The 72,089-nt window shown below is 39.0% G+C and overlaps 1 protein-coding gene across 1 annotated transcript; it reads left to right on the forward strand.

The window, feature by feature from the left end:
* The first annotated feature begins 12,130 nt into the window (after positions 1-12,130).
* On the forward strand, positions 12,131-43,560 carry Trhr (thyrotropin releasing hormone receptor). The gene is made up of 2 exons (XM_051159534.1): positions 12,131-12,986; positions 43,179-43,560. Exons 1-2 carry the CDS (start codon positions 12,198-12,200, stop codon positions 43,494-43,496), a joined length of 1,107 nt encoding a protein of 368 aa, XP_051015491.1. The 5' UTR covers positions 12,131-12,197; the 3' UTR covers positions 43,497-43,560.
* The last annotated feature ends 28,529 nt before the right edge of the window (positions 43,561-72,089 follow it).

Genomic DNA, 72,089 nt, shown 5'->3' on the forward strand with positions numbered 1-72,089 from the left:
CTCTGTTGACCTCAGATAAGACAGAGAGGGGGGATAGCCTCACTCTAGGCTACATGATCTCTTTCCAGAGACATCATGTCTTCCCATTTCAGTTAGTTATAATGGTCAAACATATCCAATAGTGCACAGAGGCCTATCTAACTCATAATCACTCCTCTGAATTAGTACATCTTGTGAAGAACAACTCTAAGAAGTACATATTCCCTTATTTTAAGCTAAAATATTTCCTCTGATCGTGCTCTATTACCAACTTCTGTGTACACCTCAGGAGATGGTGACATGGGAATTAACTGCACAAGGTAAATTTGGTAAGAAAAAAATAATCCAGTATTCAAAAAGAGTTATTATGAACCCAAATCCCACTTTCTTAACATTTTATCCAAATCTGTAAACTAATACCTTCTGTCCACAAAAACCCTTCTATTTCAGTTGACAATGAATTAAGAATAAAGGGGACTCAAAAGGACAATATTATAGAGTATATGAAAAGCACACAAAATTCTAAAGTCATTGCTAATATACGAAGTTTTATTGTCACACAGCTACCTTCATTGTTATATATATTGTTTAAGATTGTTTTTGAGCTATATTGGCTGAACTGAATTGCTATACAACAGGTGATTTAGCAGCAGGCCAAACCCCTCAATTTTTTTAAACTTTTTTAAATTTAATTAATTTACTCAGATTACATCTTAATTGTTATCCCCTCACTTGTATCCTCTCGTTCCTCCCTCCCTCCCTCTTTCACCCTATTCCCCTCTCCTAGGTCTGTGACAGAAAGGGACCTCCTCCCCAACCATATGGTCACAGCCTATCAAGTCTCATCCTGGTAGCCTGCTTACCCTTCCTCTGAGTGCCACCAGGTCTCCCCACCAAGGGGAAGTGGTCAAATATGGGGCACCAGAGTTCATGTCAGAGTCAGTCCCCACTCTCCACATAATTATGGAGAATGTCCTGTCCATTGTCTAGATTAGAGTAGGGATTCGATTTTTACTGCATGGATTGTCCTTGGCTGGTACAGTAGTTTGAGCAGAGCCCCCTGAGTCCAGATCCACCCGTCATGATGTTCTTCTTGTAGGTTTCTAAGACCCTTTGGATCCTTCTATTTCCCCATTCTCCCATACTTCTCTCACCAAGAGTCCCATTAGGAGGTCCCTGCATCTATCCCAATCTCCTGGTAAGTGAAAACTTTCATGGGACATCCCTTTTGGGCTTGCGTCCAATTATAAATGAGAATATACCATGTGAGTCTTTCTGGGTCTGGGTTAACTCACTCAGTATTATCATTTCCAGTTCCATCCATTTGCCTGCATATTTCAGGATTTCCTTGTTTTTAATAGCTGAGTAGTATTCCATAGAGTAAATGTACCACAGTTTCTTTATCCATTCTTCAACTGGTGGACATTTAGGTTGTTTTCAGGTTCTGGCTATTACAAATAAGGCTGCTATGAACATGGCTGAGCATATGTCCTTCTTGTATGGTGGAGCATCTTCTGGGTATATTCCAAGGAGTGGAATAGCTGGGTCTTGAGTTAACCCTATGCCCAGTTTTCTGAGAAAGCACCAGATTGATTTCTAAAGTGGTTGTACAAGTTTGGATTCCCACCAGCAATGAAGGAGTCTTCCCCTTTCTCCACATCATCGCTAGCATGTGCTGTCACTTGAGTTTTTGATCTTAGTTATTCTGATAGGTATAAGTTGGAATCTCAGAGTCATTTTGGTTTGCATTTCTCTGATGACTAAGGACGATAAGCTTTTCTTTAAGGGTTTCTCAGCCATTCGATATTCCTCTGCTGAGAATTCCCTGTTTGATTCTGAGCCCCATTTCTTAATTGGGCTATTTGGTTTGGTAGTGTTTAATTTCTTGAGTGCTTTATATATTCTGGATATTAGCCCTTTGTCAGATGTAGGATTGGTGAAGATCTTTTCCCAGTCTGCAGGCTGTCGCTTTGTTCTGTTGACACTGTCTTCTGCCTTACAGAAGCTTCTTAACCTCATGAGGTCCCATTTATTAATTGTTGACCTTAAGGCCTGGGCTGTTGGTGTTCTGTTCAGGGTGTTTTCTCTTGTGCCAATGAGTTCAGACTCTTCCCTACTTTTTCTTCTAACAGATTTAGTGTCCCTGGTTTTATGTAGAGGTCTTTAATCCACTTGGACTTGAGTTTTGTACATATGATAAATATGGGTGTACTTGCATTTTCTACATGTAGACATCCAGTTAGACCAGCACCATTTGTTGGAGACATTATCCTTTTTCTATTGAATAGATTTGGCTTCTTTATCAAAAATCAATTGTCCACATGTGTGTGGATTTATTTCTGGGTCTTCGATTTGAGTCCATTGATCAATCATCCTATTGCTATGCCAGTATCATGTTATTTTAATTACTGTTGCTCTACAGTACAGCTTGAGATCAGGTATGGAGATTTCTCTGTAAGATCTTTTATTGTAAGGATTGTTTTGGCTGTTCTGGGTTTTTTGGTTTTCCTACTTTAGATTGTTACTAAAGAAAAATACAACACCTGGCCCATGATGTGCTAAGCAAGAGAAATGATGAGGATCCAAACTTCATGCTTCTGGCCCAGAGATATGGCTTACTAATTAAGTGCACTTGTTGCTCTTTCAAAGGGCCTTGGACTGGTTCCACCTCCCACACAAAGCATCTTACAGCTGCATGTAACTCCAGTTCCAAAGAGTCTGCTACCCTTTCTGGCCTCCTCTGAGCCCAGATGCACACGCATATTCACACACAAAGACACATACACAGAAATAAAAACAAATTTTCTGTCCCACCTGCTGATCTTGTCATCTACACTGTTCAAGACAACCCCACCCACCCACCTTTTTCCATCTCTTTCATGTGCCCATTCATGTGCCTGAAATACGGCACAACATGAAATCTGTTACATGCCACCAGCAGATTAGCTTATGTTGAAGGGCATCCATAGAGATATGAACACTGAACACCAGCAACAATGAGGGAACCCATTCTATACAGAACTAAATTAATTACAAAGTGATTTCCCACAGTGTGATTAGTTTGATGTAAAAGGTATCTGAAGGCAGATTCTAAAGAGATGGCTCATTGGATAAGAGTTTTTGCAATGCAAGCAAGAGGAACTAAGTTAGGATTTCAGCATCCACATAAAATACCAGGCATGGACAGATATGTACCAGCAACCTTTATATGGCAAGAGAAGAGCAGAGACCAGATGTTATGCCTTGCTTGCTGTCATATTAGCCCCCAACTCAACAAATCAGAGAATAGAGAAGGGCACCCAATGCCTTCTTCTGAAATCCACATGTACATGCACAATTGTGCACAGGGGACATACAGTTGTATACAATACATGCACGTGCACATGCGTGCAAACACACACACACACACACACACACACACACACACACACACACACACACGGAGTATTCTGGTAGAAAAGAGGGATGTTCACATTTGAAAACTCTCTTTTGTTAATTGTTCCTGTCAAAGAATAGAGTTTTGAAGAGTAACTCAGAGAACTAAGAGCTTTGGGTGGATCAGCCAGTGCCCTCTCTTTGGCCCAGCTTTCCTCTGCAGGGAATGAACCACTGCAGGTGTGGCGCTCTTGCTAAACACATATGTGCATAAAAAAAGCAATCAAAGAGAAGGCGAAGTAATTGGGAAGAAAGCAGAGCTTCATCCTCCCAGATGACCAGGTTTCAAGTGTTTTAATAAATAAAGTAAAAGCCACATTTAATTTAAACATGAGTTTGGTAAAAAATTACACCTGAATACTTCATGCCTGGCTTTTGTCTCTCAGGAATCACTATAGCAACATCCAGGGCAGGATTCAGCATTTCCTAAACCACAACTAAGTGGATAATGGATAAAAGGTATGAACTTACTACAAAAGGACTATAAAAGATACATCTATACACGGCAAAGCTCTGCTTAATTTCTTCTTGGATTAATATGCATACATAAGAACTAAAAAGAAGTGGGCCAATATCAAATATGAGGTACCATTCTATCCTCGATGGATGTGTCTGTGTATTTGCGGAGAGAGATTCAACAGTTTCATGGTTGGTGGGTTGACATCAATGTACAATTTGAATCTATTTCTTTATATATATCTTCATAAATACAAGCCAGCAGCATTAAGCCTTGTATACACAAGAGGCTAGGTGGTTTCACAGTGGAAGTAAAAGGAGCACAATAGAAGAGGTCACAACCAGCAGCCTCCAGGCACCCAGTAAACATGAGCAGTGAAGTTTTACAGATGCAATGAAAGCCCAGGTGCGCATGCAGCAGGTCCAACTGCACAGTCTAAGATCAAAATAAAGCTTTGTCTATCAAGGGGAGGAACTAACGTTCGCTTCAGTGTCCTCAGAATAACAAGCTGGTGGAGATGCTATGGCATGACTCGAGCCACCGGAACCTTCTGTGACTTTCCAGCAGAGCCTGAAATAGTCATACAACCCAACATTAAAACATGTCACTCATTCTAACCCTAATTTCCAAATGAGAAAAATGGAAGGAAATATTCCAGGGCCATTTGATTTATGGGGTACTAAGGATGTTTTTATTTTATTTGTGTGTGTGTGTATGTGTGTGAGAGGGAGGGAGGGAGACAGAGAGAGAGAGACAGACAGACAGACAGACACACAGACACACACACACACAGACACACAGACAGACACACAGAGACAGAGCAGAAAGGAGGTAGGTGTTAAGTGTTAGTATTCTGTCCTATCACCTTGATGAATCCAGGTATCAAATGCAAAACCTTAGGCCTGTGCTCAAACAGTTCTACTCTCTTGAGCCATCTCGCTATCTCCTAAAGATTTGGGAGAGAAAGTCAAGTACTCTGTCTCCATAACCTATAATCCCATCACTCTCCCTGTTCTTCCAAAGCTAGGGTCCTTTGTTTCAAAGACACTGGATCGATCCAAAGCACACTATTGTCAAGAGCTGTGTTGCTTACTGTCATGTATTGTTAGAAATCTATGTCTAGAAAGAGGAGTCAATCTTCTTCTGGCTTGTTCCAGCTGGAGGAAGTGGTAATAATCAAGAGGGAAGCACACACAAGGCAGCTTTACAGTTGCTGCCCATGGCATATCTGTTCAAAGATAGTACATCAATCACTGAGAAAACACTTCGGACATTGGAGTGCACTGGCCCCTTAGGTAACCCATTTCTAGGAGGACTCATTAAGAATAAGCATAATATTGGGGTACCCTCTCCTTTTTCCTGCCTCAAATACATCCAATTGTACATAGTATAAGAGAAAGCAAACTTAGCCAAGGTTCAGCCTGTTTTCAGTTATTAAGACATAGAAAGCATCAAATAATTTGTCCAACAACATTCTCAGCACAGGAAAGCATGGTGGTCGAAGAGTGGATTGGAGCAAGCCGTGATCTGTCTTCTCATTCCTTCCCTTTACTACACACCCTCTTTCTTCAGTGTGAAATATATCTCTCCTCTTTCTAGTCTCAAGATGGAGGTCAAGGTGCAGTATTACTCATGAACTCATGAGGGTTTCTGACCCTGCAGGCCACAATAGTGGTCACTGTTATGTGTAATTGAAGAGCTTGTGTAATTCCTTATACTCTTGTCATCATACTTACAAAGTTTTATTGTAACTTGTACTGTGTATTTGGTCATTTCTCTCATAGGACAACAGGTCACCTGTATTTATTTTTGCTATCCAAAGTCCATAGAATATATCAAGGCATATAATCTGCATTGCCTAAAAAATATTTTGTGACTAATACTGGATTTTTAGAGTTGGCACATCTTAGAAGTCTCTAAAAGCATACCCTTCAAGACTTTGATGGTTTATTCTTTTATATACACTTTTATTACATTTTCATTCTTAAGTTGATTAGATAGATCATTTGGCTAAAACCCAGAAGTAACCTGAACACTGACACTAGGGGTTCTTGCCAAGACCATTGACTGCAGAGATGGTGACCTGCCTAGGGATTCTGAGGGTGATGCATCCTTTCATCCTCCCTCCCTGATAGTGTCTTTCAAACAAATGTTTTGCCACAGAGCCACAGTGAGATACAGAGCATACCCTCATGCGTTTCCTAGCTTCTAGAGCCAGACTTCCAACTTGGCATTGACTCTGTCCTTGAGAACTTTTTCAACCTCTTAGTTTTCTCCTTTGCAAATTTATGTGACTAATAAGATCTATCTCTTGGGGTTGCTACAAGAAGTAACTGAATTATCATATATCAAGTTCTTAGAACGGTGTCTCTTCTGTTCTAAGTGTCAGAACTGCTGGGATCAATCTAACTACCCTGTTATTTTTATATACATAAAAAAAACGAGAAGCCTACAAAATAACACTCAATCATGTCGTCTGCGATTAAAATAAATTTCTCATGGACCTTTAACTTGGTTTCACAGCGAAACATGTGATGCCATTGCTAGTTAATATGAGCGTCTTTTTATGTATCTATTTATGCTAGCTAAAAATGAAAATGAATTGCTTTATTTCTTTAGAATGAGCAGAACATTCCAGTCACAAGAATCAGGAAGCCCAGCCCTTTATTTCAAGAACATTTTCATTTAAAAAGGATCTTCTCTTTGATGCAAATGACTGTTCATCTTCTTGCAGTTGGGACTTTACATGCCAATAAACTGAGGAGGATTTCAGAAACCCACACCTCAAAGATCAATACAACCAGAAAGGCATTTTCCTTCTATCTGAATTCCAGAAACTGCAGAGAATAGCATCTGCAGACATAGTTCTGACCATTTCTGCTTATATAATTTCACTCAATGTTAGAAAAACAAAAAAACAAAAAATGAGCACGACCTTAAACTACTTTTACTAATCCTGCTTTGCATGTGAGGAGTTTAAGGCACACAGAGGTTAAAGGACTTTCAGCCACACAGGCATCCAGTGAACTAGGATGGAAGTCAAGAGTCATGCAGCAAACCTAGTCTCTTTGGAATCAAGCCTTCACCTGGGCAGTGGAGTAGAGCTCACCATGGGACGCTCTGAGAGAAAGACATAGGCACAAAGCATTCTCCCTGAGAGCTTGCTTTGTGAGGGTTCTTCTTTACACTCCAGCTCTCATCACCACTCCCCCCACCCCACTCCCACACCTCCACATCCCCACACCCCCCAACCCCTGCCTATGTCTGGCTTGGCTTCTTTTTGGTCTTGAAAAACTTCTCTGTCCCACTCATTTCTATCTCTAAACTGGCTTAACAGTATGCACACCCCTCAGTGGTAGCAACTGACACTTTGCTTTATATTTGGCAGTTTATGTTAAGTCACTCATGCCAGGCTAGGAACTTCTCGGTGCTTTCTATATTTATGTTTGTTGCTGCAGGCGCTGGCATATAGCCTGCCAAATAATTGGCACTCGATAAGTGAGCACTTAACCACTGTGAATGGATGGACAGGCAAGCCTCCACACTGCGGGTGAGAAATCACCTTACTTCATTCACCACGCTTCTTCTCTGCCAGTCTTTGCCACAGACGTTTTCCTAATGGGCTGGAAATTTTAAGGGGATATATAGGAAGACATCTCAGGAGTATCAGTGCTATTTCTGTTACACTAATATTTTAATATTTCCATTATTAAAGTGGGCTTTGGTTATCTAAAGTGTGATTCCTCTCAATGGGACAGCTTTATCTTACCTCCTTCAAATAAAATGCCAATGCCTATCATGACCACTCCCAACAAGTTCTCTCCACACTCAGCTTCTATAAGGATTAGGCCACCCATGGGCTGTCAGACAACAGTTCCAGGAAGCCATATAATGTGAGTAGCTGCACTCCAGTGCTAGGGTGACCTTATGGTAACACCAAGCATTCAGCTAATATTAACAATTTGAAGCGTTGACTAAATTTTAGTCCTAGTAACTGACTTCCTTGCAGTGTTTGTGGGGGTGGAGGAAGAGTACGTATCTAGCTTTAATATTGTGTGTTACCCTTTCTTTCAGAAAATAATTGATATGTAAGCTAAGACAGCACAGGGTAAGGCAGTGTATTACAATAGTTCCTCTGTAAATTAGTTACCTGATTCCTCAGGTAATCAACTTAGATATTTTTTAATTTTTTATTATTATTATAATTATTATTATTATTATTAACATTACATCCCGATTGAAATCCCCTCACTCTTATCTTCCTGTTCCCACCTTTCCTCCCTTTTCTGTTCTACTCCCCTCCTCTAGACCTCAGACAGGTGGGGGTCCTCCTCCCTCACCATCTGACCAAAGCCTATCAGGCCTCTGTGATACATTAATGATGATATACCATACACTTCTCAGACATTGTGTCCAGTGACCGGTGAGCAATTAAAATTTCTATTTACTACTCTATCAACATGAAGGCATTGTGAAAAATAAAACTGATACCATCATCCTTGCTAAAAACACCACTTAACACCTTCAAAGTAATATCTAACTTATAAAAATATCTCTTTCTGTATCCAGTGAGCTTCTTGGTGGTTTGGCTAAGGCACATCACTATAGAGACCATAATGCGACATCACCAAGGAGACAAAACAACACAGCCTCAAAACACATGACTCACAGCCTGACAACAAAGGAATGGGAAATACACAATTCCCTTTGTAGACTTCCATGCCATATCCCAGTAGGCAGAAGAATCAAAGGGATGTGGAATATTTAGCCCCATCAGCCATTTCGAGCCAATCAATATTTATAGGACACTCTGTCAGGCCAGAGCAGAGCTCATGGGATCCCTCTCCATCAAGATAAAGCACGTTCTAGGCTCTAAAAACCAATCATAACACAATAAAAAAGAATTGAAACCATACATGGTATGGAGTTAAAGTTAGTAGATAACAAAAACATGTCTGGAAAATCTACAAGTATCTAGAAATTAAGTAGCCCATTCCTAAGGTCATAAAGACAAAAAAAAAAAAAAAAGTCAGGAAGTAAAATGAATTGACATCTAGGAGATGACACAGTGGGTAAGTGCTTGTCATGCAAGCTTGTGGACCTGAGTTCAAATCTCCAGCGCCCTAGTATAAAAAGGTGAGTGTGTCTCTGTAACCCTACTATTTTGGAGTGTAGAAACTGGGGGTGAGACTGATTGAGCTTGGGATTCCAGCTTCACTCCAGGTTCACTGAGAGACCCTGTCTCAAGGGACGAAGGTGAAGTAATATAGAATAAGACACCAAAAATCCTATTGTGGCCTCTGAACATGTCTGTAGCTAGACACATACATACACACACACACCACACATATCACACATCATACATACATACACACACACACACACACACACACACACACACACACACACACAGAAGATACAGTGAACTTAATGAGAATAAAATTATCACATATCAAAATTAATGCAACCCACTAAGGTTAAAGAAAGAAATCTGTTGTTCTAAAAATTATGTTGAAAACAAAGAGTTCTAAAGTCAGTGAACCAGTAAGTAACTTTGTGATATACCATATTTTATACAATGAAACGTCATACAGAAACAAAAAAAACAAAATGCTGATTCTTACAAGTATTGGTTAAAAAAAAAAAAATTTTGTTTTTTAAAACAAGTATTGGTTAAATACATCTAAATTATGCTAATTAAAAGAAACCAGATGCATAAACTATTATTCCACTTATATGAAAATTCTGTAAGATGAACAAATGTATTCTAGAGACAGAAAGCTGAGCCGTGATTAGCTGACGGCAGAATAGTTCAGGAGCAGTGAGTGCACACTGATCATTTTAGCATGATAGAAGTTTTCGTGTGACGTGGCTATAAGAAGCTTATGTAGTTGTTACAACTCCGAAAATTCATTTAAAAAAATTACCCTTTTCTTCTATAGAACTTGCATTCCAATGAAGTTTCTTTTAGTAATGTATATGCACATATTTGATCCTTCTGATTTTCTAAAAGCTCTGGGAAACAATAGGTATAGGCTTTCATTTATAAACACATATGTGCCAATGGTATAATAAAAATATAAGACCAGGAGAGGAACCAAAAGTCAAGTTTGACACTGATGAGCTCAATGAGGGAAAAATACCATTTTAATGATGAAGATTTATACAACTGTTCATATATGAAGGGGAAATAGATTTAAAATTTCCAGAAGACAAAGTAAAAACTAGACACGATGTGTTAAAATATTCAGATATCACACTAGGCTTCTCACAGCTAAAGGCTCTTTTTCATTGTACGCTGCTCAGACAAAAGCTCACAAACATTAGCAGTTGGTGTGTTCAGTTGGTGTCCAGAAAAGAGCTATATTACAAACTTGCCCCGGGTGACTTTAGAGAGCTGAAAATCAAGCTCGCGTGTGTCTTTCTGAAAGGACACTGAGCCCATAACAAACTTCATCTCAAGCACTTGGTACTGCAGTGATGCGGAGAGTTTCACTAGATAATTCTGCCTCTTAGAAACATGTTGAGATAAAGCTTCTACAGGTGGATCCTGTGGCTGACATTTCAGGCGACAACATAAGGGGCAAGGGTTCCTGGAGCAAGTAGACGACCTCCGAGCTCTAAGAGTTGTCATCGGTGGCTTTATGCTGAATTATTCTGTTTGCTAATCTTATTTCTTTGGGGTTTTTTTGTTTGTTTGTTTGTTTGTTTACTTGTTTCTGTTTGTTCCCTCGTTGGACAAGGTCTTGCTGTATAGCCCAAACCGGCTCCAAAGTCACAGACCTCCTAACTTCCAACTCTGAGATACCAAGGATATACCACTACCCCAAGTCTTCAAGTAATTTAAAAAATAATAATACTTTTCTACGAGCCTCAGAAGCTCACAGTTGAAATGGTTTAAAATCGATTTTCACTCATTTGTCATTCGTCTAACATGAAAGGAAGGAGGCAGTTTTACTGGTTTACTGGAGGAACAGTCCAAGGGTTTCCATAGCAGAGAAAGAGGTTGATTTCACTGCAGACAGATTTCACTGCAAGTTTCAAGGGCTTTCTTTGCCCAGAAGGTTTCGCTCCCTCCTAAAATCCTGTCAAGCAAGAAGTAAAAATATATTTCCGAGCAGCTCAGGCACAGGAGTTTCTGCAGAACTTAGAGCATCATTACCTACAAGATCAGCTGCTTCTGGGTCCTTTTACCTGCGATCAGCCTTCCACCCTGAGCGCTGTATCAGCCACATGTTTAAAAGTAAATTCCCCAGGAGAAGATTATGAATCAACCAGGACTGACTGGCACTTGTGAATGTGTGTGTGGAGTGCGTGTGTGTGTGAGAGAGAGAGAGAGAGTGAGAGAGAGAGAGAGAGTGAGAGAGAGAGAGAGAGAGAGAGAGAGAGAGAGAGAGAGAGAGAGAGAGAGAGAGAGAGAGCTCTCATTAAGGGAAGATCTATGATTTGACAGCCTCACTGCCGAGCCTGCTGCTGCTTCTGTTACTGCGGCTGTATGGTCTGTCATGAGTTGAAAAGGGATGTGAGGGTTTAGAGAAACTGCCGCTCTGAAGACCGAGCATCTGCTAAGTGATCTCCGTGCCAGACAGACTAGATAAGATTTTTCTGCAGGGTTGGAAACTTGGACCACTTCATCTACCCAGAGAGACAGGCAACGTGACAGAATAAAAAGGTAAGAGAAGGGACTGTCTTCTATTAAGGCTGGGGACTTGGAGCTGGGGGAGTCAGGTGCAAAGGCTGACTATTTTATACCAATGATATTTCACTCCTAAGAGCCAGAAGCAATAGCTATATTCTCACCAGGCTTGACCATTGTGCCTTTTGGCTTCTTCAACTGGTATCTTTTTTTCTTCGTTGTACTTTTACAGAGCATCTGAGAGGTTTCTTTGTATTTATTTAGCAGCTAGCACATTTTTTTTCAAGTTTGGAATTGTCTATTTGTTGTTATTGTTTTTCCAACTGGACCCAGTTTCCAAAACAGGAGCCTTTTCTGCTTCTTTTTTTTCTTAAGACTCTTTTCCCCTGTGAAGAGAGAGTTAACTTGATGTGCTCAAAACAGTTACTTCATTCTGGCTCAAAGTACACAAAAAGAGATTTCAGAAGTAATTTAGAACCCCATTACTGTAGAAACTCAGAGGTGTAAAGAGAGGAAAAGAGTTGCCTGTGAGTGTGGCTTGACTGGAAACCGCGGCATTGTGACTGAACATGCGTGTGACTTTTCACAGGGCAAAGAACTACTGCAAAAAAAAAAAAAAAAAAAAAAAGGCAAAGATTGGAAAGATGTTTTAAAGAGTCTCTGTGTCGGAGACACTTCAAGCCACTGAAGATGGAGAATGAAACAGTCAGTGAACTGAACCAGACCGAGCTTCAGCCCCAAGCAGCAGTGGCCCTCGAGTACCAGGTGGTCACCATTCTACTTGTGCTTATTATCTGTGGACTGGGCATTGTGGGCAACATCATGGTAGTCCTGGTGGTCATGCGAACCAAGCACATGAGAACCCCTACAAACTGCTACCTGGTGAGTCTGGCTGTGGCAGATCTCATGGTCCTGGTAGCTGCAGGCCTCCCCAACATAACTGACAGCATCTACGGCTCCTGGGTCTATGGCTATGTGGGATGTCTCTGCATTACTTATCTCCAGTACTTAGGAATTAATGCATCCTCGTGCTCAATAACAGCCTTTACCATTGAAAGGTACATAGCAATCTGTCATCCCATCAAAGCCCAGTTTCTCTGCACATTTTCCAGGGCCAAAAAAATCATTATCTTTGTCTGGGCCTTCACTTCCATTTACTGTATGCTCTGGTTCTTCCTGCTGGATCTCAATATTAGCACCTACAAAGATGCTATTGTGGTATCCTGTGGCTACAAGATCTCCAGGAACTACTACTCACCTATTTACCTAATGGACTTTGGTATCTTTTATGTTGTGCCAATGATCCTGGCCACTGTGCTTTATGGATTTATAGCCAGAATCCTCTTCTTAAACCCCATTCCTTCAGACCCTAAAGAAAACTCTAAGATGTGGAAAAATGACTCAACCCACCAGAACAAGAATATGAATTTAAATGCCACAAACAGATGTTTCAACAGCACCGTATCTTCCAGGAAGCAGGTAAGCAAAGCTAAACTTCCAAGCCAAGAGAGGAAATGTGAGATAGAGTTTTTGTCAGATGGGATCAACTTTGTCCTACTTAGCTGCTGGCAAAACCAAAATGCAATCATGCAAATGTTTCACAGGATAAGCTGCTGCTTTGCATATTAAGCAAACCTCTGGATCAACTGAAGATCTAAAAATAAATAGGGGGGGGGGATTTGATAGCACTTTAGCAAGAAGCACTTCCCTATTAGGATATGGGGGACTGTAGAAAGAACCCCAGAAATCTTGACTTAAAACACTTGCACCTCTCTAAAGATGCTACCAAAACACTCAGAAAACTTCTGGCCTCTGTAGGGAAAAATTCTGTTGCATGACAAAGAATTACTTTTCAGGGACTGTACTGCCCAGTTACCAAGAGGATTTGAAAATAGATCAGTGAGTGCAAATAATGAAACTTTTCTCACAGTGTGCGGTTACTCACAATGGATTGCCACAAAAGATGGGTAATTGGCTTTAGTTGGTTGATCTTGATGAGAGATGAGTCTCTAATCCTTTTCTCTAGCTCTCTCCAAGTTATCTTACCATGCAGAATCTGGGAATACATTTTCCTTAGAAAAAGAAACAAGGATTTCAAAAGAATGGCCAACATCAAGATGAATCAGTCATAAGCAAATTTTAATGTAGGATTTCTAGCTTAGCATAACTCGAACTCTTTCCTGCTTCCAGACAACCTAGTGCACAACATGTGGCTGCCGTGGAATGATGGCCTTATTAGTGACTAAAGCATCTTGTGTACAAGATGATGTAAAAATGGGAGGCTCTATAACATGCACTCATCCATTTGTGTCTGCGCAACTGTCCTAGGATACTCATGAGCCTAGCTCTCAGGTTTTTCTCCTTCTCTATCGGATATAATGAATATGAAGTAGATATTCTCTTAATGAAATGGAAAACCACTAATTCTATTTATGTAGGTAGGAGAATGAGTGTCCTTTTAGAAGCATGCATGGGGATCCATCCATACTATAATTTCTTAGGCTCGAGGTTACCTAATATGCTACGAATTGTGCCTGGATTAATCTACACATATGTACTCACATACATGTCAGAGCAAACTTAAAGAAGTAAAGTGTGATCTGGAGCTAAAGAGAATGTATACAGCATTTTAGATGATATGTGACAGTTCACTCACGTGACATTCATTTGTTATGAAGATAGAAGTCTTTGTTTTCGTAGACAGCAATGCTACGACACACAAAGTATAGCTGGCCATTACCCAAAGCTTGATTCACGGAGATGGAGAGAGATCGATTGGCAATCTGCCAAGACAAATATTAACAATACAATAAGACAATAAAGAATGTGCATATCTTAATGAGGGAATCAAACACGGCTTAATAGCAGCTAGGTAGGTCAATTAGACAATTTGTTCCTTAAACTCACATTAATATTCTTGTTATTTTTTTTTTAACTTGTTTGTCTGGCCTAATGTCCTTCCTTTCAATTAGAGTCATTGGCATCTATCATCATTAATAATGTGCTTTATATTGCTAATTATGTTACACATTCACAATCTTATCAAAGAATATAAATGTTGAGCATGTGAGGGCACCGTAGAGTGTTTAGGCATGAGAAACTGACAGCTGTGAGTAAGGAAGAGTTGACCTTGAGAGACAGGGGGGAGGGGGCAGAAAGTTACCCATGAGGTAGTTGGTGGTGATGCAAGCAGAAGCAAGCTTCTCCAGATCAGTGCCCCACCCTTCCTAATGCTGTGACACTTTAATACAACTTCTCACGTGGTGGTGACCCCCCAGCCATAAAGTTACTTTTATTGCTTCTTTATAACTGTAATTTTCTTCCTGTTATGAATCATAATGTAAGTATCTGTGTTTCCCAGTGGCCCTAGGCAACCCTTGTGAAGGGGTCGTTCAGCCCCTAAAGGGGTTGTGACCCAAAGGTTAAGAGGCACGGCTCTGTAGGGAGAATTTAAAGCAGTGTGGGTGTGGGAGAATTAGGAAGGGGAAAGGAGCATCCAAAATGGTAGAAGGCTCACAGTGGTGTGGACAGTGGCCACTGCAGCAAACAGGGTCACAGCTGTGAGTGGGGCCCATGTGTTCCAAACTTAGTGACCTATGCTCTGGCTTTTTCCTTTTCTAGAAAACATCTTAAGCCTTCATAAGGCTCAAATCTCCATGTACTATACCCCAAGGACTTTTATTTTAATCTTTCTCTCTGATTTTTTTTCTTTTAGGCAAGTGTAATTTACATTTTAATAAATACTTATCTGGGCCAGGTCTTTCTAGCCAAGTTACTTAAATCAAATGTACATACCTTAGAAGGCTACATTTTTTTTTTTAAGGAGAATAAAAGAAAGATTGTTTTTCTGTGAAACCAAACGTGATGCTTTCTTTGCTTGCTCTTTTTTTTTAAACTTGTATCTCCAATTTTAAAAAAATATCTAGACCAGAAACAATTTTTTTCAATTCCTCAAAGATTTGATTAGATTTTTAGTAAAACACCTGAGTTGAAATAAATTTAATTCAGCACTACTCCGCTCTGTGGCTATAAGGCGTGTGAAGGGATTGCCTTTTGTTTTACAGTGGATGGTGTGACTCTGGGTCTGCACCATGTCAGCTCTGCCTACACAAGCTCACAACATCCCTCAGTGCAGTGCACGCAGTTCCTCTGTTCCGCACTGTGAAGTAAGGCCGTCTCTCTCTCTCTCTCTATCACTGACTGTGTATCTCTGCATAATTTATTGAATCTTTAAAATGTTTGCAAGCACAGAAGCTCTTTTTTTTTTTTGGTTAAAAACTCTTCTGGTTTTGTTTTCAGTCACACCCCTTAGCAATATCTCTTGTCTTACTGTATAGGAGGAGGAAAATAGTGTGACCTAGCCTTAATAGAAGCCTCCAGAGATTCTGTCAGTGTTTTTATTATAGGTTTATTTGATTAACCCAGTCTTTAAAATTCCAGCTGTTCCTTCTCCAAAGTGCTTTAAACATCTCTGCTTTACTAGAAAAAAAAACTGTTGAAAGTACAAGAAAGCTTCCTTTTTTAAAGTAACACATGCCATTTGGAGATGATACTGATGGGGGTCTTGATAATTATGATGTTATAAATGTGACAGTGTCTTATGGAACACTTTGAGAATTATGAATAAGGTAACAAGGACACTCTGTCAAAGACTATCACTGTCAATTTCTTATATTTCTTTTCTTCTACTTTAATTGGCTCAGTTTAAATATTATTTATATATATATATATATATATATATATATATATATATATATAGAGAGAGAGAGAGAGAGAGAGAGAGAGAGAGAGAGAGAGAAAGGATATATTCTTCAGTGGTTTGTGGAGACTAGCTGGCCAGTGAGCAGGCAGGGATCTCCTGTCTTTGCACTTACAGTGCTGGGGTTACCAACCCAAGCAGCACCACACATGGATGCAGCAGATCTAAACTTGGGTTCTCATATTTGTGCAATAAAGTCGTTACCAATTGAGTCAGCTTTCTAGCCCACTGTGTTCTCTTTAAAGAAACAACAAGGAAGAAATCAGTAGCTATAGTCATGCTGACTAACATGGAAGGTGAAAAGCTCCCAAGGCCTCAACTCTAGACAAAGAACTACAGGCAACTAAGAGATGCTGGAAGCAAGAGAAATAGTCTCCTCCAGGGAAGAGCACACTAGTTAGTTATCTAGTACCAAGTGACAGGTCTTGTATTTACATATTTAGGAATGCACACACACACACAACAACAACAACAAACAACAACAACAACAATTAAAGAAAAGGAGGTCATACATTTGAAAGAGAGAAAGGTAGGGACGCACAAAAGGAGTTGGAAGGAGGAAAGCAAAAGGCGAAAACTACATAACTATAGTCTCAAAAAGTATATATGTGTATGTGTGTGTTTCAAGAAAGAAACAGGGGCTGGAGAGATGGCTCAGCAGTTAAAAGCACTGTCTGCTCTTCCAGAGGTCATGAGTTCAATTCCCAGCAACTACATGGTGGCTCACAACCATCTATAATGTGATCTGATGTCCTCCTCTGCCTGCAGATGTACATGCAGGCAGAGCACTGTATACATAATAATAAATAAATAAATATTTTTTTAAAATAAATAAATAAAATAAAGAAATAACCTTGAACAAGGCACAAAGAAGCCCAGTGTAGTGGTGCCACCCTGTGATTTCTGCACTTGAGAGATGAGGTGGGAAGATAAGTTCAAGACCAGGCAGTGGAGAAGCTCAGCACCCCAAGGCACACATTAGGACTCTATTTAAATAAAGAAACAAACAAAAACAAAGGAAAGAGGCAGAGGCATGATAGTGGAATGTCCTGGCTGTAGGAGTTGGGAGCACAAAGGCGTTTTTTAAGTTTCATGACTCACGCAGTTGTCAACTCCATGTACATTTTAAGAAGCCCCTCCTCCCTCTCCTTTAAAATCCAGTTCAGCATAATATAATCATGCCTATAAGTAGGCTGGAATGGGAAAGCCATGTGATGAGCTCAGTAGATGCGGAAAAACCCTTTGACGAATGTAACACCCTTCAGAATAAAAATTCTGGAGAATAAGGATACAAGGGGGTTGGGCTTCCTCAACATAATAAAAGCAATTTACAGCAAGCACACAACCAAGATCAACCTAAACAGAGGAAAACTGAGAACACTTCCACTAAAATCAGGAATGAGTCAAGGCTGCTCCTTCACCCTCTTCCTGTTAAAAACAGCTAGAACTGTAAGCCAACCAACAGAGATCAAGATAATACAAATAGAGAAGAAAGAAATAAAATTTCCTTATTTGCAGATGATAGGCTTGTTTACATCAGGAACCAAAAGAACTCCACTGCCACTGTGCAGGTTCACGACCCCCTCGCTGTTCTGTCTCAATACACACCCCACTAGTCTCCTCAACTCCCATTTCACTCCACCCAACCACTCTGCACAATTCGGACTAAATGATCTCTCCCATGCAGAGGTACATTATCAAAAATAGCATTTGGGGTTCCCTGAAGCCTAACATTTTAAACTACCTGGCATAACAAGTAAAATCCTGGCACCTTCCCATACTGTTCTGCTTCATCTCTCAGGACTCTCTCAACTTACTCTTTCTGCTCCAGCAACACTGAATTACATTCAGGTCTCTGAGTATGCTCTGTTCTCAGCCAGCACGGCTTTCATCTGGCAGGTTCCCAATTGTCTTTCAAATCTCAAATCAATCTCTCATGCACCCCGTAAAGTCTTTTCCTGAAATTCTCAGGTAGAATTACACAGCTGATGCCCTAGCTAGCAGTACACACGTAAGTGTTTTTCTTTTTCTTTTTCTTTTCTAAAGATTTATTTATTTTATTTATTGCATATGAGTGCTTTATCTGCAGAAGAGGGTATCAGATTAAATTATAGATGGTTGTGAGCCACCATGTGGTTGCTGGGAATTGAACTCAGGACCTCTGGAAGAGTGGGAGGTGCTCTTAACCACTGAGCCATCTCTCCAGCCCCCGTAAGTGTTTCTCTTGTCCTTATACAATGTTCTGCAGATAGTTCTGATTTAGTAATTTTAGCCGTTCAGAATTATTAACCTGTCTGTCTTCTATACTTTCCAATATCCTTAATAGTAAGACCTTGCACCCTCCACTGTGCTAAGATCTGAGTGTGGAATGTGGTAGGCTTTCCACAGGGAAGAACACATTAGTGTAGTTCACGCTGGGAGTGCAGGCCTTGCAAGAGCAGGTTGTCAGCCTCTTGTCCCACTTCTGCATGCAGTGCCATCAAAACATTGCTTACACCCACTTTGTTTCTTGTGACTTCACTATAGAAATCAATAAGTCTAATGATAAAGTTCTTCCTCTTTATTTGGATAAGTGTGAAATGTTTCCCTGCGTGTTTCTGTTTGTGTGCTTGCACCTCAAAGCTGTCACTTTTAACATGCAATGTAAGTAAAAGTGTAAAAAGCAGGTGCATGTGTGCTTCAGATCTCAGTCATGCCCAACACTCTATTTTGCCCCTTGAGAAAATACTGCCTATGTCTGCCATATCCCTCTCTAATTAATCATGAGTAAAATCTGCATCTCTCCTAGTAAATCCTTCTTTAAACTAAAAAATAACTCAAATAGAACTAATCACTGGGTGGCGATTAAGTAAGTAGATAAGACCTTTGCAGAAAGTTTTTTCCTACAATGCTGACAAGACTAACTCAGAAACACTGCAGACTCAGACATTAATTCACTTTGTAATACAAAATTCAGTTGCCTTTCTCCCACAGGCTTTAAACATCCTTTCCTAAATGAAGGAGTTACTTTTAACAGAAGGGGCAAAAACTAAAGCAATGGCAACCCAGGGAAGATAGACAACATGAACACCAATTCAAAGACAGCAATAGATCGGGTGAATGTCCCTGTGTGATTAATTTTCCTAAAATACTTTGCACACATCACATCTTATTTAAAAAAAAAAAAAAAAATTTCCAGTCTCTTCTGACTGGCTTTGAAACCCTCCTCGTGTTTTCTGGCTTTCCTCACCTGCTGTTTCTTTAATTCAATGATCATTTTTTGAGCACCAGCTTCATGCCCGGCACCATTTTATAAAGGCAATACCAGTCACTGTTGTATAGAGCTTACAGTAAGATGGAAAAGATTGACACTAATAACTAGGGAGAAGCAGGCAGTTAAGATCTATAGTGTACAGAGAGGCAACAATAGAGGGTGATGACAGCACTCAAGAGTGGAGAGCAAGCCTCAGATGTGGTAAGACCTACTCTAGTTCATAAAAGCAAGCATCGGCCAAGCCAACACAAAAAGCAAAGACTTCCATAGGAGCAGAAGTCATCTGTGTAACCAAGGTGCCCAGAATAAGACCCTAGCAGGTGTTTTCTGCCACCTGAAAGCATTTAAACTTGGTCATAGAGCACTGGGGAACCACTACAGCCTTTCCTGGTGACAGCAGAAAATGGGACTTAACCTTTGGAAGTTGGTTCTTAAAATTTTTTTGATCTAGCCAGCAAGAAGGAAGGAGCCAGAGATGAGGTTACTGTAATCCATCAAGAAGGATGCAAGACTTGAGGTAAAAAGCAATGGTTGAGGTGAGTAGAAAGAAATGCAGATGAGAAATATGGGCCAGGCATGGTGGTGCACACTTTTAATCCCAGCATTGAGGAGGCAGAGGCAGGTGGATCACTGTGAGTTCGAGGCCAGCCCGGTCTACAAAGTAGTCAAGAACATCCAAGGCTACACAGAGAAACCCTGTCTCAAAAAACCAAAAAGAAAGAAAGAAAAGAAAGGAAAAAAGAGAAATATGTAAAACCAAAGTCAAAATAATTTAACAATGAAATTTGACAGGTAAGGAAGACAGAGACTTAGCTGGAATTCAGTGGTATTGCTACACACGGCACAGAATGCAGGCAGCAGAAGAGCATGTTTATTTGTATTTATTTCTTCTCCATAGATCTCAATATATCAACTAACACACACACACACACACACACACACACACACACACACACACACACACACACACACCTTTATTTTAGCCTTGCAAATGTTCACTTACGTCATTCTGTACCTTTCCCTGTAAGGGCCTCTCCATTTTTACACTTCGATGTATTTTAGGATGTTGTATTCAGGAGGTCAGCTTAAGCTATGGGTAAATCAAAGGATTCCATACACTACAAATATACTAGGAGGCAGGAAATCATGTTTTCTATTGCCAGATAGCACAGTACAAATCGGGTTACAGTCTTTATAACTTTTGGTATGCTAACTGATTAAACTTTAAATTTCAATTTTTATTCCATTCTCTATGAGTTTGTGTGTGTGGCGGCCAGAGAACAACTTGCACAAATTGGTTCACTCCTTTCATCAGTTATGTCATTCCTTGGATTGCCCTGAAGTAACGCCTACTATTTCATAAATACTCAAAAGTTGACACTACATGTAAATTGTGTGTTTTTATTACTTCTTTAAGAATTTCTTGCAATGTATTACGCCCTTCTCTATCTATACAACATTGTGGGTTCTCATTCTGTTTGTTTGTTTGCTTGTTTGTTTAATCCCATCAAGTTCAATTTGTGCTGCCCATATACTCTCAGGTGTGTATCTATCGACTGCAGCGTCGTTAACCCATATCCCCAAAGAAAATTTACTTTCCTTCTCCCAGAAGTTATTAATTTTCAGTAGCTCCTCAACTAGGGGTGAGACCCCATGCCTACCAACATGCTGGGGGTTTGTCTGTCTTAAGATTATACTGTCAGAACTACTGTGAGTTCATATGTGCAACTCCCCTGGTGTGACAAGAAAACAGTTTCCTTATAGCCATTCAACACTTCCGGCTCTTAGAATCGTTCTGTCTCCTTTCCTACAATGGACCCTGAGCTGTGGGAGGCAGAGATGTGAGACAGATGTCCTGTTTATGGCTTATCACCCTGAAGTCACTTTTTCTCTCTATACCTTGACCAGTTGTTAGTTTCTGTGTTAATCATCATCTACTGCAGAAAGAAGTTTCTCCAATCATGGTTGAGAAATGCACTAATGTATGTGCACAACAATACATCATTAGGGGTTAATTTAATATAACATTTGTTTTTAGAATAATACTAGTAGACTCTTTAATAGACCCTATGATATGGCTAGCAACAGGATCTTGGTCCTCATGAAATGCCAAGGATGGGTTTCATCTTGTGGAGTGGGCCTTACATCCAATCAGAAAGTGGTTGGTTAGTCCCATGATGTTCATGTCACTATGGTGACAGTGATCATGTCTTTCCACATAAGTCATTACTGAAGCTCACAGGGTTCACAGGTGGGTAAGATTCATGATTACTTCTATCCTCTAGTAGTATGTATGTATAGAACCTTCTAGAACTATCAAAGCTATCTAGTAGAAATTAAGCTTCCATCCAAGTCAAGGGACTGGAGAGAATAATTAAGATCACTGGTTGCTCTACCAGAGGACCCCAATTCAATTCCCAGCACCCACATGGTGGTTCAACACCATCTGTAACTCCAGTGAGAGGGTATCTGAGGCTTTCTTCTGGCCTTTGTGTACACCAAGCATTCATGTTGTGCATAGACTTTGATGAAGGCAAAACACCACTCACATGAAATAAGAGCAATTTTTAAAATATGCCAGGTCAGTACCAATTTTATTTCAAGTCAGTGGTTCTTTAGCAATAGAACATTACTGTCATAATCGATAAGATAAATAAGGGTATTGGCTGCATTATTTCTGGGTCTATAGTATCTGATTGACAAACAACTCAAAACGAGATAAGCCAATCCATGGGGTTTTTATTGGCTAGCCTGTGGTGTCCAACACAGGTACTTATTTTTTAAATATTGCTTATTTACTTACCCATAAAATATCAAAACTATAAACAAACATATGTCTATACTATATATAGTCAAAACATCTAACAGAAGATAAAGAATACTAAATCACTTTTGAGCCTCTTTTATGTGTTCAGAGAGATGCACACTAAGTCCACCTCCAAGATGCATACACAACAGAAGCTAAGTATTCATTGACTTCTTGTTATGGGTTTTATACTGTTCCAGTGCTTTGAATAAACGTATTAGCTCAGTAAGTCTCCACAACAATCTTGAGAAGTGAGAATTAATCATAGAATAGGAATTCTTAGTCACTGCTCTAGATCACATCTCTAGTAATAAAGCTAGGGTTCGAGAATAGTACTTCCGCTCCAGAATATAGGCGCAATGGGAAAATTCAACGATTAATTTAATAGAAGTTAAATAAATTCCTTGGAGCTGGAAGGATGAAAGGCATATGGAGGCTTGAGAAAAAAAATTATTTAAAAGAATGACAGAAGGAAATTAATGTCTGATAAAGGAAAGAAAGAGCATGAAATGAAATATTATCAATAAAGAAATAGAGGAGAGCCCAGTATGAGGGATGTTCTTTCGGAAGTATGCTAACATATGGGCCAAATGTTCATTTTATGGAAGCATGGGAAAGAAACTAAGCAGACACACAGAGTGAGGTTGAAACAGCGAGTCCAGGACACAAAACACAATGCATGGAGCAACGCTAGAGAAAGGCCCATTTTACAAATCAGGGCTACCTCACTCTTGGAGTGCCACTCTAAACAGGCCTTCAGTGGGTTCTGGTAGTATTTTAGGACCATAGTCAGTTTTTTTTTTCCCAATTTTTGTTTCCCATCTCCAAAACTGCCTCTTCTCCTGAAAGCACCCTTTGCTCTAAAGTGCATCACTTTCAAACTCTTTCCTCCTATTGCCGTTTCCTCAGGTCTACTGGGATGCTTTCCTCTGTGCACCATAGGTGAGGTGGCAAGTCTCACCCAACTTGGAGATGCTCCCAAAGCAACTTCCCCGCCTCTTCATTTTCTCTTTCAATTCAACTCAGAGTCTTACTAGAATAATTTAAAATGCAAACGACGCCGTTTACTCTTCAGCTTAAAGTCATCTGATATGTTCGTTTGTTATATATTGAAATCTCGCTACTATCATGCAATCCTGGGACATTTATGACCTGTTTGGTCATTACTTTCTTAAACTCATCCCCCTATCCTTTGCACTCTAACACATCTTGAAGCCAGTAATCTCTTATTCCTAAGCATCTGATAGCCCTTACTGAGTCTGTTATTCTCAATCCATCCCTTCGTGAGTCTTATTCGGTTCAGGGTTTTCTGATCTTCCTGGGTAAAGCTTGAGGTTCTCCATTCTCTTTGCTTCACTGGTATAGCACACCCTATTGCTATTGATAATTTTATTCTTTATGTATCTCTCCCACACACCATATGTTCACAATAGGAGAGGCATTATTGCATTAATCTCAGTGTTCATGATGCCTTTTGTTGCTTGGAACCATAAGTGATAAGTAAACCCTGCTCATGAAGGATGAAGGAAACACAATCAAATATTTACTTGCAATTTTCTTTTAGATGATTGGAAATGATAAAAAAAAAAAAACTAAGCAAAATAGCAATAAAACAGTATTAAAAGCAACGTTTCCCTTAAGACTCCAGGCAATATGTAGGAGTTGAGAATATTAGATAATGGGTCATTGGCATCAAATATATAGATTTAGGAATCACTGGAATAATGGAAAGAAGGTGTGGCAAGAATTTAAAGAGGGAAGGACAGACTAACAACTAATGTTTCACTTAAGAAGCAAAGATGAGAGACTTCACTAAAGGTAAGATGCCCATTTCCCCTCTCCATGCATGTCCAGGACTGAAGGAGTGTTGGCAGACAGCCCCAGTTTGGAAGGAAATGGCAGCTAAAGTAAGCAGCTGGGAAGCATGAAAGGACACGGGACTGAGCTAAAGCAAGAGTCATGGCTGCACTGGAGTCAATGGCAACGCTGTAGGGTTGTATAGTGGTGCATAAGAGAAATTCAAATAAATTCAAGGGGAAAAGACGTAGAAGTTGGATAAACAATGTAAGAGAACAATAGCCATATATATAGTTGAAACCAAATGTATAGAAAATAAAGTGTCGCAGTCTCTTTTAAACAACACAAGTCCTTTCTGACTGTACAACCTGCACAGACCGCCCAGGGCATAATCCTTAGTAGCTGTGACCAGGTAAAGTAGCCTTTATGTCTTTCCAATTGGAGCCATCATTGCTTGAGTCTTATGGAGATTTGTGAATACAGGAGAGCTCCATGTGTTCCTGCATACAGCTTGGTTAGCTTAGAAAATAAGTGACTCAGCGAGATACACGGTGTCATCATGAGACTGTGAGCACTAAGGTGAGGCAATGCTGAGCACCCGTGATATTCTGAAAATCATGAAGTGAAGTGACAGAAGGCTGACACCTATCACACGTCCTCCGATGGCGTTCAGCTCCAACTGCATCTACTTTACAAATATTTAAATGATGACACAGATAAGAGACAGGTTAGGAAAAAAGAATGCCCTGATCCTTTTTATGTTTTATCAAGAAAGACGGAAATAGGCTCAGAGTAACAGTAAAATTATAGGAGAAATATTCAACTAGAGGTCATAAAGTACCAGAATGCATCTCTAGAGATTTCTTTATGAATCAATTAGATTCGTATCTCAATGTTAAGAGAAATCAAATCAGTTCTTCTGTATAAACCAACTGCAGTGCAAAGTGGAAGCCCTACTCTGTGTTAAGTATCACCTAATTAAGGCATCACAGTCATCTCTAGCATGTTTTTCTGTGAGGGAATAAATAAAGAGCAGATATACAAATCCTGGACAGATTTGCACTTTTTCATCTATGATATGATACGATGATGATGATATAATAATAATAATAATAATAATAATAATAATAATAATAAATAATTAATAATAATAATTAATAATAATAATAATATGCAAGACACCAGGTTGCAAGTCTGAGTGAGGCAAATTTCCTGCTCACAAAGAGTTTGAAATCCAGCCATCAAAAAAGAAAGTAAAATAGTAACTATCTTGGTCAGTGTTCTATTGCTGTGAAAAGACACCATGACCAAGGCAGCTCTTATAAAAGAAAGCATTTAATTGGAATTTGTTGACAGATTCAGAGATATAGTCCGTTTTCATCAGAACAGAGAGCCTAGCGTCATACAGGCAGACATAGTGCTGGAGGAAAAGCTGGGAGTTCTACATCTGGATCGACAAGCAGAAGGAAAAGTGAGACACTGGGCCTGGCTGATTGGAATAGTAAGCATCACATTCTAATGGTTGGGAAGAAGTGGGCAACCAAGGATCCATGTGGAAAGTAGGACTCCTAAGATGAGGCTTTTAAAGTTAATAGATATTTGAGGATGGAATGGGAAAATTGTGTTTTCAGCAGAGGAAACTATACACATAAAGACAAAATGTCCTGGAAGAACAAGCCTGCCAGGGACCTAACAGTGGCTCCTTGAGACCAATGAAGGGTAAAGGGGCTGGGAAAGCTCTTTCTCTGGTCTAGTGAAAGGGCTGGACAGGATTTACAGGCTAGGAAAAATCACCAGCAGGTTGCAAGGCTTAAATTATATTGCAACAAGATCTATGAATATCACTTTATCTTCAATGTAAGAAAATAATTGAAGCCAGGGTCAAAGACGTTCGTTAGCTGATAACTGCAGCAATGTGAGTCATCACGCAAAGAGGTTCTCAAAATAAATGGCAGTGAGGAAGGGAAGGCATTAGTCCATTTGGAATAGGATTAATGGACATACTGTGAATAGATGGGTAGAAAAAGAAAGAAACAGTTCAAAGGCAAGACTTGGACTATTGGAAAAGAAAGTGCTATTGCGTTTGTGCACATGAATCCTAGAATATTATAACATTGTATCAGAGCCAAGGTTGGCCCCTCCAATGATATATGGGCCATTTAATTTATAATCTTCAGCCTCAGTTTACACATTTGTCCAAGAGATTATAACAGCAATGCCTTTGTTGAAAAGTAATTAAGATTAGTAAAAAAACAAACAAACAAACAAACAAACAAAAACAAACAATTTAAGCACATTCCAGAGTATTGGGTACTTGAAAACAATAACCCTGAGTGAACACTATTCTTCATTCAGAGTGTACTGTATATTAAGAAAGACAGTAAATAGGCCACATAGATTCCAACGAGGGCAAACTTGCCTTGCATATTAGCTATTTAGAGTCTACACAGGCACAGTCAAGAATTTAGATTTAAGGCTCAAAAGAAACAACCGTGCTATAAGGACAGAGGTCTGAGCAAGTAGCATGTAGATCCTCATGATGGCCCACGAACGGACACACACAATTGCTGGAGAAAATGCTGTGTTATAGTAAAGAAACCTGAAAGTAGCCAGAGTTGTAAGGATTAACAACTGTGAAGACAGAAGAAAATACCCGAGTGTAAGCAGGAAAGCCAGGAGGAGACTGTTTCAATAGTGATCAAGAGAAATCGTAAAGATAAGCACTGAGAAATACTCAAACGCTGGGAGTGCAAACTCCATAAAGCACTGAGGGAAATGAGTGATTGCTATAGGAAGATTGAAGGACACGTGTGGAGAAGGAGCTTGGAGGAGCAGCCGTAGACAAGCCCGATGATGAAAGAACAGGTGACATGGAGAAGTGAGGCGAGGCGTTTTTTTGGTTGGGTTTATTTGCCTTTGCTTCCGAAGACAGAGGAATCAAAGCCCTTTAAGTCCTGTGAGAAAGAGCCCAGGGAATACAAGGAATTATTTGTACATTGTTAGAACAAGACACAGCTGTCCATTGAGGAAAACAGCGGAGAAAGATAATGAATAGGGTGATAAGAGAGTTAAATCCCGTTAGTGATTAGTAAAATCATAAATTACTGGACATCTGAATCTATTACTGTCGTGTAAACACTCACTTTCCAGTAGGTCTATTCTGGACTCATTCCCACTAAACCATATTTGGATGAGCCAGTTTGTTCTCCACAAGCTAAGCTGGTCCTGTCCTTGAGGCTATTTCTTTCCCGATGCAGTAGGAATCACAATTAGTACAGTTTCACACGTAGCTCTCAGCACCCTTCGCTGATGAGAGAGCCTTAAGGCTAGACTGACGCAGACTGGGTGCATTACCACTGGGACCTGCTCTCTTTAATGGCTAAAAAAATTCCATCTGAAGCCCTAAGTCCAAATCAATAGAGGCCTCACCAAACTGAAAAACCAAACAAACAAAAGCTCACCCAAATGCCCCCACCCCACCCGCCATGCCCATGCCTCGTAAGCGAGGTATCTCCCTTCCCCAGCGGACATGTCAGGGGTTGAGCTTTTTCTCTCTTTAGCTCAGATGTCTGGGCTCTTTCCACTTCTTCTCTGAAGAACTCAGGAAATCCACTTAGAAGAAATTAGACCTGGAATAAAAGCCCCCATGGTTCTTGACTTTGCTGCTGACTTCATCTCAAAGCTACGCAGCGCCAGGACACGTAAATGCTCTTAATAAAGCAAGTTAGCTTCAAGAGCGCTTCACTCCTTGTTCACAGGTGAGGACAGTCTGTGTGTTTACCTCGCCGCAAGCCCTGAGCGCACTAGAGAAATAAGCCAAAAACCTTTCTCTTTCAGGGCATCACTCTCACACGTCAGCACCACAGGATGTCTGTTTATTCCTGAGGGAAATGCTTCAGATATTTGTGTCAGTCATTCAAAATCCAGGGCAGGCCCAAAAACGGAAGGGTGAGAAATTGCTGTGGTCGGCCATGTCTTTGGCCACATAGCATAGTTTTTTTGGTTTTTTTTTTTTTTTTTTTTTTTTTTTTTTTTTTTTGGTTTTTTTTTTTTTTCATGTCTTTTAAACTGATGCGTTACAACAGTCTCTATTGCCACCTGCTCCTGATCTGCACCCACTTCCTCAGAATAATGCTCAAAATATTATTGAATTGCACTAGGCTTATTTCCCCGCATCATTATCATATTTCTAAATAGACAAATCTCTGTGTATACATACTATAAGTTTAAAAATCACTCATGAGTTTAAAACAATGTTTTAAATAATTACTACTCAAGTACTAGAAGGAAACATTTTCTTACAAACTTCTGGGCTATGAGAGCATTAATTTACCTCAGATTAATATTAGTGGTCATTGAGAATGTCTTAAAAGCATTGAGAAAAAAAAACAGTAACTTTGCAAATGTCCGTTATCAAATAATTCTGCTATCTATAAAAGATAAGCTTTTATTATTTGAATCCCATTTGTTCAGTAAGGCCGCCTTTTTACTGACCTAAACTGGCACAAATATGTTCTTTTAAATTAAAAGTACAGAATCCAGGTATTTTGTAACAATAAGAAATGTATTCTTTCAGAAACATTCAGGTTTTTTTTTTTTTCATAAAAGCACCTTGAAAAATAATGACCAGCAAGCATAGAATTCACAAAGAAGCATTCCCTAAACAGAAATTAAACATCAGCACTGCGAGGTAAAACAGCTTGGTAAATGGTCCCATATTAGTGCTGTGGGAAATACAATGCATAAAAGCCTGTGGAGCAAGCAGTGATTTTATTGTGTACTGGCTAGCCAATCGTATATGTGTTTGACATGTTTACAGTCATCATAAAGATGTGAATGTATTTTATCTCAACAATGTGTTTGTTTTCAGCATTTACTCCACTCTTAATCCACTGTAACACAGAATTGTTTCTTTAGTGACTACTTCACCTTCTAAAGGTGGGGCAGCTTTGTAGGCTCTCCTGGACCGTGCAGACTTTTGGACAGCCTTCAGATTTTTTCTTAAAACACTCCCCACACCTTTTTATCCCAGTTTAAGAAGCACTGTTAACCCATTCTCCCATGCTTCTCCCACCTAGAGTCCCAATAGGATGTTCTCCCCTCTGTCCCACTTTCCTGATAAGTGAAGACTTTCATGGGACATGCCCCTTGGGCTAGTATGCAGATATAAGTGAGTATATACCATTTGATTCTTTCTGCTTCTGGGTTAACTCACTCATTATGACCATTTTCTAGTTCAATCCATTTGTCCACAAATTTTGGAAATTCCTTGTTTTTAATAGCTGAGTAGTATTCCATAGTGTAAATGTACCACAGTTTCTTTATCCATTCTTCTACTGAGGGACACTTAGGCTGTTTCCATGTTCTGGCTATTATGAATAAGGCCACTATGAACAAGGTTGAGCATATGTCCCTGATGTGTGCTGGAACTTCTTCTGGGTATATTCCAAGGAGTGGAATAGCTGGGTCTTGAGGAAGCCCTATTCCCAGTTTTCTGAGATAGTGCCAGATAGATTTCCAAAGTGGTCCCCTTGATGGGGAGACCTGGTGGCACTCAGAGGAAGGATAGCAGGCTACCAAGAAGAGACTTGATACCCTATGAGCATATACAGGGGGAGGAGGTCCCCCTCAGTCACAGTCATAGGAGAGGGAAGTAAGGGGGAAAGTGGGAGGGAGGGACGAATGGGAGGATACAAGGGATGGGATAACTATTGAGATGTAATATGAATGAATTAATAAAAAATAAAAGTAAATAAAAGAAAAAAGAAGCACTGTTAAAATATGCCAGCTTAGTCATCCTTCACCAGCTCACACCACACTGTTGTCTGGTCTTTCTGACGGGGCCAGTTGCAGAGCCATCTACCCACTTGCACTGGCATCAGGGATGTGTTAACCCTTATAGTAGGTGATGTTGCTGGGCCTTTTCTGTGTGCCAAGCATGGTGCTAAGGAGCTGTCATATGCCATATCCTTTGCCCCGATAGCTACTAAAGAATAGAGGCTTAACTAAAGGATTTGAGGCTTAGCAGCTTCAAGGTCCTCAAAAACTAGAAGAGCAAGAAATCTAATTCTAGTATGTAATCACAGCCTTTGACCCACAACCTCATGTTCTTTCCCATGTTAACATTGTGTTGAATATGAGACAAAGACAGAGTAGGCTGTGTTTGTCCAAGAAAATGACACCTTTCCCTATGTACATGGCAGTTTAATGTAGTAATTCTACCAAAAAAAAAAAGAGTTGACTATCTCCTTAAATATTTTAATGACAAATTTCAAATTGAGAACCTGACAATGAACAAAGTTTCATCCTCACATTCTATTAGGAAAGGGAATATGAAAATAAAAAGTAAGCACAAATACTATTCCAAAATGTAATACATAAGGTTTTGAAGTAAATTTGTGACTATAAGGGGAATACAAAAAGGATGAGGTAGACTAGTCATTTTTTTAAATGAGGGTTTTTAAAGTATCCTGAAATTCTGATTCTGTATGCAGACATGAAAAAAAAAAATCAATGCTTGGAACTCAGCCAAGTCTTTCTTACAGCTGCAACATTAAGACAGCAGGTTGACCCACAGAGGTCATTTGGCTTTTAAGCAAAGAAGTGTGGCATTAGTAACACCACTCAGTTTTATTTCGTAAGCTTTATTAACATTCATTCTAAAAGGAAATGTCTTGCGTGTTCTAATTAAGAGCTGAAACCCTCCCGGATGCTGGCATAGGGACCATTAGGTAGATGATGGCTAAGAGAAGTTGTGATGACTGATCTTCTGCCCAAATGTCATGTTGGCACTTGTGAAAGAAAGGGAAACAATCTCCCAACCTGGGGACCAGAAGTTACCTTTGTAGGGGAGATGAGACATGATGCTGCTCTGACTGGCTTAGACACTGGTTTTACCATTCATAAGAGGAGCCCAAGCTCCATTATTTTCTAAATGAAAGTAACCATAGTACTATGTGCTGTTGTAGAAATTAAATAAACTAACATATATGAAGTATATCCAACCAAGCTTGAAGCACAGTAAGTAATGTGTTTCCTATAAATTCCTTTGACTTCTCCAGTATTTATTCTGTTCTGAGGACTGACATGGGCACTTTTGTCACTACTTTTCTCCCAACAATATCCACAGAAGAGAGATAAAATTTCTGTCACCATTTTACTGAAGAGAAAGAGGGAAAACTAGAAATAGTAATGACCTGGGTCTAATAACTGCTAAGTACTCTGGCAAGGATGCTAACGCAGAGCGGCTGCTGTGGACTAGGTGAGGCTTTTCAGCTGGCCAATTAGGCAAGCTTGAGAGGGAAGCTGAGCTCCTGGCTTGCTAAGAACCAGGATGTCACAACCCTAACCCCACATCCATCAATTGGAAATCTGTCTTTTCCAAGGCCTCACTGCTGACCTAATAATTCTTGGGTCTCTTCTTATTTTAGAAAAGTAGATCCCATGTTTGTTAAAAGCAAGTGCTGCCATGACAACATGTAGAACTTTCTAGAAAATGAATGATAAAAATTAAAGTTTAAACTTTGGTACCAGAGCTAAAATATGCAATTTTTAGTTCATATCACAGACCCATAACTTATTAGATAACAATATACCCAGTAATTCTTCATTTTTCGCAGATTAACAAACTGTCCCTTGAAAAATTTCGAGAGGTAAGCATAAATTGTCTGATCAATCATCTCTCTTTTTTACAGAAAATATTCTATTTTTTTTTCTAATTTTAACTTTTAATTTCAAGCACTTTTGTGCCAATTAAAATTTGTTTTGGGAAAAAAACAAATAAAATAAAATAAAATTTGTTTTAGAGTAGAGCTAAAAATATGCCCAAAATATTACTCCTGCTGTCAGAATTTTATATACCAGAGAAGAAAGGAGACACAGTACAATAGTGATATATGTGACCACAGCATCTCTGACCCATCTCCTGGAACGAGGTGGAGACAGGAAGGCTAAACAAAGCATCAGTGAAACCCTTTCCCCACTCATTTCCTGAATATTTACTGTACCTGCTTCAAGCATTCTTCAACTTACTTAATACAAGTAGGGTAGGGTTGGATTCATCATTCTAGGGGGGAAAGGAGTTGTTCTAGGAAGGAAAAGGAGCCATGAATAAGGAGTCAAGTGAATGCAAGAACATGATGGGCATGGAGCGTTGCTACCATCAAAAATAAGAGGAAGGCAATGGAACAGGAGTGAGTACAGCTAGGGGAAGGGTTAGCACTCACCTTTCTTTCCAGAAATATTAACTTATTTGGGTCTCCTTTTACCCACAAAATGAAAAAAATGGATACCTTCCAAATACTCTAAAGCTTACATAATTCAACAAAGTACATAGTGCTGTGTTTAAGATATGTTGAGCGTTGCTACTATCAAAGAGGTGTTATTTGGTTAATTTCCATGTCTCAATTATAGTAAAAAAAAAAAATCTTACCAATCTAACTAATGTTCATTTAGCTGTTATTTAATAAGCATGCTACTTATGATGGTTCATTGTATACATTAGCTCATTTATTCTTATTTGGTTTTTTTTGAGATAGGGTTCTTTTATGTAGTAGAGGCTGACCTGGAGCTTATGATCCCCCTGCTGCTACTGCCATGTTTCAGGGCATACAGATGTGCACCACCCTGTTTGTCTTATTGACAACATTCCATGCTTCCTTCAGTTTCCCAGGAAAGCACTGAAGCTTCGAGGAGTAAAATGGTTTGTTCCCCATCATGCCAATAGGGATAGAACTAGAAATAGACTCCAACTCTGTCTTAATACCCTGTCCATTTAGTCTCTACATAATCCTCAAAACAACCTAGACTACACGCTTCAAAGATGACTTTGTGGTGTTCAAATCTCTGCCAAAAGCCTAGATAACATACCTAGGCCTCCCAAGCACTGCTTTGCCAAATAGAAACTCAAATATGTTTCTAGTCAAATAGCTAAGAAGGCAAAAACTCACTTAGCCTATTGGGTCAATACAACGATAAAGAGGTCAACCGTTGCCAAGGATGCAGATCCTATGACAGGGCAGCGAATATAGATACCCCTTATACAGGAAGAATGTATGCGTGATACTTTGGGATTTCATATTTTCTTTATGATTAATCACCACGCATACAACTCCATATACCAAAACTCAAAAAGAGCTCCAAGTAACACTGGGTGGGAACTTAAATTAATAAGCAAGTCTTGATCTTGGATAAGATGCATAGCACATTAGAGAGCTAAGACAACCCAGGTGTGGTGATGCGTGTCTGTAATCCCATCACTTGGGAAGTGAAGGCAAGAAACAGAAAGTTAAAGGCAAGCCTGGGCTACCTGTGACCCTACTAAAAATTAATAAAAGAGAAAACGGAAATCATGAAAAAAACTGTTGATTGTGTGATTTGTGGAAGGCGTGAGACATAGCCAGCCTCTAGTTTGTCTCTATTCTTCCATGCTAACAGGAAAATTAGCTCTGTAGCTCATGACAGGTCCCACCAAGGTACAGACTATCTGCCCTGAGTGAAACCTGGATACAGAAGGAACTGGATGCTTTCAGGGCACTGTCGGTCCTTTGATAAAGGATGCTGTCCAAGAGTTTTTAGAGAAAAAAAAAAACCAAATGACTACTCTTGACCCACAAAACTCTTGACTGCTTTGAGACCTTTAGGTTTCTATATAAGCCACCCCATCTTTCTTCTTCTCTGTCACTCAAACTTTCTATTGAAGACTGGTTCCCCAGCTCTGATTGAGTGAATAAATGACAACAGCTTGCTGCTCTGTGTCTGACTCTACCATGTTCCCCTTGTTGGATCAATACTCTGTAACCAGGTAAACCTGACGAATAGACAGGGTCGGGGAAATATCACCTTCAGAAAGAATCATTATCTGCAGAGAAACGTTAACAGCTAGCTAGAAGCCAAAAACCCAGTGGCCCAGCCATCACACCTGGACATTTAGAGTCTCTAAGCCTGGCTCCAAGCAGAAAAATGTCCAGTATCAGTAACCATACCCTAAAGAGCAGAACCAAGAACACCAAAGTAAGATGTACGAAGCAGCGTTTCCCTGCACTTAGCAGTTTGTCAGTACCTTACCTGGACAATATGACAGACACATGGAAAGGCCAATAGCAGCCCAAAAGCATAGCAAATAAAATGCGAGCACTGCTGAATCCCGGCTCATAAAACATAAAATCAGAATGACATTTTATTTTCTAAATTCAGATGTTATTGTAATTTGAATCTCACTGCTGCCAGCAGAGATTTTCCTTTCCCAGCATGTTTCCAAATACCCACCTCCTGTGAGCAAGAAAACATCAAAGCAACAGGAGAACAGCCAGCTTTCCATCATGCAGCACTCTCAAGACTAAATAATCAATCCTGAAGCTGCCATCGGACAATAGTTGCTAGCATCTTGAAAAGCTCTGCATCAAGCCTAACTACAAATGTTACCTAGAATACAGTTGCTTACACTTGTAACAAAAGAACCCTGGAATAAGAGGCATTTAAAAACATGTCCCAACAGGATTTAGTAGCACAGTGAAAATAGAAATAGCCTTGTCTTGTGTCTCAGGCACGTGGCCCTGTTTAGAAATCAGAATTGATTTTTTTGTTGACTTTCTTGTTACATACAGCCGCTACCAATTCCAGCTATAAGCCCAAACTTTTTGTTTGTTTGCTCATTTTGAAAACATTAGGGAAAATGTTTTGTCTTAAATTTTAAAGTATTTAGTAACAATAAAGAAGACTGTGGTGTCAAATATGCATGTCTTTCCATGGTAGCCTTCAATCATGAACAAATTAATGTTCTACCAACCATTATATCATTCACAATGCAAATGAGGCAGGAATGATATGAAAAAATATGTTCCATGGAGCATCATCTTTAACCTGCTACTTCCTATTACTAGCGTGCATCTTGTGTTCCTGTTTTATACAAAGACATGTTAAGAAATTACCGTACATCCCCTATATAACAGGTACTCATCTTTCTTGCACGCTGAGAACTTTTGATGTAAGTTAGCCTTGGACATCTTCATGTGTTTCTGCCCCACATTCTTCCTGTATCAGACGTCTGTGTGAAGCTCCGTCCACTTCTCATAGGAGAGCGTTCATATTTGCATTGGATGATGTTTGGATATTTCCCTGAGGAATGGCTGGTACTTCAGAGGAAGACTCACACTGTGTGCTGCATGTAACTTCAGCTCTGGTGTCCTCACAATGGCAGATCTTGGAGCCCTACTGCACCTGTGGACCTCCTGAGACTTAAAGTCTGGTTTCGTTTCCTTATATGTGTATTTAGAGTAAAAAAAAAAAAAAAGTCTGCCTCAATATCTTCTAGAACTGTGGAGGGGAAAAACAATAACCTTTTTTGTTGTGGGTGCTGCTATCGTTATCCTATATTTTTAAATCATCTGCTAGCATGTCACTGTCCCTTAATCCCTATCGCAACAAAGAACATATTTCCATATACAATTTAAAAACTCTCCACTATGAATCCCTTAAAAAGTCTTTCATGGACATGAGCCAGAATAAAACTCAGAATTTACACTGTCTACTTCCTGGCAACGTGAAGTTCTGAGCGCAATGTTCAATCCCGGGTGTCAGGAGAAGTCAGGAAACTCATGGATTTGGATTTGTGCACGGCTTCCTGTCAAGAGAGCCATAACTGATGGAAAACGCCAAATCTGACAGAACACGGTCTCTCCCCCATGAATCACCACTCGGCTTTTACTCACTTTTATTGTACTTTAGCTGATCTTAAGATGATTCCAAGACCCTTTCCTGTCTCATCATTCAATTTTTAAACGGCACTAATGACCTCACCCTGTGGTACGCAGCACCCCGCGTTGATGATAAGTATCTTTTCAAAACTGAATGTCCAGACATATGTCAAAACACAGCAGAGCACTCTGCAGGAGGAAAACCCCAGAGCCCCTAGTCAGCACTGAAGCTTGGCTACACTCAGACTTATTTAATTACCAAGTCAGTTTATCATTCAACCGGCTCAATTAATATAACAAAAGGCAAAAGGTCACTGATCATTTTTCTGAGGGCTAAGAGCAAAACATATCCAGTTTCAGAACACTTTGTTAATATGCAGAGAGCAGGAGAACATGGATAGAGTCCAGACACACAATGTATTGCTGCCCTTTAAAGGAAGGCGTTAGAATATTAAAGGTTAACTGTTCTGTATTCATTAACCAATCATCGTTTCCAGAATGAAGTGTTCTGAAAGTTAGAGTCTTCCAGCCATTAAAAAAAATGCAAGAACAACAGCATTTTGCTAATTTAAAGGAACTTTACGTCATATATATTTGGTAAGAATAAACAGTTACCCAGTAATGCAACCATGCATTGAGCACTTGTAATGTGTCAGACTTCTGTATTAAGGACTCCTCCTACCCCTTTGTGCCCTAGACACGCTGCCTAAGTGTCTTCTTGATTTATGTTTCTTCAGAGGCCAAAAGCAGAACAGCAATTTTTATACTACAGGGAATCCAAAATTGGTAAAGAGTCTGCTCATAAATTAAAATTTCCTGCTATGATGCCTGGAAAAACCACTCATTAAACAAAGAGGTAAATAGCTGTTAATAGAAGTTTAATGACAAGTTTAGACTTCACATTTTTAGCATTATCAAAGTTTTTCCATGCTTGAAAGTGAATTATAGAACCCAAGCATGGATCATGTGTTTTGCCCCATGTCCACACACGGCATCTTTTCCCTCTGAATCATTCACAGAATCAAATTCCAGGTATTTTTTTTTTGAATCGGTCAAGAATTCCAACTAAATTCCCTAGGGAGCAGAGGTATGAATCAAACTCTCCTGGCTGCCTAGGCAAACTAATAAGCTGCTTTCTGACAATCAATTAAAATGTCCCCAGGTCGCATGAAACCAGAACCTAGTAAATGATTTGCAATTAACTGGGCTGTCTCCTAAGAAATCCGAGTTCCCATTACTTTCCATGATTATTTTTGCAATTCAACTCTCCTGCTCACTTATGTCCCTCGGAAGTAGATTGGTGTGAAGGACTCCTGTCTGCTTCGTGACAACTTTATTTTCCCTAATCAAGACGCTAAATACAAGACCCCAATTCGGGGCTGAAAGACACAGTGGGGAGGGCGGACCCAAGGGTTACCAGTGATGTCTGGCACCACTGTCATCCTCTCCAGTTTCCAGCAAACAATGGCTATAACAAGGAAATGTCTCAGCTCAATAAATACATTAAATTTTTCTTTAACTGGAAAGAAGATAAGAACTAGGATCAAGGAAGGGTGTTGGTTCAACAGCCACTGTCACCTGCGGACAGGTGGGACGTTCCTTTTCTCAGCTTCTATGAGCTCGGTTCCTTTTTCCTTATCAACAAAATGGAAACACTGACGCTTCTCCACAGATCTCAGTGGGTATTAGTGCAGATGCTCCAGGAATATGAAAGAATTTTGTTAACCCCAGAGACTTCAATAATCAACTACTCAAATCCTCTTACATTCTGAAGCTTACAAAATAATTAAGTTGACTCTCTCTCTCTCTCTCTCTCTCTCTCTCTCTCTCTCTCTCTCTCTCTCTCTCTCTGTGTGTGTGTGTGTGTGTGTGTGTGTGTGTGTGTGTGTGTGTGTGTGTGCGTGTGTGCTGATCTCTTAAATGTGGCTAAACGAGCAAAGGAGATCCAGCCTATCCCCACTGCTGATGGACTGGATACTGGATAAGGTCTCCATCCTGAACACTGTTCCTTCAGGCACCCTGTTTCTCATTCTCTGCATGATCACAAATGTTTTTCTTTATGGAACTGGTTCCTAAGGAAACAAAAGTGCTGTGCTATAGTCAATCTTTGAAAGAAAGAAATAAAACCGGTGCTCCTCATCTGTCTCTGCTAACCCCATGATTTCTCTACTCTCCATTGCAGAAAGGCATATATATATATATATATATATATATATATATATATATATATATATATATATATATATATATATATATATATATACACACCCATGACTACACCTGTCTCTCTTTCTCTTTTGAACACATTCCAAACAGACTTGCCTGGAAAATGTCTAAAAAGTGCCATGGCTCTTGATTCTTTTGAGCTATGAGCCACCTGATAAGTGTCCTGGGAACCAGACTCTGGAAGAACAGCAACCATTCTTAGCCAGGGAGCCATCCTTCCAGCCCCTATTCCTCTAATGTCACAAACAGCATAAAATATGCATCTCAAACACTTTAATTTTAGCTTTAGTTTACTTTGTATCTTTCTTGAGTCCTATTGTCTTCGTGAAGTCAATTAGTATCTTTGCTATGAATCATAATGAGAATTATCCCAAATTTTTCAAAGGTTAAGATAGCATTTCATATAATTGTATGTCACTTTACACATGTACCAACCAATAGTTTCACTGCTATAGATTAAACAAACGTAAAGATAACAAAAATAACAACACATTGACGTAAAACTTAAACTCCAATGTTCATAGCAGTACTAGTGATTACAATTAGTGATTAAAATTAAAATTGTAAAAATGGATGAACCTAATGTGATATATATATATGGATATATATTATGAAATATTATTCAGCAATAAAAATGAATCGACATAAGCTGCAATGTGGTTCACCTTATGACTATTATGCTAAATGTGTCAAGTTGTGCACAAATGACTATGTTTCATTCATATGAAATATTCAAAATAGCTAACTATGTAGGAGTATCATGCAGGTTGGTCATGGTTGAAGCCTTAAGAAGGTGGAAAAAAGATGGTACATGACTGCTAAAGAGTAGTAGGTTCCTTTTGGAATACTGAGATAAATTAAATTGATTATAGTGTTGTTGCACAGCCCGTAAAATACTAAAATCTCCTAAATTTGACATTATAAATGTATGGATTTAATTACATATAAAATAGTTTCAGTAAAACAATATACAAAAACATAATTAGATAAGTTGACTGTAGCATGCATCTTACATACCTTGTGTCAAGAATGACCCTTCATGTCTGTAGCCTGGTCCTCAAACTCTAGAACTCAGCCTATTAAGGAGAAAACCATCAGTCAAACTCAAGTAGAGGTGTTTTCTATAAGGAATTGCATACACTTTTCAAAACAATCAATGTTATGTATATAAGGAAAAGCAAGGAACTCAGAGCCCAGAAGAGCTTAAATAAATGCAATTAATTAAACATAATATGATACCCCAGATAGGATATAGGAACAGGAAAGAAAACGCATGTGGGGAGCAATTAATGAAAGTTCAGTAACCCAACATTAATTCATTAGCCGAGATGAACGAGTCACATTAAGGTAAGGGAGGTCAGTGATAGAGATAGAGACACGTTTGTGTGGGGTGTGTAGCAACTCTGCATTGTCTTTGCAATTTTAAAAATATTATCAGTATTCCAAAAACAAAAAGAAAATAGCACGAAAACGTTAGTTAATAGCTTGAAGTCCAGTAATAATAGATATTTCTAAAGGCTAGAAGACCACAGTTAGCCTTATTTTTCTAGGCACACGCACATGCTTTGGAACTTCTTTCCTCCAGAAAGTGTAATGTTAATGGTCAGGTAGAATATATAAATTCACATGATAGAAAGTTCCTGGATCCAACACTTTAAGGATGTGTAGAGGATGCTCAAATCTCATTCCTAAGGAGAAATAGAATAGACAGCAGAAGCAGTTGAAGAGAGGAAATGAGCTAGGGGAATGAGCAGGGAGAGAAATGAGGGTGGAAATCAGACCTGGGAAGTGGAGGTAGCCAGGAGGACAGAGGGCCTGCAGAGAGAAGAGAAACCCTAGGTAGGGGCATCTCTGTGACAAGCTGGAGACACAGAACAGGGTAGGCTCCTGGGAGGATATGGAGTGACTCTAGCTGAGACTCCCAGTAGCAGGTCTCATGGAGATTGAAGAGGATACCCTCTAAGTAGATGGAACTCCTAGTGGAGGGAGGGGAACACTAACCCACCCACAAAAACTTCCACTCAAAAATTATCCTGTCTACAAGATGTGCAGGGCTAAAAATAGAGCCAAGACTCATGGAATGTCCAGCCAATGCCTGCCCCAACCTGAGACCCACCCCATGGGAGAGAGCCAACCCCAGAAACTATTAATGATACTCTGCTATGCTTGCAGACAGAAACCTAGCATATCTGCCCTCTGAGAGGCTTCATCCAGCAGCAGATAGAAATAGATGCTGAGACTCACAGCCGTATATTGGGCAAAGGTGGAGAGTCTTGTGGAAAAATGGGGCAGGGGGAGATTAGAAAGACCTGGAGGTGACAGGAGCTCCACAAGAAGACCAACAGGGCCAACTAACCAGGGCACAGAGGGTCTTACGGAGACTGAAGCCCCAACCAAGGACCATGCTTGGGTTGGGCCTAGGCCACCTACACAGATATAGCTGATAGGCAGCTCAGGCTTCATGTGGGTCCTCTAGTAAGGGAAGCAGGGGCTGTCTCTGACATGGACTCTGCTGCCTGCTTTTTGATCACTTCCCTCTGGCATGGCTGCCTTGCCAGGCCACAGGGGAAGAGCATAGGCTCAGTCCTTGATGTGCTGGGTTGGGTTAGCAGGGATCCCCTTTTCTGAGGAGTAGGAAAGAAAAAATAAGGGGAAGGAAAGGGACTGAGAGGAGAAGTGAGAGGGGGCTGTGATCAGAATAAAGTGTATAAATATAAATTAATTAATTTTTAAAATGAATGTGTTTTGAGAGATGAATTCAAAATCTCTCATGAGGACTATTTAACACTTCTTCCATGTGTTTAAATGCAGTAAAGAATAAAAGGGCTAAAGAGATGGCTCAGCTACGGAAGGATTTGCTGGGTGAGCATGCATTCCCAGCTTATACATAAAGAGGTTGTGCTTCCGTCTATTTCTGCCTTTCATTGGCCAGTCAGTCTGGACAATCCGTGAGGTCCAGGTTCATTGTGAGACCTTGTTCCAAAGGAATACGATGGGAAGATATTAAAGGGCCTATCATGGGTCTCTGACCTACACACGCATCACGAAGGAGATGATCCCTGATGAAGGACAGAGACCTGGCAAATCTAGGTCCTGCTTGCTCATTTCTATTGTCTCTGCTAGCATTCTGTCTCTTTAAAATATCGTGTTCAAATTGTGGCATTTATAATTTCCTTTGCTCCTCTTTAATAAGCTCAGAGTCTGCCTGCCTCTATCAACAATGCCTCCACGGAGCTGACATTTTCAGAGCTTGACTCCTACCTGCAGCTGTAGCAGCTTCTTTGGCAGCTGCGTCATCCTTCTGCCCTAAAAACAGAGGCCAAACACTCCATGAAGTGTCGCATCTCTTTGTCCTCAAACAATGGCTTTGGAAATGGTTCCTATCACTTGCTAGGGACAAACTAGTTCCAGGTCTGTTGAATAGCCTGCAGCTGGAACTTGTGCACTGTACTCTGCTCACTTCATCCACATTGTCACACATCAAACTTCAACAGGACCACTCTTTCCAGCCTGCTTCACCTTAATATTGAAAGAGAGAAAAAACATATTTCTTCTATTTTCATATTCTTCACTCTCAAGACATCTAGAAAGTGTGGACTAAGGAAGTTGAAAGCTCTCAAATGCAAGCAAAGACTGAAAACTTGTTAAATGTGTAAAGTTTTGCATTTAAAGAAAATCAATTAGTTATTATTTATCTATGTATGCAAAGATAATCTCTTCTATAATTATAACGTTCATCATGTTATTGAAATGCTACAATCTTCTCTCTCTCTCTTTCTCTCTCTCTCTCTCTCTCTCTCTCTCTCTCTCTCTCTCTCTCTCATGTCTCTGTGTGTGTGTGTGTGTGTGTATGTGTGTGTGTGTGTTTGTGTGTGTTTTCCAAGACAGGGTTTCTCTGGTAAAACCTTTGGCTATCTGGAACTCACTCTGTACACCAGGCTGGCCTCAAACTCACAGAAATCCACCTCACTCTGTCTCCTGAGTGCAGAAATTAAGACATTCACCACTGCCGCCCAGCTACTATGATTTCTTTATAATACCTTAATGAGATGTTAGAATTTCACAGTGCTTTAGAGTTCCTAAGTCCCATTCCACTCATCATTTTAATTCCTCTATAACTCTGTGAAGTAAAGAAAACATAACCAGGCAGATCTTTAAATGTCAAAATGGAGTAATAACTTGATTAAGGTCTTAAAGCCACTTGTAGAATCAAAGCCAGACGATCTTACTGTAAGCCCAAAGCTGGCAAGGCCAGATCTCACTGAGCACCAAGGTAGGAAGAATATGCTAAATGACACTGTTGCTAACCTCACTCCTGGGTGATCTTAGATACTGACCTCATGCCAAGCACTTTCCTACCTCTGGAGCCTTGTCTGTACTCCAGAATAATTTAACTCTGGGTAAAATTATGGAATTTTCCTTTAACTGTTGCAATTGTGATATAAAAAAACACCATCATTAGTGTGGTCTCTGGTATAGAGTAGACTTTTCATGGCTTCTACAATTTTGCTGTATCTTTTTTGCACAATTATACTACTATAGTTGATGCTGGAAGGTTCCATTGTCCCATTTTACAGATGGTATATGAGAAATGCTAGGATAATTTCCTATGGCTAGGGAGATGGGATCTCAACTATCATCACAGACACCTTTGGGGGCCTGTGATAAGTACCTTAGCTGGAATTATCCAGCCACCATTGAAGTGGGTGACTCCTGCCTGCCTTCCATTCCGGATACTCAGTGGTTCCTTATGTCAGGACTCTTTTATCAGACAAGTTTAAAGAAAGCCCTGGAAATATAGAAGCTTTTAAATCCTTAAAACATGCTTCAACAAATAGCAGCAGGCATATGGTGGATAAAGGTCCTCTGCAGCATTGGGATAAATTACAGAATTTGAGTCCAGTTGCCCAAGCAAGAGTCACCTCAATCAAATTTTTGTTCATTACTCATGTGTCATATTCTTCTCCACTCCCTCAACCTGCTTTCTGGGTTCAACTTCCAAATAAACAACCTAACTGAAAGGCAATCTTAGACTACATCTTGGAAAAGAGAAACTTGGATAGGAAAGGAGGAGGTAGGGCTATCTTGCTTTGCTTCTATCACAGTTTGAACTGCATTTCTCTCTGTTTCTCCATAGGTCACCAAGATGCTGGCTGTGGTTGTAATTCTGTTTGCTCTTTTATGGATGCCCTACAGGACTCTTGTGGTTGTCAACTCGTTTCTCCCCAGCCCTTTCCAGGAAAATTGGTTCTTGCTCTTTTGCAGAATTTGCATTTATCTCAACAGTGCCATCAACCCAGTGATTTATAACCTCATGTCTCAGAAATTCCGCGCAGCCTTCAGAAAGCTCTGCAATTGCAAGCAGAAGCCCACAGAGAAACCTGCCAACTACAGTATGGCCCTAAATTACAGTGTCATCAAGGAGTCAGACCGGTTTCAGCACAGAGCTGGATGACATCACCGTCACTGACACTTATGTGTCAACCACAAAAGTGTCATTTGATGACACCTGCTTGGCTTCTGAGGTAACCTTTAGCCAGAGATGATTCACGAATGAGATGAAAATGAATCACAGCTCGTGTTGAATTTGTGCTGTTACCCATGAGAGAGAAAACAGTAAATACCCCAGAGACCTAGCAAGCAGGCCTGGCTTTGCTCTTACAAATCTTGACCCGGCATACTTAAACCCATGACAGTTTTTTGTTGTTGTTGTTGTTGTTGTTTTTTACTTTCCTGCTATCCAAACTAGAATCACAAAAATGGGGTCTATCTCTGGAGGGGATAAGTGGTGGAAACTAAAAGACTGTTTGCTTCCACTGAAAGTGGAAAATCACTCTCTTTCCTAGAGTAAGGACATTTACATAAAATCTAGGTTTCAGTTTAAATGTCCACAACAACCATATCAAATGTGACTTCTCACACCCAGTCCAAGCACCTATAAGTTTGGTAATTTCACGACATGTGATTTTTTATGTTTTAATTTTATATTTCATTTAACAAAGCACAGTGCTATTTCATGATTATCTGAACTGCACTTAAAAAAATCTAGAAACTCAAAATACCTCCCAAATTATAGAGATGTGTGGATTTGATTTTGAGACAAACCTAAGTTTTATCAATACCCTATGGTTCTTAATAATGGATAGGGTAAAGATGTATCCAGTTTGAATAGCTGGGAAGATACCAGCTAACATACAATGGATGTTCAAATGTATAGCAAGTCCCAGGCTGAGTGTTGAAGTATGGCTTCACTTTTTTTTCCCTCAAAACCTTTAAGGGTGAAATCCCCTTAGACCACTCTTGTGCATAAACACTGTGTCATGTGAATCCTTCCAGTTGAATCAAAATGAAAATTCAGAAAGTTTCTGAAGTTTAGTCGTTATTTGAAATTAGGCAAATTCTGGCTATTTTGCCTCAGAGTGAAGAAACCCCACTCCAGTGTGGGCTTTAACTTGCCTGCAAGTGTCTTTCATTGTTGCCCGACGTCACTTTTCAGATCCATTTTATTTCAAGTACTCAGGAAATTTTGCTTACCGTTCCAAACCAAAGTCCTGCAAGTCTGCTGGCTTTATTTCATGCTGTTATCACGGTCTCATCTTTACAGTTTGAACGCTGACCTAGTGTTCCAGTTATTATTAGATAGGTGTGAATGTGCATGCATCCAGGAGGCTTTACACGTCTTTCTCTAATCCTCTTCAAATAACTCACTTACTGGGATATAGCCAATCAGATATCGAAGAATATAACCTGGCCTTGGTGATAGCTTCATGGTCATTAATTTTTAAAAGTTTGGGTAAAAAAGTCTTATTTTAAGTGCCCCACAAAGCTGACACACTCCAGCCTAAATCTTTAGTTCATGCATTTTCTTCAAAACTTAATTGATAATGATAATTAACCCTTCACATCTTCTTAATAAGGAATATATTGACTTCATAGAGAGCCTGTCAAACAATACCCATTCTAAGCATGCTCATATGAACCTTTTCATCATCTACTCCAGGAAGACATTTCTTCTTTCCACCACCATATCAGTAAAACAATGTAACAAAATATTTACAGAACGTTCCAGAAGTATTTCTGCATGACCCTAAGCAATCTGTTTTAATTTAATTCTGGATTGATTATTATTGTTAGAGTAATATAAACAGGACACTAGTATGATTGAACCTCAAATCACCTAAGTATGGGTTTAGGTACAAACAAATATATGCCTACATGTACATAAATTTATGTACAAAGAGAACTGGACCTCTTACATTAAGGAAAGGAAATATCATTGGACATCTGCTGTCTCTGGACACATTAGTGGATCCTTAAGCAGCATCATCTCCACTACCATGTTTTGAGAATGTATCCATGATGTTTTCCTAAACAATGTGGCCTACAGAGAGACAATATGTTTTTTTTTTCCTTTTGTAAAATTAGCAATTAAATTCTTGGTATCCAATGGCCACACACACACAAATGACAATATCAGATATTAAAAATAGCATGTTTTATATAATATACACAAAATAAAAAGCACTTTCCTAACCTTTGGAAACTTACCATATAGCCTGTTTTCCCTTTTTAATTTTAAAAAGTTGTTTGTTAGTCTTGTTTTATGACCACTTGAGAAGTTCAAACGAACACAGTTCATCGTGTTTCAACTTTAAAGAAAATGCCATTATATAATCAAATGTTCCTGTGTAATGTCCAAAAGATAGCTAGAATTACACAAAAAGGTATACCTTTCTAAGGCATGCTACATTAACTCAGAAAATATCTCCACTGATAATCAAAACCGTATATCATCAAATGGACACTAAATGACTAAATTAAAATTTGCTGCTACAGTGAAATAATCTTATTAAGCGACTCCCTTGATAAAACTCCTGGAGTTGTTACATTACTTCCAATTCTATTAATTGCTAAGGGACTTAGGGGAAAGCTCCACACCTGAGGAAAGTGGGTAAAGGTGAGTGAATAACACAAGCAAATACAAGCCCTTCTTATGCTTTCTTCTTCAGTATGGTTAGTTTCCAAACTGTGACGTAGATCACAAGTAATCTACATCTTGAACATAAATAGAAAAACAACTCAAATTCAAAAAACACTTATGAGTAGATGAAATGCACAGAACTATGGATACAGCTTGACAAGCTACCAAAACTAATGATTAGTTTGTGCTAAAGGCTTAGTAAATCCATGTAAAAGAAACCACAGTAAAATCTAACTAGACTTTAAGTGGATAGTGGAGTCGCTTTATGCGAAGGATATGTCTTAGGAAAGTAAGGACTAACTACTCTGTCCAGCTCACTTCTTTAGAAAAGACTGATGCCCTTCAAAAGTACTTTAAATCTATAAAAATTATAAGATGGAAATTTAACTTTTAAAAGAGAAGTAAAAAGAAGAGAGAGAAAAATAATTTCAATTATTAACCAATAATTTTATAACTTTTACAAATAACACATTCAATATTACTTTCATTTCAATTCCACTCTTAGAAAGAATGGAATTTTGTATATGAAGTCAGTATATGTATGTGAGGAAACACTCAGGAGCCCTGATTCAGCCCCACGTTGAAGAAACACATTCCCGATGTTTGAAATCACCTTTTGGCTACAGGGGCACAAACATGAGAGTCTGAAGAAATTCATTTTGGATTTCTTCAGCTGGTTAAAAATAAAGCATATACAAAAACAACCATTTAACTGAGCAAGTATAAAGTGGTACCCTAGCACACATGGAGAAATCTCATAGAGCCCTCTATTGATGATGTTGTCTCTCCTTCGCCTCATCTCAAACTCTCATTCTTCTACAAGCATCTCTTGGCTCAGAGCTGGAGAACTTTGCTAACTTCCCCAAAGAGTAAATGTCAAAGCACAAATGTCCTGTTGATTGCATTACGTATAGGAAAATCTTACACAAATTTTAATTTTTATAGAATTCCCTATTAAATTATAGAAAACTGTTCTGCTGCTTCTAAAATTCCTATTTACCTTTGTCATGATTTATATAGTAGGAATCATGTAGCGTTGACTTGTTTAATATGGCTTTTTCTTTCTACTAGAATAAGGTAAAGGCTCTACATTTCACAAGCTTCAGTCAGAAACCAGAAAAAGAATGCTGAAAGTATGTAAACCCGTTGCTAAAATTTTATGAGAGAAATAAGTCGTTCTATTCTTAGAAAAACTCACGACCAAATGAAAGAAAGCAGACCTGTATGATGTAACCTCAAGATGGAACTTATAGTTAATGACTAGAATACAAGTTAGAGTCATAAGAAATACAGCATGAAGCAGTTTTTAAAGCTATACTATCTTGTCTTCAATGCCTAGTTGGTTAGGGGACAAGATCATTTTAGATCAAGATAAAGAAGTTAAGCCATTAGAGTGGAGATAGGATAAATATTGAATCTCATTCGGAAATCTAGACCCAACAAGACAGGAGAGACACTTACTCCAAAACGAGACGAATGCAGATGGCCAAGTCACTGTGAATGTAACATATATAGAACTCATTATTCTCACGGTTGTCACATGGTTCTCCATGCTGTATGTAGTTTGTTTTATACACGTGTAGTAAAATAATAGTATAAAAGAAAAAAAAAAAGCAGTTTTTAACAGTCTACCCAAGACGACTTGATATAAGGATTGTTTACATGCTCTATTTTAAGATTATGATTAAAAATAACTAGTTTAACTTTATTTTTATTTACCACAGAAATAAAGAAGGGCCATAAAGGATGCTGCGATGTTGTTCTTGCATGTTTATTTCGCAATTATGATCTCAACTCACTCAGCAGCGGGTGTCATCCAGGAGAGCTGCACACTGGCAAAACCATTCACCATTAAAATTTTCAGCAACAAACGGACTACACTGACTGATAAATTTAATCTACACATTTCTAATTCAATATTCAAAAAAAATCTCCATTTGACAAGAGTGATCATGGATTTATTCAATGTTGACAGGTCAAACAATATGTAAATAGCATTCTTTTATGCCAAGCTAGTTCATGCTAACCAAATTAGAATATGTTTAATTCATATTTTAAGAACTATATCTTGAAAGATGGAAAAAGGCTGGAACATTTAAGCCAGATAAGATGTACATTGTCCAAAAGTATCAAATCTGGATGTAGTGAGACAAGGAAAGAAGTTAGTGGCTAATAGACTACATAGCCACATCGTGATGGTAAGTCTTAATGGAGGCCTGTACTGCAGACTCTCAACTGGAATAACGGAAATGTGAAGCAGATTGACAGTTATGGTAAGAGGATGGAGTAGCCAGTGGCGTTAGCAAACATACCCAGAAGCCTAGAAGAGACTCTTCCTTCCTTACAGAAGAATGGACCCAGTTCCTGTGCATATGGTTATTCTTTGACTGCCAAACAGGAGCAAATATGAACTTTCTCAAGAACATCTTGGACTGGTATTAATAAAGATGAAAACTTTCCAGAAAAAAAAACAAATACAACATAACTCAGAATAAAATGGTTCCAACTAACCAAAGGTCTTCGATCAGTAAGAACATCATGATGCTGAAACGGTACATCATCCCTATCCATGAGTCCGAGCAACTCCTGTTTTGATAGACATAAAAATTACTGGAGAATTTATCTTAATACATGTTTTGTCTGCCTCTGTGTAAAGACTATGCCATTTGTTGGATAACTTTGGACACACCTGAGAAACCGCTTTGTTCTGAGCCTACACATATATCCTTCAATAATGCCTGATTTTTCCCATAGAGTTATCTTTACAATCCTATAATCGGATTTTTCTTTGTTTTTATTGTCTTAAACCATTCTCCTGGCTCATTAAAATGTATTGTGTCAGATGATGGTCACAACCATCCTTTTTGTATATATTATGAGTACAGGCTTCAATGGTACTCACCTAATTTTGTAACGTTCAAGATTATTGCATTGTCTGTATGTTTTGAGAGTGACAACAATTATCACTGAAATGTGAAAAAAATTGTGCAGAAGATATGGTAGAAAGACAAGTATACGGTTTCAGACGACAAACTTTAGAAGTCCTCATGGGGAAGAGAATCAAGAAATACTGGACTCATTAGAACAACCTTGACGAGAAGCTTGGATAGACTTTCAAGGGTAGATTTGGTTTAGATAATTCAGAAAAGACAATCCATATAAGAGAAAATAGGTGAATAAGTGTAGGGTGAAAAGAAACAGCTCTAGGTGTTATGAGTCTATGTCTAGTGCAGTGTCACTCATCAGACAGTAGTTAAGACAAGCAGGTACTAGGATGGAGAGGATGCTTATAGTTGATGAGGAAATACTCATGCAGACACAGTAGGTAGATGTGTATACAACTAAGCTGTTGTGTGTTTTCTAAACCTTGTGAATTTCATCTACAGAAAATATAGTGTACTGTTTGTCTCCTAAGTGTTATAATTCTCAAAGTGTTCTTAAAGTTGTTATTTTCCAAGTAAATACTATATTGGATATGTGAATATCTTTTCTATATTACATTGTTATCATTCGAGGACATATATTTATGTGTATATGACTCAGAGGTCCTCAATGGTCACGAAGTTATCCTGTGATGCTAAGCATAGATATCAAAGCCAGTTCATGAGCCCAAACACCCATATTAAATGTGAAACAGAGGAGCAGCGAGTAGCTTCTAGCCCCCGCGACCTGCTGACTTGCATGTTGCTTCCACCATGCAGCTGAATGCTTAGGTTTCTTGCACCATGTGCTTCTGAATATTTAAGTTTCCCTTTGCCAGTTGTAGAGGGCTGCATGCTGACTCATCTCATCACTGGGAAATTAACCACTGTGTCCATGTGGACAAAGATTCTTCTTTAAGAAAGTGCAGTATTGTGTGTTCTCTCTACAGTGGGAAACTGTTCCTGTGTCTGTGTGTACAAGAATAAAGCATCAAACTGAGAGATCCAGATCCTTTGGTTTCTTTTCTTGGAAATTATTCCATTTGCATACAGCTTGACTCTAAACCATTTACTCCAAACATTTTATTCTGATAATTGTTATCTGGCATGTGGTACTGACTTTTTTCCAGATAATTACAAGTAATGCGGAAGTAGATACTTTTTTATGTTAATAAGGAATTTAATGTGTATTGGTACAAAGACGGCTAACTTGTTGTGTTATCTATGATTACACTGACATTAATAAGTTTATTAAATCATTTAATGAGGCAAAAATCAGTTATTAACAAATAGTTGAAACTTGGGAGCTATTTGGAGTAATTGCTTCAAATATACCTTATTGTCACTTTTTCAACAAAAGCAAAGTATCTGTGTGTAAAGCAGACTACCCAGATACCCTTTCAGTGCCACATAATCTGAAACATGGCTGTACCTGGTGAGACAGATTTCCCCAGTGCCTGGGCCACACCACCAGCAAACAGAGAACATGCATTTTGGCATATATAAAATGAATTTCAATACTTAATTAAATCTCAGTTTTGTTTATATGACCCCATTCTTTCCAACTGAACACAGAGGTTTAATGTGGGGGAGCAGTTGGAGTGTGTGCTTGAAACACTGTAATGTTCAGAGGGCAAGAAAAGATTCATTGAGCTGCTTTTAGATTATCAATCACTATTCACCACTCGAAGAATATTTTCCTTATATTGTGACACATAACACCTTATGCTTTCAACTCTCTAAGGTAATTAGCTTCATGATATTTTACCAAGTTATGTATCCTCCTTTTAGATCTCCTGGAAATGGCAATAAAAAGTGAGGAAAGTACATTTTTGCTCACCAAGGTCAGGCAAGTGCAGCAATTTGCTCAGTACCTTGGGAGTGGTGTACTTTTCAAGGACCCCTGCTACTGGATGAAGATGAATGAGTTTATTTTTTTAAAGCAATTTTAATGACAATGAAACATTGTATATGAAACATCCTAACTACAGTGCAGATTCCCCCACAGAAACCAGGGAGCATTAGGACCTACTCAATTACAAACATCATTCACTTATTTGTAGTAACCTTAAAACAACGTAAGCTTCATAACTTAATTATATGTCCTCTGACATGAAAGTCATTTGCCTTTCCCATGCTTTTCTCAAAATATCCTTTCTGCTGAGACATCTGTTGTAAAAATCTGACATTGATTATGTCATTGTGGTACCTTGTTCCCAACTGCATTGTGAGTCTGTGATTTCGCCACAGCTGTGGTAGACAGGTCCACACACTGCAGTTCTTCTAAGTACAAGAAAGTGAAGGGACAGCCTCTCTGTCCAGCACATTGTTCAAAGCTACGGAAAGCCCTCATGGTGAACACAAATAACCAAGAATTTCAAGGGATTTAAGACACCTGGAAGAAGCAAATAGTGAATGACGAAGCTCACTGGTAAAATGCACTCATCTCTGGTGGAATATGTCTGAGGTGTCTGTGCATGGCTAAGCCTCCATTGTCCGTATTGGAAACACACCCCCAAACACTTGCTTTTTTTTTAATTATCTGACTGCCCAGAGTCCTTCACCTCTTTTTTCTAAAGAGCCTCCAAAATGAACCATCTGTATCGAAATCCTCTTCTCATGATCTGTTTTATGATACCTTCAACCATCAATGTTATAATAGTTTTAAGCTTTAAACTTAACTTTGTTCTTTTCACTATCTCTAATGTAGCCTATGAATATTTGACTCTCAGATACTTTAATTGTTCATGTAAATTGTAAACAGGAAAATATAACTTATGGATTAACTAAATGGGTTAAGTTACACTTAAAAGTAGTCATAAGATACCTGGTATGCATGTTTTTCAGTGGGATGTCAAGAATTGCATAACACTCTGAAATCAAGATACTTTCATTCAAACGAGATATTTCATTGAGCTATGTCTTACTTCCTAAGAAATTTTCTTGAAAATATAAAGCATGATTATAATAATAATAATAGTAATAATAACAATACTATTTTACTTAAATGTTTTGTCTTCTGGCTAGAATAATGGTAATAGTTGGAACTACTCTTCATATAGAAAATTATCCAAAACTATGCTTGCTGAAAGACAAGCAAGCAAACAGACATACTAGCAATGGGTGTGCCTTTGGCTCTGTCTTGAATATTACCCCTCTATAAGCTCCAGAATGATTTTAGCATCAAGATAGATCTTTTAAACGTTAGCCAAATGACAGAATTATGCAAACCTTCTTTTTAAAATGACTAACAATGTTCCTAAGTGTCAAACACAATTTATGTGCAGGAAAGCAGGATCTTTATGAACAGACTGCACTTCAGTCAATTGGCCCTATGATTTCTTATGTAGCAGGATAAGTCATCAAAGAGCCCACAATAAGAATATATTCCCCTTCTCTCATAAAATTTTCAGAGGTATAAAATAAGATGAAATAAAAGGAAAATAGTTTTTCCCTTCGCTCCATACATTTATTACTCATCAGTCAACATATATGCTATGCCTTCTATATGACCTTGGGAATACTTATGCTATTGGAAGCTGGAAACTACTGAAAATGAGTTTATAAAGACTCTGATTTTGCCATGTTATCCTTATAAAATTACTCACTGATGTTTAAAAAGAGTTGTTTCATTTTTCCTTCATAGTCTATGCCTTAAATTATTAATTTATTACTTGTGGTAAAATAAGGTTTATGGAACACTAATTCTAACTACTGAACAAGACAAAACAAAACTCAAAAAGCAAATGGGAATAGAAACAGGTAGAGTATTAAATCCTTTTCCTTGTCACTGAACAGACTTGTACAGACACCTATAGAAATGCTGCCCCTAACAAGGTAGATGAAGGCAAGTAAAATAATAATTTTTTAAAAAAGAAAAACTAGCCTTTGAGCAAGTTTAGATACAGGCAGAGTCAACGGCCAAATTCTGCCAAGACAGGGTAACCAAGTCCTCATAGCTCTTGTCAGAAATATTGGGCCAGAAGGCTGAAGATCATGCTCCAACATTATAGAGAGTGTTAGGTGACTGTTCAGGCAATAAACTATTTCAGTCATTTTTTTTTTTCATTTTGGAAGCTGCTAAGCCACCCTCCAGGTTCACTCAAATATTTAAGCTTTATCCCTTCTCAAGTCACTGATGGGGTTGAAGACCAGATAGTTTAGTCTTTCAGTTAAGCTTATCAGGTTAGGGGTTAAGATGTTTTTAGATCAAGATAAATGTTTTAAGTTAATAGAGATACGATATGATAGATATTGATCTCCATTCAGAAATTTAGACCCAACAAGATAGGAAAGATGTTTACTTCAAGTTTGCCAAATACAAATGGCCAAATCACTATGAATGTAAATTTATATAATTCCTGATAGTCTCATGGTTCTTCCTGCTGTGTGTACTTTATTTTACTCATGTGTAATAATATAAATGTATATGTTAAAAAAAGAAACATAAAATGAGGCTCAGAACTAAACAGAGAATTCTCAATAGAGGAATATCAAATGGCTGAGAAAAACTTAAAGAAATGCTCAGCCTCGTTAGTCATCAGAGAAATGCAAATCAAAATGACACTGAGATTCCATCTTACACCCATCAGAATAGCTAAGATCAAAAACTCAAGTGATACCACATGTTGGCGAGGATGTGGAGAGAGAGGAACACTCCTTCATTGCTGGTGGGAATGCAAACTATTACAACCACTTTGTAAATCTATCTGGCACTTTCTCAGAAAAATGAGAATAGAGCTTCCTCAAGACCCAGCTATTCCACTCCTTGGAATATACCCAGAAAATGCTCTACCACACAACAGGGACATATGTTCAACCATGTTCATAGTGGCCTTAATCATAATATCCAGAACATGGAAACAGCCTAAGTGTCCCTCAGTAGAAGAATGGATAAAGAAACTGTGGTACATTTACACTATGGAATACTATTCAGCTATTAAAAACAAGGAATTCCCGAAATTTGCGGACAAATGGATTGAACTAGAAATTACCATAATAAGTGAGTTCACCCAGAAGCAAAAAGAGACAAATGGTATATACTCACTTATATCGAGACATTAGCTCAAGGGGCATGTCCCAAGAAAGACTTTACTTACCAGGAAAATGGGTGAGAGGGGAGGACATCCTATTGGGGCTTTAGGTGAGAGGTGAATGGGGAAATAGAAGGATCCAGAGGGTCCTGGAAACCTACAAGAAGAACATTATGATGGCAGATCTGGGTCCTGGGGTCCTACTCAAACTATGACACCAGCCAAGGAAAATACAGGCAGTAAACTTAGAACCCCTACTCAGACCTAGCCAATGGACAGGACATTCTCCACCGTTGAGTGGAGAGTGAGGTCTGTCTGACTTTCATACAAACTTTGGTGCCCCATTTTTGACCACTTCCCCTGGATGGGGAGGCCTGGTAGCACTCAGAGGAAGGATAACAGGTCACCAAGAAGAGACTGGATATGCTATGAGCATATACAGGGGAAGGAGGTCCCCCTCAGTCACAGACATAGCGGAGGGGAGTAAGGGGAAAATGGGAGGGAGGGAGGAATGGGAGGATACAAGGGATGGGCTAACAATTGAGATGTAATATGAATAAATTAATAAAATATTTTAAAAAGAAACATAATAAATTTTTTTCCAAAAAGAAAAAAAGGAAAGAAAGAAATAGAAAGGTTAAAACCAAAAATTAGTGGAAATGCTTCCAACTCATATATGCTGACTTGGATTTATTGAATAAAAGGAAGGGGGTTAGCATTGGATATTAAAGTCTTTCATATGAGCAACAAGTTACTCACAATGAATCCATTTCCCTGAAGTGAATCCCATTGGCCACCAGAAATGCTTGAGATGATGAAAGAATCAACTTAGAATACCAAACACATTCTTTTTAATGTGTAAAGGAAACAGAAAATAAATTTTGTATAGCCAGATGATAAACTACAACTCAGGAGTTGCTGAGCTTTCTCCCCTATTGGTCACCTGGGGTCGATCTCATAATTGTTCCTATAGTTTGCTGACGTGAGCTGGCAATAGAAGATGGTTACTATGAATTGCTAAACCTTAGCTTGTTATGTCAATTATATGCATCTAGAAGTTTTGTGGAAATTAATACTGTTGTGTCTTATTATTGGTATTCCACAGCCAAATAAAGCAATGTAATGAAGACTCTAAAAGACTGAGGTGCTGTATCAAAACTGCCATCTGCAGGAAGCAAGCCCTGAGAAGGAAAATGACATGAGGAATAACTTAGCTTTGGAAGCAGAGGGAAAAAAAATCCCAATCTGTGTGGCTTTGTATTGGCAATCTGGCATGTGTTTATGAAGCTTGTTGACAGCAAATGCTAAGAATAAGTGGGTTTCTCCAGTCTCCAGAATGTGTATTTCAATTGTCTTTTAATACCCCTTGTCTGCAAATTGGCTGCCCTCCTCCCACCCCCCATCCACCCCGCCTGCCCTCCCCCAACCCCTGGCTCTGTAACATAGAGAAAAAAGAACAATGAAACAGCACAAGATAGGACTGGAGAAATGGCTCAGCACTTAAAAGCACTTGCTGCTCTTTAAAAGGACCTAGGTTCGAGGCCCAGCACCCACATTACATCTCACAACTGCCTGTAATTCTAGTTCCGTGGAATCAGACGCCTCCATGGGCACTATGCATAGAAACATGCAACCAATATCTATACACACAAAATAAAAATACATAAATGTTTTTTTAAAAAAAAACAGCTCAAGAGTAAAAATTATGCTTATAATAGTAGATAAAAGGTATTCCAACTGGAGTTACTATTGTTAATTTCATAATATATTTATTAAAAAGTGCCTACAGTGGGAAGGAGATGTGGCGCGAACACTATGCCCTGTTTGGATCTCTCAGTTAGGAGCTTCAGCATGGCGGTTTCCTCAGGGCTTCCCCAGCTGGCTTCTGATGACCGTTTAGCTTGCTAATGCTAGCCTTCCCTCTCTCTCTATCAACTGAGCTACTCCAGTCATCTCTGATGAGCACTACAAATACTTGATTTGATGATGTGTTGTTATTTATCTGATGTTTCTCTCTATCTGTTAGTCTGTGCTTATTCTTTGATTTTGCTGCCATATACTTAATTAATCCACTCATTCAAGCACAGCTCTCAGATGACACTCTGCCTTATGAAACAGCATCTATTATTTTTGTGTAGCCTTGTCTGTCCTGGACTCGCTTTGTAGACCAGGCTGGCCTTGAACTCATGGAGATCCACCTGCCTCTGTCTCCCAGAGTGCTGGGATTACAGGCATATGCCACCATGCCCAGTTTGCATTTATTATTTTGAGATTGAACATTCTCATTATAAGGGTGAACATCACTTTGCTTAGAACAACTGAATGAATCAAGATTAGCAAATTGCTTTCTCTCCTGGTCCATGTGTTTTGTCTACAGGTAGTGGCCAGTGGCTAGTGTCTTATTCTTGTCAAACTTAAATTCCACATCCAAGCACCGTAATCCCATTCTCATGTGCCAATACTCAACTTGCGAAATTCCAAGTCAAGATGAAGATGTTTGTCTTAAAGACTTGCTGGCTAATGGAAAACCATTGATCCTCCAATGATTTTTCTTCTTCAGATTGAGTTAAAATGTGTCAGACAGACAGCAAACAATTGAGTATCCGTATTGTTTATTTAAATGCTTCATTTTAAGGTACATAGTTACTCTTGGTGTACATCTTCCTGCTACTGTCACTAATAGCTCACTTTCTAGCAGGTGCCTCAACCTTGTCTCTGTTCTTTTTCCAACATTCTTTATCATCCATTCTCACCCCTATTCAAATAAACCAATTTACTCAGAGTACTGTGCCTTCCAAGAATTAGGTTTTGTGTGGTGTTTTTTTTTTTAACCTTTAAGGGAAAACATTTTTTGAGTGCTTTCATTTCTGAAAACAAACAGAAAGTTTTTCTCATCTGAATTTAAAAGTCAGATGCAAATATGAAATGATAGAACTAAAACAAATAAGGTCTTATTTGTCAATTAATTAATATTAACTCACAGGTCCTTCAGAAAAAAAGAAAAGACAGTGCTTTTGTTTCCAAGTGCATGAAATATCCAAAATATGCATCTGAATTGTCTGTGATGGAAGCAAATGCAGTTTGGGGTCCTTTGTCCTTCATCAGCCTGTAGTTACTAAATAATCACATTAATATTAATGGACAGTTGCACGAGTAATCCAATAACCTGCCTAGCCAATGTGCTTTGGCTTCTTCTTCATCTGTTCCTTCTATGCCCTAGAAATAAAACACACAATGCAAAACTGGCCAGTAATAGCATTTTTCCTTTGCCTGGCTTCCGGTGCCATCCCGAGACAGTTTAAGTGTTCCTTTGATAGAAGAATCATCTTTTTCAGACCTAAAAGAAAACCAAAGTTTTTCACTGTCTAAAAGAATTGCATTCTCTGCCCTATATATCCTAGAACTCCTACTGCTTTCTATCTGTGTCATGATCTTGTTTGTATACACAGAGGCAGGAAATTAGTCTATGAGGAAAGCCAGCTGGCAAAGAGTAAAACTGAAGACCCTAGGCTTCAGGGCAGGCACAGAGTCAGAAAGTTGCTTGTGACATTATAAATTATATATAACTGACCACATATGTGAAAAAGCCTCCACTATACAAATGACTCCAAAACACCCACCCTGTTTTCTATAAACGCCTCCATCCTTTGCATAACATTGCTGTTGAATTCCTAACTTTTCTCTTTGCTCTGGTCTGCTTCCCAGGAGTGTACTGTTTCTTGGAAAACTCTCCCTGTTGCTGCTGGAACTGAGTGTCCCTGTTCAATTCTTTGTTCTAGGACACAAAAACCTGGGAACCCCAGGAGGTATCTGTAGCTGTCAATAACACTTTTATATACCATGTGGAACAATGATATCTATAAAAACAGGCTCTCAGTTTCCACCAACAATAGTTCTCTGGTTAGAAGATAGAATGTAGACTGGACCCAGCCTCTTCTATCACTTCTCTCTAAGTTTCAGTCATTAAATTCTCACCTGTACTGTATTTTTTTCACTTGACACAAGGCCACCCATGAATGTAAGCTGCTCTAATACATGACTGTAGGGAAAATTACAAACTAGAGTTGGGGAAAGTTCAGGGCTGTAATTTCAGCTACTCAGGAGGCTGCAACAAGAGGATTACAATCACGGCCTGCTTGTGCAAATTAGTTAGACCTCTAAAAGGAGGTCATTCAGAAAACCCCGAGTTCAGTAGTCAGCATTAAACAAAAATAAAAGCCCCTTAATAGGTTTCTCAATCCTATGTGGTCAGCCCTAAACTCAAGTATATGTGGGGCAACAGGAATTAAATTCAGTCTGGTGGTGTGTGTGTGTGTGTGTGTGTGTGTGTGTGTGTGTGTGTGTGTGTGTGTGTGTGTGTGTGTAAAATGTAACAATAGAATAAGAGAGCCCAAATTCAAGGGTGTAGAGGACATGGAAGGGGTCAGAGGGGGAGTAGAAATGATGTGCAGTGTAGCCATGTATGAGAGGCTCAAAAATAAAAAAATAAGAACAAGCAAAAGATTTAGAATTTCACAAATTACAGTATATCTTAAAAACCAACAGTTTATTTTGTCATGGAATGTTGAGTTGTATTAGCAGTATTCGGGGAAAGCTAGACCTGTAAGCTTCAAAATAATATTCTTAAAACCAAGAAAAAGAGAAAGGGGAGGAGGAGAAACAAGAAAAAGGAAGGGAAGAGGAAGGAGAAGGAAGGAGAAAGGGAGGAAAGAAAGAAGGAAGGAAGGAATTTATAAAGAAAAAAGAAAAATAGGTTTATTGTTGTGTTGAAAATAGATATTTAAGAATTAAGTAAATATATCACTTATTTTATTTATTTTCTGTGGACTTGAATGAACAATGCTTAAGATAAAGAAAACCTAATAGGGTTCCTATTGTATTTTAACTTGGGCTCAACCTTGCTCAAAGGAAAAGCATTAATACAACCTTAGACTTCATTGGTCAGGGCTTCAAAATACCTCTTCATCACCAATGGTATCAGCTGGTCTGTGGGGTGGAAGTGTAAAGAGGAAGAATCCAGAACGTTACATATTTGACTATCACTGATCTAGAAATGACCAGAGCGGAAAAAAGAAATCCACATATTGCAAGCAACTGACATGAGAGAGTGCTAAGATAGAATTCTGGCAGATTTAGGAGCTAAGATCTTTATAGCCAATAAATTCATCTGAATTTATTCTGATTTTCAGCTGTTCTTTTGAGCACCTAGAGACTGGACTGAGATTCTGCCCAACAAACCTAAAACTGCTCAACCTCGTCAGCGCACTTGGAGGGAGACAGTAAAGACCACACTCTACTTCTGCAATCCCTATCTGATGGATTCATAAAACTCAATTGCTCAGAGAAAGGCTGCGGCATCGCTCCTTCCTTGCTTCAGAGACCATCAGATGACCCGTTCTTCCTTCAGCATGGGGTATAAGAAAGCTGTGAAAACTAGACCTTCGCCTGCATTTTTATTAGCAAATAATCAGTGCCCCCAAAGAAATGTCACCTCTGTTTGTACATGCAAATCACAATGCACTGCTCAGTCTGAGTCCCCAAACCCAATAGGAGCATAGTCTTAAATATGCATTCTTTAAATGGAATCCTGAAAGCCGATTTCCCTTTTTGCTTATTACCTCTCCTAGAGAAAGTTCCTCAGCAATTAAAGGTGTTGAATTCATGCAGAGTGCCTGCCACACAGGCGAAATCAGGCACAGAAATCTGGGAGACACACAGCAGCATCGAGTACTGTGATTAAGAAAATTATTTTATCGTTTCCTGTGAATACTAATGAGTGAATAAATGACCTAGTGATGTGGCCTCTTCATTACTTAACAGGCAGATGGAAGAAAGGCACCGAGTTCTTCAAAATATTCAGGAGGACATAGCAGAAGAAATGGGGTCAGATGCCAGTTTTTCTCAGTAAAAGAGATGGGTCTGGCTGTTAGCAAAATAAAAGATACCAAAACATACAGCTCAGACTCAGTTGCTCAAACTTTACTCAGGGCCAACATAGAATATGTATGTGGCAGAATACCATAGTCAGAGATATCTGGGGAAGTGTGTCAACTCTCTTGTCAACATGCTTTTCCTAAGTTGTCAATTTCCTTGTGGAAACACAGCTCTTCTTCCTGCCTAAGGTCTACTTCCAGCATGGTAAAATATTTTCATCCTCTCCTCTCCATGCTTTACTGAAGATCTGGGCAGTTGTAGAATGCAGGATCTAAAATGATGATGAGCAAGGCAGATAGGCACAAAGCATGGTTCTCAGGAAAGTGCTCGTCAGAAGTGGAGCAAGGCCTTCCCAGGAGGTGTCTTTGACAAAGCAATAAGGAAATGCTAGACGCTAAGGAGTAGACTTAGGAGGCAAATGGAAGCCAACATGGCAAGGGCAAAATGAACAGTAAAAAAAGAAAATTGTCTGTTGCTTGGACATCGTTTGCACTGAAAAGGACGAGCCTACTGGTTCTAGCTCATAACTTCTCTGGGAGAGATAGTGACACATTTCAAACCAAAGGGCCAGATCCCTTTCACAGTGGTTTCAGAGTCTCCTGAGTACAAATTGTCAGCTTGAGAGAGTCTTTTAAGATACCTCTAGGAACATATAGAGAACTTAAAACTTCAAGTTAGTAAAGTGACTACAACATACCTATAGATCTAATGCCACAGTTGGAATACAAAAACTATATAGTTAGTCTCTTGTAATATAAAACAATAAAGTTTTGCATAGCGTCTGACTGTACGTGTGTGTTTGTGTGTGTAATACTTTACATAAAGAGGTATTGCTTATTGCTTATCCTCACTAAGCAATAAATAGTTTGAGAATCCCTTTAGACTGTTTTAGTGTAGGAAGATAAGTACTTCTAGGTCACCACAACACAAAATTTTTTGTGGTGTAACTACATCATGATCTCAGAAGTTATCCGGAATCCAGAGTATTTCTGAGACACAGGGCAATGCAAGCACTACATTATTGCCTGAAGGACACCACAGGGAGACTTCTGGGATTTACTATATTTGGGTTTTTATTGGCAAGAAATACAGTGGGCACCTGAAAGAAATTTATGCTGTATCTAGGGTGCTTTTTCAATTTTTAAAACATTTTTATTAATTTTTGAGAATTCTATACAATATATTTCAATCATATTCACCTTAGCTTCTCCCAGATCTGTTCTTATATCCTTATCCCCACCCCTACTTCATGCTCCAGATTGTTTGTCAATATACTCATGAGTGTAGGGCCATCAACTGCCACAGTACCTCCGTTTTCATTCCGTGCTTGACTCTTGATATGATTGATTTCATTCGAGATGTTTTGTGCAGGCAAGCGCAAAGCAGTTGGTTCATGACTGCACTAGTCCCGCCAAGTCCAGAAGACGTTGCTTCAGTCTTCCCTAACCTCTGGTTCTTACCATCTTTATGCCTGCCCTTCAATAATAATCCCGGAGCCTCGGTGGGATGTGAAAATCATGCTCCACTGGAGACTGAGCGTTCAACAGCCACTTACTCTCTATACTTATCTCTATATGTTGACCAGTTGTGAGTTTCTGAGTAAGCCACTGTGCATTGCACAATGGAACTATTCTGATGAGGCCTGAGAGCTGCACTAATCTAGTGGTAGACAGCTATAAGTTTAGAGGGTAGCTTGATACTGGTTCCATTTGACAACATAATAGTGATAGGTACAACCCCTGGGCATAACTCCTAAACCATGAGCATCGTTACAATAAAGGCGTTAATTTCCTCTTGAATAGTGGGCTTTAAATCCAACCACAAAGTAGTTGGTTGTCCCATAGTATTTATGCCGCTATTGCACTCTTTAGACTATGTTGTCTCAACAGTCATTTAGTCATAGAGTTTACAGCTAAGTAATACTATTGATGGCCTTCTTTCCCCCTCTGGCCACCTACATACCACCTACTAGTACATCAGGTAGGAAGCTTCCTGGTCAGTAACAATATTTATGTGAACAATACTAGCGGTGTCTTCAGAAACGAGATCTTACCACCAAGCTTTGATGGCCAACCAAGAACAGTGGCAATGGTCTGTATTGTTTTGAGCAGTCTCTGGGATGCCTGTGATCAACAGCTTTTAGAGGAGGATAGTTCATGCTTCTAGGATGAATATGACACCATGTATAGGATAATTCTTCATATATTCTTTCATACCAATTGATACACAGTCCCCTATGAGAGTGAGTTTAATTCTATAGTCTAAGCTAACCTGGAACTTGAGACCTTCCTACCTTAGCCTGGCAAGTGATGGAGTTACTAGTGTCACCATTCCTGGACTTTTACTTCTTTCTGAATTCTTTTTTAATGACTATATATTGTCTTTTTTTTTTTTTACTTGAAAATTGCTGTTAAATTCCTTTAGATTTTTGTCCATCATCCATATCTTAATAAACCAGCTTTAAAATTAAACAAAAATTAATTTATGTATATATTATCCAGACTCACAATTCTGGTTTTATCTATTTGAGACAAGATCTATTTTATTTCAGGCTGGTATTACCCAACTTGCTATATAACCAGAGGTAGCCTTTAACTGCTGGTATTTCTACCTTTGCCTCCTAAGGGCTGGGGGGAGGGGGAAGGTATATACCACGTTGTTCTGTTTTCCTTCTCCTTTTTTCTCATCTCCCTCACTCCCACCTTTCTTCATCCCACTTGTTGTGCTAGTCTACAAAATAAAATATACACGTATGTTTCTAAAAAGCTCCAGGTATACAAACTTATAAGTGTTGAAGTATGCCATTCCAGGGAGGGGCAGTTTCAAAACAATGGTAACTTTGTGTGCTATGAACAAAATATTAATAACTGCGTTCAGTACATGGCATATTAGAAGGAAAAGCAGGTGGTTCCCTTTATTGTGTTATTTATTTGACATCAGTGAGATCCTTTGATTATTTTCACATTTTAATAGCCTCTATTAAAGTTTTGCCTCTTTGTGCTGAGGTGTTAGTGACTCTTTTGGGGGAATGAACTATCACTAGAGAGTTTGACTCTGTGGTATAGGAACTAATCCCACCTGTTAAAAAGAAGATAGGATCTGGAATATTAGGTTCATGAAAATTTGTTAAACTTCTACTGGGAAGTTCAGACTAAGTATTAAAGAGCAGATCTTTGCACTTCAGCTTATCAACCTAAGGAAATTGGTATTTTAATATTTTCAGAGGGGAAAGCAAAGGTGGGCCTGAAGAGCTAAGCTGGGTGGATGTCTGTTGTAAGGGATCCTTTGAACACCAGACTAAAGAGACAGAATACTGAGAAGGAACAATTAAGGGAAGGCAGTGAAATGATGCTAAGACAAACTAGGCTTTTTCCTGCTTTCACGTGTTACTAACTGTTGCCCTGACCCCTCATACCACACAACAGGGAGGTGCATTTCTGAGCTACTCAGCTTGCTGGACCAATAGCTCATCCATGTCCCTTACATGGTTGGAGCATGTATATGTCACATAAAACATTAAAAGTCCTACAGATTTATATGTGTTCTTTGTAAATTAAAGACGTGGAATTTGGCAAGTTATTGACAGCTCCTTGTTTCTTTTCTTTTTCTAAAAACAGATTTTATCTAATTTTCTGCTATTTGGAAACGCTTGAAAAGTTATTTTATTGTTTATGACATACTTCAAAACAGTTGAAACTTGGATTCCTAGATAAAACCAAAGTTAGAGAAAACTGCAGAACTGAAAAGAATGGAAGGCAAACATCTATCATCTTATTGCAATGAAGTGAAATGAAGTCCAACAAAAATGGATTACAGTGAAAATTCTCCTTCTGTTCTAAGTGTGTTATTTAAAAGAAAATAACAGTTTTTCTTTTTTGAATAATTGTCTTAGCTAGGATTACTAATGCTGTGGTGAAACACAATGACCAAAAGCGATTTGAGATGGAATGGCTTTGTTTTGCTCACAGTTCTGTATAATTGTTCTTCATCAAAAGCAGTGAGGACAAGAACTCATGCAGGGCAGGAACCTGGGGCTGGAGCTGATACAGAGTCCGTGGAGGGATGCTGCTTACTGACTTGCTCCTCTCGGCTTGCTCAGCCTGCTTTCTTATAGAACCCAGGACCACCAGCCTAGGATGGTGGTTCCTCTCCTCTCAGATGACTCTAGCTTGTGTCAAGTAGACATAAAACTATCCAGTACATTAATTAAGGAAAGTGATATAAGGTTGTGAAATCAGGACATTATTTAAAAGAAATTTTGCTTTTCTTGTTGGGCAATTACCTGTGCTTTACTTGACTTGATGGCTCTAAACTTTTGTTCTTTGTGTTTGAGTAGACATTTTTCTCTCATGTAATTATTACCTGGAGAGCTAATTTGATGAGATCATACAGACTAAGTATGGCATAAGAGATTCTTTTTTTTTTTTTATTAATTTATTCTTGTTACACCTCAATGTTTATCCCATCTCTTGTATCCTCCCATTCCTCCCCCCCCCCACATTTTCCCATTATTCCCCTCCCCTATGACTGTTCCTGAGGGGGATTACATCCCCCTATATATTCTCATAGGGTATCAAGTCTCTTCTTGGCTACTTGCTGTCGTTCCTCTGAGTGCCACCAGGTCTCCCCCTCCAGGGGACATGGTCAATTCCCGAAATTTGTGGATAAATGGATTGAGCTAGAAATGATCATAATGAGTGAGTTAACCCAGAAGCAGAAAGAATCAAATGGTATATACTCACTTATATCTGCATACTAGCCCAAGGGGCATGTCCCACGAAAGCCTTCACTTACCAGGAAACTGGGACAGAGGGGAGGACATCCTATTGGGACTCTAGATGAGAGACGCATGGGAGAACAGCAAAATAAAAGGATAAGAGATTCTTTTTGCTGCTCCTAATATCTTAACACTGTGTACTCACTAATTGCAGAAGCAAATATCCAACCATACAAGAACACGCACATCAAAGTTCCACTGGAAGACAAAGTACAAAAGACACAACATTGGTTCACTTGAAGATGAGACTAGAAAAGCCACCAGTGATGTGGTTCAGTGGACAAAAGCACACTGAGCAAGGCTGCTGATCTGAGTTCGATTCCTGGAAGCCATGCAGAGGTAGATGGAAAGAATCAATACAGATAATTTTTAATATTATTAACAACTCCCCCAAAGGGGGAAAAAATAACAGATAACACAAGATATACTTGCCTGGATTTAGAGGCAGTAGTCTGCGATCCGAGTGGTTTCAGCATACAAAATATTCTTCACAGCCATACTCACTAATTGCAGAAGCTAATGTAAAAACAAAAACAAAAACAAAAACACCTTAATTTACAGCAACGATAAAATCTACCCATTTCTTAGAAAACAAAAATGTTTGTTCAGGCATGGTAGTGCATGCTTTTAATCCTCTTTAATCCCAGAACTCAGGAAGCAAAGACAGGTAGCTTTCTTTGAGTTCCAGGCCAGCCTGCTCTGTACTACACTTTCCTGGCCAGTCAGAACTATATAGTGAGACCTTGTATTCCCTCCGAGTTTAATTTTCAGCCCCCTCTTTGGTGCCACAGGTTGAAGCCTGACCTTAGCATGCTCAGAGCACACAGTCCGCCACTGAGCTGCACTCTCATGATTTTTTTCTGTCTGAAGTAAACCATACTATTTTTTCAGAAGCCAGAACAAAGGAAGAGCATGCCATATATATTTCTGCATGAAGAGATTCAGTGTTATAAAATCTCCCAATCCCAAATTAATTCATAATTTGATTTCTTGTCAATTAAGACCTCAGCCTGAATTTTCGGGGAAATCGATATTTGTATTCTAAATTCTACAAGTAGAAGAACATATATAGAATATATAGGAAAAGGGAAAGGAAATGGAAATAAGAATACCCACATACACACACACACACACACATACACACACATTCACACACACACATACACACACATTCACACACACACACACACTCACACACACATACATGAATGCTCACACAGAGATGTACTGATCTATTTAAGTTGAAATAAAAGGATCCAGAGGGTCCTAGAAACCTACAAGTAGAACATTATGATAGGCAGATTTGGGCCCAGGGGTCCCGCTCAAACTATGGCACCAGCCAAGGACAATACAGGTAGTAAACTTTGAACCCCTACCCAGATCTAGCCAATGGACAGGACATTCTCCACAGTTGAGTGGAGAGTGGGATATGACTTTCACACAAACTCTGGTGCCTCATATTTGACCATGTCTCCTGAATAGGGAGACCTGATGGCACTCAGAGGAAGGATAGCAGGCTACCAAGAAGAGACTTGATATCCTATGAGCATATACAGGGGGAGGAAGGCCCCCTCAGGAACAGTCATAGGGGAGAGGGAAAGGGAGAAAGCGGGGGAGAGGGAGTAATGGGAGGATACAAGGGATGGGATAACAATTGAGATGTAATATGAATAAATTAATAAAATATATTAAAATTTAAAAATTAGCTAATAAAAAATAAGTATAGGTTGGAGATAACATGCCCACCAGCCCTAGTCCCTTCTTATCTGTGTGGGTTATATTCTAAGACCATTTCTCTACTTTTCCTTCTGCTGTTTGGTAAGCTACTCTTACTAAAAGTAACTTACTGAAGAAAAGGATTGTTTCAGCTTAAGGTTACAGTGTATGGTTGAGGAAAGACAAGGATGCAGCTTGAAACAGAACACTGCTTGTGTGACCAGCTGCCAATGGAAGTCTGACCACATGAATGTTTATCACATTCTATATGCATTATCTTTTCCCTATATGTACATACCCTTGATAAAGTTTAATTTATAAATTAGCCACAGAAAGATTAACAGCAATGGTTAGTAATGACAACTATAAAAAAAATTATAACTGCAAGTCATCTTTTAAACATTTCTACTTAATAGCGACTGTAGGTAGCTGCAACTGGGAAAAATGGAATGGATCCCCAAAGGAGGAACAATTATTTGTTACCATGGATTTCCCAAATACACATATTGTCTCAAATAATTACACTCCTTTCTCAAGGGCGGAAATTTAACATTGACTATAGTGACGATGAACTCCAGAGTCTATATAAAGTTTCTCAATTGGCCTCAAATTGTCCTTTATATCTGCTTTTTGCCAAGTCTACCTGGAAGTCAATCAAATATTACCTTTCCTATTTTAATCTTTTTTAAGTCATCAACCCTTCCAAAAACGTTTCAACCCTTACCTCTGCAGACTACTAGTACCGGGTCCAGTTTTGTGTTGCTACAAACCCATGTGCCAATCACCTGCATAAGAACTGGAAGGAAAACTGCTCCTACCAGAGTCTTTCTTCATAACCACAGTTGGGTTTCAGAGGGTCATGTTGGTGACCAAGTCACTGTATAGTTGGGGGCCATGTCAGGGACACACTTGTGACAAATTAACATGTGTATGAAGACAGCTCTGCATAATTAGTAGTAGAATAAGGATTCAAATGCATATCTCTCTTATACATTTCTATATGACAAGTCTGTTATTTTCTTCCATGTTTTCCTGAAACCTTAATAACAATTTTTGTCCATTAACATTATTGTGCATTGTCATACTTTTTCAGAGGTTTTGTTTTTGTTTTTGTTTTTGCCTTGTGACCCTTTTCTTGAAATTGCGTTTTTTCAGTTCATTTCTCCCTTGAGATTTTTAGCAATTTCAAAGTCCTTGCTTAAATTTTGATTTCTCTGTAAAGGCCGTCCTGACATCCTTAGATGGAATTTACCACTAAACCTGTATACTGAACTTTGCAGATTTCTGTGTCAAAAAGTATTTCATTTTATATAGAACAGGGTGGCCTTGACCTAGCACCCTGCCCGGAACATTGCATGTGACTGAAAATTATTACTTAACCAATTGAGCTTTCATGTTCATTTACCTACTGGCTCCAACTGCCATGAGGTTTTGAATTAGGAAATGTATAATATAATATAACTAGATTAATCCAACTCTAAAGCACAGAGGCAATTGCCATCTAAAGGATTTATAAACTCAAGTCATTGTCTCATATCACAAAGTCTGATGAAAAAATTTTTTTGCTTTTGGAGTCCAACAGGACTTATATAGATGACATCAATTCTTCCATTTGGTGAAATAGATTTTTAGCCTGAACAAATCATTTATTCAGTTCTCCAGAGTACATGGCTTGGGTTTGCTTATGTAAAAAGCTGTTTAACCTTTCAAATTCAATTCTGCTTTTAGTGCCAGAGGCTGCCAACATAGTGAGCTACTTGAATGAAGCCCTCACTGTGGACAGAAGGAACCTAGAGGAGCTTCAGGTTCAGACATATCCGAAGAGTCTGGGCGGCAGTGACAGAATAGAGTCACAAGCAACTGAGAGTCATGAGAAAACTGCAAGCCTCGCTGTGAGTAGCTCACACAGAATGTAAGAAATTTTAGTGAACAGAATGTAGTGAAACTTTAGGGGGAGTATGGAAGTGTGTTTTGAATTTAGCAAGCATGTACCTTTTGGCCCATTGTTGCTGAAATCAATTTCAAAATCTGAAAGAGCATTTTCCCCCTTGTACACTACTTGAATACCAATGAAAGAAATAATTTTAAGTAGTTGGAAAGTTTCAATCCTAGGTCGCTTAAAGTGTACACGTTTAGCCAGGCGTGGTGGCGCACGCCTTTAATCCCAGCACTCGGGAGGCAGAGGCAGGCGGATCGCTGTGAGTTCGAGGCCAGCCTGGTCTACAAAGTGAGTCCAGGATGGCCAAGGCTACACAGAGAAACCCTGTCTCGAAAAACCAAAATAAATAAATAAATAAATAAAGTAAAATAAAATAAAGTGTACATGTTTCTAATGTGTTACTGCCATATCTTTTACATGGAAACCCTGTGAAATGACCATTGGCCCATCATCTTCTCTTCGCTACTATTAACATTTGTATTGCCATGACCAAAATGCTTGCTAGAAACCACTTAAAGAGCACAGGGATTGTTTTCTCTCATGATTTCAGGTATTTTTCAATCCATAATGACAGGAGGAGTGGCTCCATCCATAATTTTGGGAACAGGTCTGGGCCACATGCTCATATGGCCAAAGGCCAGAAGCCGGCCTAAGTTCAACTGCCAAAGACTCACTTCCTGTCTTCTGCCAGTTCCAGCCCCGCATCCTCAAGTTTATACACCCTTTAGAATGCAATTCCACCCTGGGGACATGGTGTTTAAAATGTAGGCCTGCAAAGCCAATTTAAAATTCAAATCTTAGTATCAATTCCTTAGAAAAACAGTCTCTGCATGATTATTAAGCCAGGGACTTCTGGCGAGTCACTTAACATTCATTCTTTTCTCATTCCTTGACCCAAATCTTGTATTTTTCTGGATGCCCATCCCTATGCAGCATCTCCATGATTAAGAGGAAATTGATGTAGTACCAAGCATTAAGTGGTAGATAATAACTTGCTCACAGAAGTCCTCGGCATATGGCACCCCTGCAACTGGTACTGATACAGGAATGGGCTTCTGTGTTCAGTTCCCTCGGTCAGACTAAAATGAAAGGCCTATCCTCAGCCTTTGGGTATGTCTCTCTCACAGTCTTGATGTGCACAGGGGACCATGTTGCTGCAGTTGCTGCAAGCAATAATGAGCAGGAATTTAGGACACGTAGTCAGACACTTTAAAGAATAATCAGAAAGACAAACATCCTGGGCTTATGGTGTCAAGATACAGCCATGGAGCCAAATCCTCCTCTTGCAGATGATAATTGCACAATTGTGATGCAGCACAGTAAAGTTTCATCTTATTTATATCAGGATGATTTACAGCTTCTGCTACTGTAATTGAAACCACACCAACTGATACATTACAGGAACAACTTATTATTATTATTATTATTATTATTGAAAATGCAAGCAAAGTTTGGGTTGTACTCAAAAGAAAAGTTAAAGCTAACCTAATTCAGTGATTTACATAATTGTTATCATACCACAAAAGAATTAGATATAAATTATTTTACTCAGTGCACATAAATGAATAATTTTCTAGGAAGCCGGAGAAAGAAGGTTATATACATACAGTAATGAATAGCAAACATTGTTGAAAGTCTGAAGAGAGAAACTCTTACCTGGCTTTTTCTAACTAAAGGAGGTTCAGTAACTTTTAGCTAATGCCCTGTTCCCAGTTGCAAATGTGCCCATGTTTATGGAGTGCTTGAGGAATTTAGACACTCTCCTGGTTGCTCTGTGGAATAATAGAAGCAGCAGTTGTTAGCATAAGAGATTTGGACACTTCATAGTTTCATGTGTTAGAGAAATAAATGGAATGCAGATCTTTCTTATTCTGCATCAGCTAAATTCCACACTTGCATTTTCAAAAGCATTTTATTCAATCAAGTCATATTTCCCAATAAATTACAGGATGTAAGGTTCCTTTATCAGCTACATTCAGAGTTAGACCCGGTACATCCACAACAACTTGGGCTATGCTCTTAAGGCTTTGTTAAAAAAAAAAAAACTAACATTTATTAGAGTTCAATGCTAGTTAAGACTTTTGATGATTAATCCCCAACTCTCAGTAGCCTGTGTAATACTTATCAGTACTACAGGAACTAACCAGACACAAGGAAGCTTCCTGGTAAGTCCCAACTTGACTTTTCTGTATCCTGTGACCAGTGTGTGTGGTATTTTCAGCAATATTGTCTTACAACCAAGTTCTGATGGAAAACCAAGAGCAGCATCTATAGCCTTTATTGGGAAAGGGACATCTACGAGGCATTGCTGACCAACAATTCTAGGGAAGCTATTTCTATATGGCGCTGGACCTTTTATGTGGAAACACGTGACTTCTGGAATGAGCATAATCTCCTGTAAAAGGTAACTTCTGCTAAACACTTTTATATGAATAGTATATGTATGTATACACACACACACACACACACACACACACACACACACACACACACACACAAAAGAATGAGTGCAATAGTGGTACGGCTGTTATAGAAGTAACAAACAACTTTTTTGACTGTATTTAATGAAACACATGGCTGGTACCATACATAAATTTGGTCAAGGATTCATGGTTATGGAGCTCACAGACCCTGGGGGTGAACTTGTTGGAGGCCTTAAAGATTTAAAGTAGAAATGGCTGATCTTTTTTTTATATAAAAGTTTAGGTTTGTGATTCTTTTAAGATTTTTTATAAGATTATCCTTTTAGATAATTGATTCTTTCTTTGTAACTACAAATAGCAGCCTGCCAGTAAAAGAAAAATTAGGTGAGAAATTACCTTGCTTTCTCACACTTTGTTAATATATAATAAGTTACTTAGTTACAAATGTATATTGTTCTTGGGAATAAATTAACAAATTATTTGTTTCTCACCCATAATGTGTAAGATATATAATCACGTGAGGATCCTGGAGAACATGATTTTCTTACTTGTACTCATTATAATTGTTCACTCAAGTAAAAATAAAACATAACCACGCTGTGATTTTGTACTACTTGAAAGATCTTAATGGGATACATAAGCTGTGGGGAAAAAAATTAAGTTGTTAGAATTCTTTTCCATCCACAAAAAAAGAAGCTTGTTGTAACCTACCGGCTGAAGTCTGTCTTACTTCATCCTCAGGTCTGTGTGTGTGTGTGTGTGTGTGTGTGTGTGTGTGTGTGTGTGTGTGTGTGTGTGTGTGTGTGTGACTTTTTTCTATCCGTCTTTTGCTTTCCTTCTCAGATGGTTGCTACTACTACTGGAAACCCCCGCTAAGAGACATCAGTTTTCTAGCCCTCACTTGCCACAACCAGGTGAAGGCCCCCACCAGAAAGCTACCATCTCTGGCCCACCATCAAAAACAATCATTTCTGGCCCCTTAGCTTACCACTACCAGAAGAAGATGTTGTTGGTAGCAGTCAGCTCCAGCGTGGAAAGTCACCTTCAGAGATGATCAGCCAGCTGCCAATCTATGCCCTGTCTCCGTTTACCCCCTAGAGTGTTGAAGTTGGTCTTTGACATGAACTTAATACTATTATTTTGCTAAATAAATATAGCATCACATTGCCCTCCAAATTCAAATCTATCTACCCATAAATTAGTTGTCAGATGCCCATTAGAGAAATTTCATTGTGCAATGAATTAACTCAGAAACTCACAACTGGTCAAAGCACAAAAAACAAGTGTCCGTGTTCATCCACAAATGAGACATGTACATGACACT

The sequence above is a fragment of the Acomys russatus genome, chromosome 17, assembly GCF_903995435.1.
Source record: "Acomys russatus chromosome 17, mAcoRus1.1, whole genome shotgun sequence".
Classification (NCBI taxonomy): Eukaryota; Metazoa; Chordata; class Mammalia; order Rodentia; family Muridae; genus Acomys; species Acomys russatus.

Coding starts and splice junctions, on each gene's coding strand:
- Trhr (XM_051159534.1), top strand. CDS start 12,198: ATGGAGAATGAAACAGTCAGTGAACTGAACCAGACCGAGCTTCAGCCC. Junction 12,987..43,178: donor CCGTATCTTCCAGGAAGCAG/GTAAGCAAAGCT, acceptor GTTTCTCCATAG/GTCACCAAGATGCTGGCTGT.